Source organism: Mastigoproctus giganteus, chromosome 13, assembly GCF_048544385.1.
Source record: "Mastigoproctus giganteus isolate SK-2022 chromosome 13, ASM4854438v1, whole genome shotgun sequence".
Classification (NCBI taxonomy): domain Eukaryota; kingdom Metazoa; phylum Arthropoda; class Arachnida; order Uropygi; family Thelyphonidae; genus Mastigoproctus; species Mastigoproctus giganteus.
In genome coordinates this window covers 76,195,618-76,267,706 of record NC_143587.1, presented here as the reverse complement: position 1 = coordinate 76,267,706, position 72,089 = coordinate 76,195,618, and the positions used below count along the sequence as shown (strand labels likewise).

Here is a 72,089-nt window from a genome sequence, read left to right as displayed (position 1 = left end):
AACCTTGGGAGCGAGCGTGGGTACATTTAGCTGCTAAACTATGTCAGTGGCTCTGGTTCTCAACTGAAGGGGTCGGCGATGCTTATTTGTGGTTCATTTCAGTAACCAGCGTTCACACGGTAATACCTGTTTTCGAAGTTTTCTGCTCGGGTGGCCCGTTTCCGTCTTTTCCGAGATTCCTGTAAAAGGCTCTTTGGTCCGCTTCGAAGATTCGGTTGTTTACATTGCTCTGGGAGCTCTCTTTGTATCCCCATAGTCTCTTGCTGAGTGTGATGAGGTTCTGCTTCAGTCTGTCTAAGAATTATCCTATTCTCTGATTTTTGGTTTCGTGTTTGCTGTGGACGCTGTATCTCTCGAAGATGCTCTTCAATTGGTCTATCTTGACTATTATTTCTATCTTCCGCTGAAGTCTTCTTTTCCGTACTGGTAGTTCCTTCTTTTTCAGTTCTTCTGCTGCTGGTCTCTCTTTTCTTTTCCATAAATCCCAGAGGCTGCTATGGCAGCACATTGTGGATATTTTCTAGTGTTGCACCATTTTTATTGGAGTAATATCATATTATTTAACCCCGGGGGCTCACATCTGGTGAGTATGGGCTTGGTACACCCAGGGTCCTGAGCTGGATATCATCATTCTTCTCTTTCTTGGTGATTCCCTTCTACTTTTGACTCTCTCTCTCTCTCTCTCTCTCTCTCTCTCTCTCTCTCTCTCTCTCTCTCTCTCTCTCTCTCTCTCTCTCTCTCTCTCTCAGGGTTACTCGGGAACATTTTTTTTTTTTTTTTTTTTTTTTTCCTGGTGCAGCATAAGCCTCAGGCTTCCTTGCATCATATGGATATTAATAATAATAATAATAATATTTGTCGATTGAGGTGGTCTGTGACTCTCTACAGGATTCTACTGAGTATCACAAGGCGCTTTGTGGGTCCATCCGATATCACGTGGATCTCTGTGGGGGTCCATTCCTTCGAATTCTGTTAGGGCCTTCTTCCACTCATCTTGCTCTATAACTGTGACATCTATGGTTAATTACTCCTTGCATCCTTTGCTCATCCACTTGCATTCTTTCTGTTGCCCGGACATTATGTTCTAGCTCTCTAAGTGGTCTGATAGCGTCTTGATTATGCAGCTAGTCAGGACTTTGTGCATTGTTGGGAGACAGGTGATGGGCTTGTATTTCGCCCAGGTTTCTTGTATCTTGGTATTTAATGTGATATCATGACCTCATCTCTGTCCACTTCAGGTGCTCTGGATTGTGTTTCTTTTATTCTTCCTCCTCTCGTTGCGTGTTGTCCATATTCTTTGTTCTTTGTAGTTTATCGCTCCCATCCTGCTTGATTTTTTCCAAGATTGTAGGAGGTATTAAGTACTTCGTGACGATGGTACTTTTGTCGTCCGCAATTGGCTCTCTAGTGACCTGAATATCCGTGAATCGTTCCAACCACTTGGTATTTAATCTTGACCTGTACATTGTTATATCGGTCTCTAGCTTGGTTATTTCGTAATATACTGTCATGAATTACGCATTCATTTCAATGCTTCTCTTGTGAGATGGGCACTACTTCCAGTGGAAGTGTTACTTCTTAGGAGTGGCACCAGATGCACCGCTATCTGCCTTAGCGGTCACTTCTACTTTAGGGATAGAATGTCAGCTGTAGCAAATCTCGCGATGTTTATTTATTTATTATTATTATTTATTTTATTTATTATTATTATACCGGTCTTCCAGCATGATGATGCCGCTTTCGCCTCCGCCAAAGCGGGACTCGATCCCGGTCAATCAGGGTGGTAATCCAGTGTTATAAACACTGGGCCATCGCGTCCCTTTATTATTATTTTTAAAAACCCTTTTTTCTTTTCTTATGACATTTTTTCTCCCATTATGGGTACTGTTACCAATTGCATGGGGTGGTTCGTTTTTGCACCATTACTATTATTATCGTTACTGTTGGTTGAGAAACTCTCTTACTGCTCTACAGGTTAACTGCGGCTTTCTGGAGTTCCATGTAAGTGTTCTCTGGAAGGCCTAACGTTGCTAGATTTTTTTGGCACCATGCGGGTGGTTGACACAATGATCGGGTTGACCATTACTTGTTCTATGTGTCACATTTATTTTACTTGCTGCCTTTGGTCTGAGTATTTCCTGATCTTTTCCTCGTATGCTTTCTTGAGGTTGCCGACCTTGGGCAACGCTATGTCGATCAGGTAGGTAGCCATTTCCTTCCTTTTGTGAAGCGCGAATTAACTGTTTTATTTTTGATAACCATCTTTAAAGGGGTAAAGAGAAATGTTCCCTATGTAACTTTATGCCCATTGGGTATTGCACTGCATTACTTTAAGTAGGGTTAGAATAATGGATAAAGAGAATGGGGAAGCAGAAATAGACAGAACATCCCTGTGCCTTAGAGAACATATCAAGGGATGTTTTAAGCATCGTGGACATACGATCGGATCTGCTACTGTAACCCTGGTGGTAGTAACTTTCCTATATACCTTGAGCTGCCACGTCGGCTTGAACCACGGTTGCCTCACACTGGAATGCACTCCCTGTTGAAAACTCAACTACATCACACCTAATCCCCTTCAAAGTAAGCTCGTTCAGTAAGTAGACACTTATTTCATCCTTCCAACCCGTTCAGGAAACACCTCATAAATTCATTTCTGACATAATCAAAACCGAAGATCGAACTTGCTACAATCGTACCAAGTTCGGTCTCCTCGTAATAAAGAGGTAATGTACGCATTAGTACAGAGGTAATGTACTAATTAGTACAGAGGTAATGTACTAATTAGGTAGTGTACGCATTACATCACATTTCAGTAACGTTCAATTAGTACTTACAGGTCTTAGATTTTCGGCTCATATGGATAAATTCAATAGTTTATATTTCTCAATGTTCCAAACTGTGGGACTCACATTCTCCCGACCTTGCCCGCAATACAGATCGCATACCGGTACACCAGGGTCTTTAACCAGTCTCACAGTCAAAAATCATCGAGGGCAAAATTGAGTGGACGGAATGGCCACGATGTTGGAAGAAGTAAGAAGGGGAGACATGAGAAAGAAATTTCTTTTCTTTAGATGAATGTGAAACAGCTTTATGTCAACGCAGATGACGAGAAATAGTTTCATATCAACAAAGGTGAGTGTTGAGTGTGTTTAGTGTCAAACAGCACCAGGGGTTTCCTCCATCTCCACGCAGTATACATTGTGGGTGTGAAACAGAACACTGTTATTGCCAGAGGTTTAAAGGTGTACGTGTATAGTTGTTCCGCTGGTTATTTAGCCGCTGAACCCCTAATGAGACCCGACGTTTCCCACACTCCGCCCCGTGGGGGTACACCAGTATTATAGTTATTTGCTTTGGCAAGTCCTGCCACCTAATTTCCTGAGATTTCAGTGGCAAAGACCTGAAAAAAAAAAACACGCTATAGATAGGGGTCAGCCAAAAGGAGTAATAGTTAATGCGATTTGATATTATTAAGTTTTTGCGTGTAAGGCTTAAGCAATTTAGCGATGATTCGAACGCTAGTAACTGTAAGTTAGACAACACAGGTGAATGAGAAATAACTACTTTTTATCAACACAGATCAATGAGAATCAGCTTTACATCAAAGTCTTAATAACGCTGTAATAGTCTATAATAGCGCTGATCCGATCAGCATCGCCAAGCAAGTCTATAGAGGAGTGTGAGCGTCACGCACATAAAAATGTTTCTCAACAAATTCTTCGATATTCCTATCCCGAAAGATAGAGGAAATAATTCTGAAAAGCAGAGCACGCAAATCAGGCACCTGAAATAAGAGAAGACTGAAAGAATTTCCTTTTGAGCAACGCATAATCGGTTCGTTCTGATGTCAGTTCTCACGTAGCCGAGTGGTCAGGAACGAGAGTGCAGTTGCACGTGCTCTTTGAGTGGACCGGGGTTCAAGTCCGTGACCGCTAAATACGATTAACGTTTGTTTGTATTGACGATTTATTACAAACTCCACTAACTTGGTGGTCGTGTCGGAGTATAAACAAGAAATACTGTTTTTTTTTTTTTTTATAGTACAGTAAAACCTCGATATAACGTACTACATGAGAGTGAACGCCCACTCAATCCGATTGTCCATTAAACTGGAAAGAAATACATATATTCGCCGAAGTTTCTAGAATGTTATGTTTGCTATGAAATAAAAACATTAAATGCTATGATTTCTTGTTTTATATACGAGTTGTGGAATGTAACTTAAAATTTTATTACTTCATATAGTGGCAGAAAAAAATCTGATCGAAGCCTGTTCAGAGTCTGAAGAGCTGTCGTGTGTCTTCGCTGGAAGTTCAGATGACATCCTATTGATGTCTGACATTTTCGGAAGGCTGTTGGAGGAGGTAATGAAGAAATACTGGCTCCCTTACACTCGCTACGGTGTGAATCATGTAAAGGGCACAGGTCACATTAATTTGGGTTTGTTTAGAGTTTATACCACAACAGGCGGAACTCTGATGAGCACAGCTACGGCGTTTAAACGGCATACAATTGTAGTGGTCATAAAAGGGATAAAATCCTTCATAACGTTTACATTTTAAGTTGTATTTGCTTTATTGCTGATTAAAATAAAATGACATCATGGATATCTGCTCTATCACAATATAATAATTATTTTAGGCATTTATATCAATAAATAAATTAAATGATAAGTGGAAACATGATTTCGTCTGTTTTCTCTTCAGCTGCTGTGGGTTGTATTTTTTCTTCCTCTTCCTCCTCTGGTTTGGTAATAGTATGTTCTTCCTGCTCTGGTTCCGTATTGACCATATTCTTTGTTCTTTGTAGTTTATCGCTCAAGTCCTGCTTGATTTTTTTCCAAGATTACAGGGGCTATCAGGTTCTTCGTGACGATTGTCCTTCTTTAGTCTGCTATTCGCTGTTCGGTGACCTGAATAACCGAGAATCGTTCCTGAATATCCGAAAAGTCTCTGGCACCCTGTAGTGAAATGAAATAAAAATAAATGGATTTATGCTAAAATGCCTGCACACTTCTAATCCTATTTCTGCTTTGCTCATAACTTGTTCTCAGTGCTGAGTGAGGTTTGTGAATAGTTTCGGTAGGACAGTGTACGTTTGAATGGAAAAATACTGCAACGAAGTTGTAAGGGATCCTCATCAAAACATTGTCGCAGTCGAAGGTTTAATTATAACAGGAATTATAATCAAAGCTTCCACTGCATGTTCACAGATGTAGACAATAAATTTCTTACTTAATTTCCGCATAGATAATACCTTCAGTAGGTAATCTGGAAGCGGTTCCACCCTGAAATTGATATGAAACATTTAAGAGTTGTAGACGCGACATACTGGAAGTACATACGATGGTAGCTGTTATTAGTGATATTTGCTGGTGTCCCAATACTTTTTTTATAGCATTGCGTATTTTATTTATCTTGCAAGTATAAGCGGCTGATATTCAAAAATCAGTGATGACCTAATTTGAAGAGCGCAAGTTTTTATTTACATATAATCTTTTATTTACCTATAAGTGTACTGATTTACACGAAATAATTAAGAATTGTGTTCTTCTAACTCAGAAGACCACGTAATTTTTTGTAAGTTAAGTAACGCAATAATATAAAACTTTGAACTATAGGTGAACTCTAATTCGAAATACATACACACAGGAACAATTTTTGTAATGTTCAAAAGAAAATTAATTTTGAGTACCATTGGAGAAAAACGTTAATACAACCTTTTGTCTATTTACGTAGTAGACAACGCATTGTGTGAATATCTGCTTTTGATTCACAGAATAACGAGCTTTAACAATTGCTATATACATTGAATCTCAAAAGCTAAATAATTTTTTTCCAAAATAAAGGAAAATAATATTGATGACTCCTTTTTAGGTTATTGAAAACCATTCGTAAAACATTCATTTTACGAATGTTTTAAGAATAATGTACAAAATGCCTTAATAATGTGAAAATACAGGGCACATATCGATCTTAACTCGTAGTTTGAAAATCATCATGATTGGCCAAAACGGAGCAGTGATAATAGATAAATATTGACCTTCATATGGAATGAGGTATCCATTGATATCAATGTTGCTAATAATGAGCAAGTGATAAAACTTTGAGGCGTTCTTTGTCAAAATGAATTTTCAGTGTTCGCTTATCCAGGAATGTCGCGTTTACTTTTCTCCCGAACACACGGGCATCTTGTGCTTCAAACTACAAATCTGCAAGCTTCATGCCAGCTCTTCCAGCAGTTTTCGATGGTGATTTCAATTTGCCCATTACAAAGTAGCCAACTGCTCGGTAAATCATACATCAACTCTTAATTCAATTAGCCTCACCAAGCAAATAATTTCACCAACAAGACAAGAACAATCTTTATACTTGATCATATACCACATTCTGCAATCTGTCAGTACCACCTGAGTCATTTCCTTTTAACTCTAACGGTCCTCCACTCTTATGGGATTCCATTCCGTTAAAATTAAACAATAACTAGAACTCTGTTCCTGCTCTCTAAGATCAATTTAAAATTCAAATTCTCCATTAAATTTCTCTTACCAGACAGCGTTACCTATCATCTGACTATTTATGAGAGTCTTTGTCAGATGACAATTGAAGATGGAATCATTGCCTATCAGAGCAGCTGCGGATTATCTCTACCGGAGTAGCTACCGAGAGGGCCAGAATATCAATTTTATAAGTTGATATCACATACTGACCATGAAAATTATAAGAGTGACAGAGCGAAATTTCTAAATTCTAAAAAGGTAAGAACTTTCACATATTCTCGCAAAAATCAAACGATCCTGCAGAATAATTCCACGGTGTGACAACGAGTTTGACATAGAAAACAGACGCTTGAGGGATTGGATAAATTTTTCTTTCAATCTGAAAATGTGTGCGTGTGTTACTGTTCTGAAGAAGTGTGGCATTAGGGGCAAGTTACTTCTATAACTAAAGGGAAGATTAAATGGAAGAAAACAGAGTGGTTATCAATGTGTACTGCCTTTCTTGGTCAAATGTTGTCAGTGGCGTTCCTGGGTTCAGTGGTGGACCCTATTTTGTTATCTATATTTATTAATGATACTGATGAAGGCATGCCAGGCTTACTGTCTAAGTTTACAGATGAACGAAGGTTGGTGGGTGATTAATGGCAGTAATCAGGGTATGCTACTCTATAAAAATTAGGCAGAGATCAACTGAGAAGTGGCAATTGAAGTTTAACACTTATGAATGCGAAGTATTCCATACGTGTTGAAGCAGTCCGAGATTAACATACTGTGTGTTACCACATTCAGGGTAGCGGAGAGTTAAAAAAAAACGACCTGTTAGTAATTGTGAAGTTACTCACAGGTCTGTTAAGTAATTGTCTACTCTACTCAGAGAACTGCAGATATGAAGTCTTCAGGTATGACGTTCATGTGATTTTGTTAATGATATACTGGAATTTTGCAATCAGGAATAAGGAAGTAATTACCTCATTGTACAAGGCAATCGTTAAGCCACATCTTGAGTACTGAATAAAGGTCTGGAAGCCTTGTTTTAGAAAGGAGGTGGAACTGTAGAACTGCTGCAGAGAAGTATAACGATATTAGTATTGGCAACAAAAGGAACCACTTACCAGGAAAAGGTTAATTTCTGTAAATTTCAACGTCTAGAGAAAGGGTGATCTGACTAATGTGTTTAAGGCTTGGTGGACTGAGTAAAATGAATGGACTGAGTCTAGAGTGGACTGAGTAAAATGAATGCCGATGAAATACTTTCTCTTGATCAGACTACGCACATGAAAGCGCATAATTTGAAATTATGGAAGGATGGCAGCAGGATAGATGTGCGGAACGTTTCCTTCAGCCAATGAGTAATTGATTGTTTGTGCAAATCCCCATCTGGTGTTGACTAGATAAAGTGTAGACAGGATGAACAGGTGATATGTGAAGTGAGTTTTTTTTTTGACTGATGGTGTATAAGCTTGCTTCCCTGAACCGTCTGCCACTCCTAATACTACTTATGATTTTAATATGCCTTTATTATAAGTCTTTGTTTTATATCTTTATATATTTATTATTTTATTTATTTGTATTACCTCTTCCTTCATTACCTTTCCAATTTGTTATCCTTTTCTTTCATTTGGTCTACACTTTTACCTGAGTCGGTATCCCGCTGTATGTACCTTCCTTTGTTCACTGAAAATTTTTGCATGTCGTTCATCCAACAGCTCCCCTGAAAACACTAACGCCCACAGCGAAAACAATTATCGCCCACAGCGTTAATTATAATATGATCAGAATATCCAAGAGGTAAAGGAGGCTATTTTATTTAAAATATGTATTTAGACATCAGTACTGTGTATATTTTCCATGAAAAACTGTGCCTGACATGCAAAATAGAATAAATAACAAACATTCATTATAACAAGGCTAATTATATATATACAAAGATGAGCAGATTGGAGAATAATTGTCAATCGCTTCTCACTTTCAAATCTGCTTTATTCATTTTCTTTCATTCATTTAAAATTTTCTTAATAACGCTACAGTACAACATCAATTATATATATATATATATGGTTACGATTATTATTCTCAAATTTCGAGAACATTTTGCAATAATATAAATTGAAGAGTAAGAGCTGTAGCTTATAAAATCGAACACGCGTCATTCAGTGTTTGGTCCGAGCATACAGTTTATGTAAGAGGATCAACTGAAGGAAAAAGGTGCCACACTGTCTGGTGACTGCAGTCAAACAGCACCGTGCTGGTTCATGATATGGGGTTACCTCTGTGTATTTTTCTGGAGCGAGCATCATCGTCAGAATAATTGAAGGAATTTTAAGAAAAGAAGGCTGTAAAACATTCTTGGACATAATTCAATATCCTTGGGATCGACTTTATGGGAGAAATTTTACATTGCAACAAGACAATGACCTGAAGCACAACTCGAAGCTGGGCAGAGACTTTCTAGCGACTAAACAGGAGGAGGAGGAGGAGGAGGAGGAGATATTGAAAATTGTGGTGTTGCCACCCCAACCACCCAACTTAAGCTCAATACTGCTTTTATATGATCATCAAGACCGTCAAGTCCATTCACCTCGGTAATACAAGATATGCTGGTCATAAGTTCTTGGATTATAATTGATCATAGGATTATTTCTGATTATAAGTTCTAAGACGCAGAATTTTGAACTCGTGAGAACACGAGTTTTGGAAATTTTCACCGTCTTTTTGATAAATTAACATATTAAATTGTGTTTTACAATCTTTTAAATAGTCTTAGTCACATTCGTTAGCTAGTGATTTTGTACGTGACAACTTGCTATCCCTACCGCTATTGTATCGGTGTTTAGCTCTAATATCGTAGCACCCAACGAATAGTGCAGTGAAATAGTTGGGTTTTAATTGTGATTAATAAGTAGCTCGAAGAATCTAACAACCTGTTGGACACATATCTATTTGTAGTTATCTAACGAACTTTACTTTTAGTAAGGATATAACTCATTTAACACTGAGATCGTGACGATATAGCGTATAGTATATCTTGATCTTGAAAGCTATAAAGTAAAACTTCATAGCGTAATATGTATCACTGTGTTTTAGAATCTATTAGTTTAGTGCAATATTGCCAATTAATCAATTAAATTTATTAATTTTCGTTGTTAATCAATTAAATTTTATTTAAAAAGAAATCACGCCCCAGACTAGAGCAGCAAAGCAACACGCACAAAGTAACGGGAATGCTGTGGCTCGGGGGAGAACCGAGGGGAGCAATTCTCCAATGTATCACAGCCTAAAAAATGTGCAACTTTTGAAATATTTGCAGATCTTTCTGGAACAGGACTTTATCCAGCCGAGGAAGGAAGAAGTCTTTATATGTGCTTGGTACAGAGAGTGTGAAGAAATTAGGCGCAAACTCAGTCTTCTGATGGACGTTTATGAGAGTTTGAAGCGAAGAGTAGATACCATCCAAAGAATTAAAATAGGAAGCCCATCATGCTCCCAGCTGTCCAACTCAATACAAGAACTGATACTTGTGCATCGGGCGACACAGTGTAAATCTCCTAGTCAGAATCTTCTGGTCCCACAAGAGCTAGTTATTGTCAGTAACTCTATTGTCAGGTAAATGGAAAATATCTTGTGCAAGAAGGATGGCTGGAAGAGGACTAAGGTATGTCTACAAGGGGCAAAAGTTGATGACGTTGTAGAGGAGATGTCATCTTTTAAGGGTACAAAAGGTGATATTGTTGTTCACGTTGGCAGTAATGATATTAAGAGTAGGAGATCTGAGGACTTACTTAAAAATACAAGGCAATGTTGAGAAAAAGTGGCGAGTTAGGAATGAATTTGAAATTGTCTGCAATTTTGCCCAAACAAAATATGAGGGAGTGCATGTTGAGAGCCTTATCAATCAATTCGGCACTGGAGAAAATGTGCAAGGCTCATGGGGTACAAATTTGCTCAAATTGTTCTGTGCTTGTTAACAGGGGGATTGGGGGAGGGGAATTAAAATGTTATTAACTGCAATTCACAGAAAATTCTAGATTCCAGGGTGTGTAAAGCAGGTGTTAGCAGAACATTAAAGACACATTTATTTACAAAAAATGTGCAACCTTTAAATGAACATTATATACAATATTTACATAAGAAAAAACAAATAATTGCATACAAGCATACCAATTTCCATATATTCGAACCGTACTACAGTACACTACACTACCTCTCTCTCATCAACTATTCTCAATTTACAAATTATTAACATCAGTTTGTATCAGTTGTATCTCACTTATTATGAATCATCAATGATTACTCAATCATTCTCTTACATTATCAATTTTTATCACTATCATCAGTAAAGCCCATTTCAGCTCTTATTACTCTTTTTGTATATTTGTTTCTAGCCTTTAACTCATGAAGTGTATTACAACTTGTATCCTCTTACCTCAATAATGTTCACTATAAATCACTCATTCTACCTTTCATAATCATTAACATTCATAACACATTTTCTTACTCTTAATTACCCCTTTTACAACCCATATATTTATTTGTTCCATGATGGCCCACCTTTCTTTCCGGGCTGCTGCATATACCAGTAGCAGCAGTGCAAGAATCACTTTCACCTCTGCCTGCCGTTCTAGTTAAGCTATTAGTCTGTGTATCCCCCCAAGCTACCAGTTTTCCAACCCATCTATTACTACTTCAATGGCATCAGCAAATGAATGGAACAAATAAATATATGGGTTGTGATAGGGTAACTAAGAGCAAGAAAATGTGCATGTATACTTGATGTACACTATTGTTAGGAGGATTATAAATAAATTTCATGATTTTTAAATACCGATTAAGTCATCAAATGCAGACATTTCAAGAATAGCGGAAACGTGGTGTCACTCAGACACAAGTGATGCGGAATTCGAATATGGAGAGTACAATATATACATGGACAGACACGACTGGAGAGGTAGAGGGATTATGCCCTTAGTTAAGAAGCATATTAAATCACCACGGTGCATCCAGTTTACTTCCAGTTGACGAGTGCAATTTTGAGTCAGTTGTGGTGTGACATAAGAATTGGGAAAAGAAAATTGAGCCAGGAGTGTGTAATAGGCCTAATGACTGTGATGAGTATACCAAACAGGTATCATGATAAATAGAGTGGGTTAGTTAATCAGATTAATAGGGGATTTTTCTCTTTGCATATATTGACTGGAATTTGTAGATTGGTCACGCACAGACTAGCAAGACTTTTGTAGATTTCGTGGATGACTGTTTTCTACAGCAGCAAGTTAGAGAGGCAACAAGAGGAAGCAATACTCTTGATCTAGTTATCAGCAGTGATTCTTCATGTATTAAGAATCTGCAGGTAAAAGACCCACTGGGTGGCAGCGATCGTATTGTATTAATGTGGAATTAATTTAAGCCATAACCACTGTCAAGTCAAGGGTAAATGAAAAGGCTGTTGCGTTAGTAAGGTTGACTACAGGGTCGCACACTTTTCTTAAATATTGTACGGTGGGATCAACAGATGATGTTACCAACAGAAAATTCTAAATTCAAAATGTTCGGGGAAGTAATCAAAGAAGCTACAATGCTTCTTTATGTTTCTTTTACTTAGACGTAAATGGATGTCAGATGAACTATTGAGTCACGTGGTATAAAAGAAAAGTGCACGGGATGCTTATAAATTATCAAGTGATAGAGAAGCGTATGGTAGATATAAATTAGTCTGCAATTGTAAGAGTGAATCTTACATGGTGAGGTGTATTTGAGTCTCAGCGAGTGAAAGTGTAATTAAAGAAGGTTTAATTTAGCATCAACGAAAATGTTAATATAAATTTAAGTGTTCTAAGTGACATTGTCACTTAGGACAACTCGCATTTTTGACAAAAGGGGCCATTAAGAGCTAAGGCGTAGATAACGGTGACAAAAAGGTTCACTTAAAATTTACAAAGGGACACCACACCAAGCAACAGTGGTCACGCCGAATCAGTGAAGTCCCGTGACAAATTGTGGAAGAGGGCTGCTGTAAGCGATTCTCTGGGAAGGCTGTAGGGAAGGAATTTTAAAAACAATAAGAAATAGCAATAAAAAATACGCTATTCTTAGTAAGAAAATAGGCGGGAAATAAAAGTTAAAAAAAAGGAATTCGACGTGGTTGGTGGAAGAGATCAGGCGATGAAGGACGAGCGAATAGATGAGTGAGAAATTAACATGTGATTTTGGGGGAAAAAGAGAGAGGGTGAGACAGAGAAGTCGGAGCACAATCGAAGTCGTAGTCTTGAGTTGGGTCGGAACAAGGTCGTGATGTGAGAGAAGTAAAAGAAAATAATGATAGTGAGTGTAAAGTTAAGATAATTATGTGCCTTACAGTGAGAAAGAATCTCCAAGTAAAGTGATGTCCCTGCGGAGAGATGGAATCTGGACAAGTGAGGAGCCGGCCCTTATTTGTCTATCACAGTCCACCAGCAGTACAGCCTACTAAACTGAAATGAAGGCCATCTTTAAGATGTAATAATCGCCAGTCGCCCGAAGTCCTTCGGCAAGGTGGAAGCAGCAGAAGTGAATACCCAAAGGAAACTCTAACTTAGGACAAGGAAAGAGCAAGATATAAATAAGGTAAGTGGACTGTTACTTTCATACTACATAAGCCACAAAGTAAATTCCAGGATATATATATATGTATATATATAGATGCATATGCGTGGGCCTGAAATTGGGCAGTATAGAAAAAAGGAGTGTGGCAGAGAAAATGAAAATTGTAAGACAGCATGAGTGAATAAGGTACTTGTATGGTTATATATACATATATGCATATATTAAGGCTCTTATATTCCTGAGTAATAGATTAAGTGCTTTAGGTGAATGAGATGTTAAGAGAAACGATTAAAGCCAGGTTTACACAAAAGGAGATGCTTATGTCAGACATCTTATTATGGGTGATTTCAATTTGCCTCTAATTGATTGGAGTAAATGGGAAGGAAACTCGACATGGGGAACAAAATTTTTAAATCAACTAGATGACTGTTATTTGTATCAACATGTCAGGGAAAGTACTAGAGAAAAGAATATCCTAGACCTCATCATCACACATGAATCAGAGGACATAACAGGGCTGACAGTAGAGGAACCAGTAGCAGGAAGTGATCACGGAGTTGTACGGTGGATGATGACGAGAGAGGTAGCAGAAGTAAAAGGCAAAGGAATGGGTTTTAATTTCAGAAAAAGAAATTACGATGCCTTAAGGTACTACATGGCCTCTATTAACTGGGTAGATATCGCGCAGAGAATGAATACAATTGAACTGTGGTACGCTTTTAAAACATTAATCACAGATGCCTTGAATGCGTATATACCATTAAAAAAATACTCCACGAGAAGGGTTCCAAGTTGGATGAATAGTGAAGTTGCCACATTACTTGAGCAGAAAAAGGTGGCATGGAAAAGTTACAGAGCAAATAAAAAGTACTGAAGCCTATAACAGCTACAAGGTGATGTGTAATAGAGCCACAGAAAAGGTTCGACAGGCAAAGGCAGTTTATGAGAAATCACTAGCAAACAGAGCAAAAGGGGGGATAAAGAATTCTTCACATATATAAATGTCAAGAAGAGCAGGACAAACCAGATCGGACCTTTACGTAAGGGAAAGGGGATAGTAATAAATACACCAGCTGCCGTTGCAGATGAACTCAACAGTTATTTTGCATCGATATTTACAAATGAAAAGCCTTTTGTGGCAATGGGAAATTGTGGGAGCGAAGTTAAAAAATATGTAATTAATGATATTGAAATTTCGCAAGATTATTTAATGAAAAAACTTTCGAGCCTACAGACCAGTAAGGCTCCTGGAGTTGATGGAATATACCCTATAATCTTAAGAGAGGCGGCAAGCGAGTGCATTGAACCATTGAGGCTAATTATGCGAGCATCACTAGACTCTGGGGAGATTCCCTTGGATTGGAAAAGTGCAAATGTATCTCCCATACATAAGGGTGGCTCTAAAAGTGAAGTGGGAAATTATCGACCTGTCAGTCACTTCAGTAGTAGGGAAAATCATGGAGGCAATGATCAAGGGTGGAATACAGGATCATTTGGATCGACTTGAAATTCTCAAGGATACTCAGCATGGTTTTGTAAAGGGAAAATCATGTGTAACAAATCTGGTTCGCTATTTCGAAAGGGTCACTCTCGAGCTGGATTTAGGGAATAATTTCGACATTGTTTATTTAGATTTCAGCAAAGCTTTTGACTCAGTCCCACATGAGCGGTTGCTTTATAAGCTGGAACAGGTTGGAATCACTGAGAAAATCCTTAGATGGATAGAAGGATGGCTTCACGGCAGGAAGCAGAGGGTTGTGATAAATGGCTATTCCTCAGATTGGGTTGATGTAAGAAGTGGGGTTCCCCAAGGATCAGTATTAGGGCCACTGTTGTTTTTAATTTTCATAAACGACATTGATGAAGGGATAGAGGGCGTGATGTCTAAATTTGCAGATGACGTTAAAATTGGTAGAGTAGTTAATGATCACTGTCAAGCTGAGCTTCTTCAGAGAGACCTAGATAGACTTCAGGAATGGTCAGAAAAATGGCAGCTGTGCTTTAATCCAACAAAGTGTAAGGTATTACACCTGGGAAACAGTAATCCCAAAATAACGTATTCACTTGGTGGAGTTCAACTAAACCCAGTACTGGAGGAAAGGGACTTGGGTGTTACGATACGGTCAGACATGAAATTCTCTGAGCATTGTAAACAGGTTGCAAGGAAGGCCCATGGTGTCCTATCGATGATCTATCGAACTTTTGCAAGTAGAGATAGGGACGTGATAATCCCATTATATAAGGCTTATGTTAGACCACACTTGGAATACTGTGTTCAAGTATGGAGACCGCACCTAAAGAAAGACATCGAGCTTCTTGAAAGGGTGCAACGAAGGGTAACTCGCCTGGTAAGATCGGCAAAAGGGCGTCCTTATGAAGAAAGACTTCGAATATGTGGGTTGCAGAGTTTGGAAACTAGACACCTTAGAGGAGATTTGATTGAGGTGTTTAAGGCTGTGAGAGGCATCAGTAAAATGAATGAGGACAAAATTTTCAAGATTATAAATGATGCTAGAACTAGGGGACATAAATTCAAGTTACGGGGGGAAATGTTTAGATTGGACTGCAGGAAGTTTTATTTTAGCCAGCGAGTTATAAATTACTGGAATAAGTTGCCTTCATGGGTGGTAGAGGCCGACAGTTTGGGGAAATTCAAAGGTCATCTGGATAGTACTTTCGGGTAGGGAAGCGCATAGGATGATAGGATTCATTTCCTTTTTATTTATTTTTTATTTTATTATTATTTTTTTATTTATTAATTATTATTATTTAGTTATTTATTTATTTTTTGTTTTTATCATTGTTTTGTTCGGATTTGTTTTTTTTTTTTTTTGGCTGGTGCAGCATAAGCCATAGGCTTTCTTGCACCATACGGCCGTTACTAATACTAATACTAAATACTAATCTGACCATAACCCGATGAATTTGTGTTAATTAAAAGGATATGGTAAAGTTGCGACAAACGTTAGAGAAAGTTAATGCTTTATAGGAGGGAAATTTTACGTAAATTAAGAAATCTGACACTTATAGAATGTATTTCGTACCAAAGGTACAAATTAAAGTAGATCACAGCTTGTCCAACTTTTCGACTCGACCCGTCTGCCTAAAGCCTGAACGCGAATGACTTTATCCTGCGCCACACTCGATGCAGTATGAATAATATTTATTTGCGACATCATCCATCTATGGATGGTGGACTTGGCTTCGGCTTATGTCCAGTGGTTTGTTTATTTGGTTCTCGCGAGTGACACGAGATGGTGCCACTATCTGCCTGAGCCATCACTCCGACCTTGCTTTCCTAACTTGCGCGATCTTTTTTTTTTTTTTTTTTCATTTAATATTATTATCATATCGGTCTCCCAGCATAATAGTGCTGCGTTCGCTTCCACTAATGCGGGATTCGAACCCGGGTCCATCAGGCTAGTAGTCCAGTGTGTTAACCACCGAGCTGCTGCTGCTACTGCTACTACTACTACTACAATAATAATAATAATACAATACAATTTTATTTATCAAGAGAATTCGTTTACAATAAATGAACTTGTTAAGAAAGGTAAATTTCTTGACAACAAGTTGTAGTTCTTCCTTTACAAGTTTTGTACAAATTTGTTATCTTACAGAAAAGACTATGAAGTCACTACACATAGTATATTTCACACTGTAAACAGAGGTAGTTTATCTGCATATCAATTCTAATCTACTGTGTCATTGAGTATCAAGAATTTTCTTATTAGGAATTTTAATTTGGAGATGGGATAACTTCTCCTGAGCCTGAAATCAATGCTAGCCAACAAGTTGTTTATTAGATTCATTGTGTGCCTATCTCCAAATCTATTTAGTATCCTAGGGTGAGGCAAAGTGATTGCTTTTGGGTTCCTTAAATTATGTGAGACATTTCTTTGCAGATTCGACTCTTCAAAAATAGTGTTAAGATTTTTTAAGAATAGATTTAACTTTAGTTTTTGAACTGGATACAATATTTTATGTTTCAACAAAAATTGCCTTCTCTTATTCAGGTCATTCCAAGAGTTTCTCCCCATTACAAGTTTTAGAATCCTATTCATTAAGTTGTCTATTGCCCTTATTTCTGTTTTATTTGCTCGTGCCCATATATTTACTAAATAATTGAGTTGGGAGTCCACTAATGCATAATATAAGGTTACTTTTGTTCTAAGATTTAACTTATTCTTAATGTAGTAGAAAAAGTACACATAAAATCTCATTTTTTTGTACAAGTTTGTTATATCCAACTTGGACTGTAGTCGATCCATAACCCAAGGTAACAATGATTTGAGACTTCTTCCACAGTTAGACATTCGCAATTCTGGAAATTCTGTTCATGTAGGCAATCATGTTTGTGCAATTTTATAGAGGGTTGAATGTCCAAGGTTTGATGAGGAGGCCTTATTACCAAAAATTTAGTTTTTTCAAAGCTGAGTGCTAATTTATTATCGTGCAGCCAAGATTGTAAATGTATTGCATCCTGTTGTAAATCATTTGCCATTTTTGTTAGGTCCTTTCCTATTGTATATAAGATTATATCATCTGCATAAATTTTTATAAAGGAGTTCTTAATTACTTCGAATATGTCATTTATATAGATGTTGAACATGATTGGCCCAGCATGAGTGCCCTGAGGTACTCCTCTCTTTACATTATAAGATTTCCCCTTTGTATTTTCTACTTCTACTGTTATTTTTCTCTTGGTTAAATAATTTGCTAGTAGTTGATTGAGTCTTCCCCTTATTCCATATTTCAGTAATTTCTGTTGCAATATTGGGATATCAATTAGGTCATATGCTTTGGTCAAATCTATAAATAAAATCAATATGAAGTTATTGTTGTTTAAATGTAAGTTTAGAGAGTCTATTAAGTTCTCTAATAATGTCTGTGTGCTCTTGCCCTTCTGATATGAGAATAGAGAGCTGTTTAACAGTCCATATTGATGTAAATTTTTATATTTAATATATTTTATATTTAAATATTTGCTTATATGGGAAAATATATAATTTTCTATTATCTTATTTAAAACTGACTGTATTGTTATTGGTCTGTAGTTGCAAAAGTCATCTGGTGGTCCCTTTTTATATATAGGAATTATCTTAAATGACAGTAAGTTTGTAGGATAGCTTCCCGACTCTAACATCCGTGCTAATAGCTCTACCAAGAGAACAGAGAACTGTTCTTTGTTTTTCTTTACTTCGGTTACTGTAATACAGTCCAGTCCGTAAGATTTGTTGTTCTTTAATTGTTCTATAATTTTAAGAATCTCAGTATAATGTGGAGCTAAGACTACACAAGAGTTCATTATCTGAGGAAGCCTATCTTGTTGAGTAAAGGAATTTTGGCAATAATGTATTAAATATCTGTTGAGATCTAATACAGCTTTGGCAAACCTATTTGCAGCCTCATATTGTTTGTTTGCACCAGAAATCTGTTCTACTAGTGTTTTAATTTGGTTTCCCCTTGACTTTTTCTTCCTTGTACTTAACATGTTATTTATAATGCTCCATTTATCCTTTTGTGTTATCTGCTTATCCATGAAAAGATGATTGTAATAAGTGTTTTTTTGCTTTTTTATCATACCTGTCACTTTATTTCTGAGTGTTTTATAATTGTGATAATGTTCTTTCTTTGATGGACAATTTCTATACTGCCTGTAATATTTATCCCTTTGTACCATTAGTTCTTCTATTTCTTTAGTCATCCAAGGTTTCCTAAGCTTATTCCTGCTACTCCCAGTGTTTGTGTTGTTGGCTGTGTGATTAACTTTTCTCTCGGTATTAAACCTCCAATTGTTTATAATTTGTATTATCTTATTTGAAAAAACATTTACATTTGTTGTGTATGATGCTTGCTCTTGTATTAACAAGTTTCCTATGTTCTGTTTCAGTTTCCCTGTTGATAAATAATTTTTCTTCATAGCATTTGTTAATTTTTTTTCTTCACATGGGTGTTGTTTTGAATACATATCTACTATTAGTATACATGTTCTGTGATCTGAAAGTTGATTTAATAGTATGTAGGAATTAGCATACTTCAACTTGATATTTGTAATTAGGTGGTCCAAACAAGAGCTGACTGTTCTATTACCCTCGATCCTTTGTTGTCTAGTTATTCCAATTAAGGTATGTTCAAATCCATAATTGTTTAAGATTGCAGAGTATCTGGGTATCACATTATCAGTTACATCGGCTAGTAAATTAATATTAAAATCTCCTACTAGTATGGTCTTATCTGTTTGTATGTCATCCCATTGCAAAATAATGTTTTCTAATTCTATTAGGAAGCTGTTTATTGAATCTGATGGTGGCCTGTAAAAAGCACAAATCATGAATGTGTTTTCTGGGTCTTCTCCTAATAATTTGACACAGCAGTTTTCACAAGACTGAGTTAAGTGGTAAACCTGTATTGCCCTAAAGCATGTTCTATAGTATATTATTATTCCTCCACCCCTTCTCAACTCTCTCAATATATAGACCTTATCATAACCTTGTATGTTATAATTGGAAATTTCCTCACTTTTTATGTTAACCTCCGTTAAAACTATACAAGAGATAAATTCTTTCATTGGATTTATATATTGCAAGAAGTTAAACCAATTTTTTCTTAGTGACCTGATATTTAGAGCTACCATAAAGAATTGTTTTTTATCAATTATAAGAGCTTGAATATTTTGATTATTTATAAAATGTAAAGGTGAATTGTAAATCTGTGATTCCTCAAAAAGCATACCTGATGTCTTAATTTTACCTTAAATCTAGATTTCTGAAAATTTCAATTATTCACAATAAAAGAGTCTATATTATAAACTGCAAATCCTTTGAACTCTGAATTCTAATGGCTCTTGAAGATTCATTCTTCTTCACATAAATTTTGCCATGTTTTAGCCATAAAAATTTGTAACTGTGAGTTCTTGTTAGTTGTTTCGTTTCCCAAAACAATTGCTTGAGGTGGGCTGTTAAGTGGTCATTTATGTAGATTGGGCTATTGCTATTGTTCTGATATATGTGATTTGCTGTTAGTTGGATCTCCTTTGCTTTTCTCATCCATATTTCCTTTGCCACATGGTTTGAAAACTTCACAATTAGTGTTGGCTTGTCTTTTGTTTTCTTACTGTTTGGTATGTAATAGTGTTCTATTTCTTTGTTGTTCTGTAGTTTCAATGCAAGTCCTAGCTGCTGTATAACAAGCTCTAGATCTTGGCCTGTTAATCCAGTTAATCCTACAATTTCTACGTTATTCGCTAACAACTGCTGCTCTATCGAGTCTATCCTTATGTTAAGCAAGTTGGAATTTTCCTCATTTTGCTTGAATGAGGCTTCCAGCTCCGCAATTCTTTTACCGATTGCTGTGTTGGCGTCCTGTAGTTTGCTTATGCTTTTTTGTATTCTGTCAAAGGAATCTGAGACAAAAGAGATCGATTTCTTTATATCTTCTACTTCTGTCTTCTGGTCTTCCATTTGCTTCTTTATTGGTACTATGTCTTTTAGTAAATCCAGCAAATGGATTTTACTGGATAGCTTTCTCAGCACGTCTTCCATATTAAGGGTGTTCGCCTGCTTTTGTGTAGCTTCTAAGTCTTCGTTCACTTCTTTTGGTGAATGCAGCAAGTCGTGAAATTCTTCTGCCGAGTAGGAAATTTCACTTCTTTCTTCCCTCTCTTCTTTCCTGCACAATATACACCTCCACTGCTGTTTCTTTTGTTTCGCCATTCCTTTATAGGTTGCTTCTTTCAATGAGCATCTGTAATGGTACCCATTGTTGCAGCCATGACACACCACCTCCTGCACGTGCAGCGGTAGGTTGCACTTTTTGCATATATTTTGATTCATTTTTGCAGAACTTTGGAGTAGTCAATACAAGACGTTTCAGATAAAGCACTTTCACAAAATAAATAACAAAAGAATGAATTTAACAACTTACAACTAGCAAATATTTCCAATTTTCTCTTGGAGCGTTGATACAGTACACATGCTATCACTAGCCCTCTAGTTATTATTATTATAATAATAATAAAAAAATAATAATAATACAATTTTATTTATCAAGAGAATTCGTTTACAATAAATGAACTTGTTAAGAAAAGTAAATTTCTTGACAACAAGTTGTAGTTCTTCCTTTACAAGTTTTGTACAAATTTGTTATCTTACAGAAAAGACTATGAAGTCACTACACATAGTATATTCCACACTGTAAACAGAGGTAGTTTATCTGCATATCAATTCTAATCTACTGTGTCATTGAGTATCAAGAATTTTCTTATTAGGAATTTTAATTTGGAGATGGGATAACTTCTCCTGAGCCTGAAATCAATGCTAGCCAACAAGTTGTTTATTACATTCATTGTGTGCCTATCTCCAAATCACATTCGAGGTTGGCATTCGAGGTGAGCGGACGCGCTTAGACAGGGCTCCTCAGTTAAGTGGTTTACTTTTGGATAGTGCTTTTAAATATTTGATTTATTTAGATATTGTTGGATTATTTTGTTATAGGTTTTCCTGTAACTGTTTGATTTTAATAATATTATAGATATAATTTTTTAAAGTTACTTTCATTGATATTTATTTAATATTATAATGGTAGTTACGAGATCTGCCTTAAACACGTCACAGGGTATCGTGACTCACACGGAAATAGCAGATGGCGATTTACGGGTGAGTCATGATTTAATCCGTTGTGGAACCTGTGGAATGTTTTCCAAGGTCGACCTGGTGACTAATCCTACCTCACCTGGGGATTCTTTTCTTTGTGATCGATGTAAGGAGTGCACCGATCTTAAATTACAATTTGGTGCACTGAGGGAACAATTTGAGTCCCTGAAAAAACGAGTGCTTGCCCTCGAAAATAATGCATCTGGGAGCTCGTCAGGGACTCAAAACTCCAGCAATCTACCAAGTGATGCACACCCGATTCGAGCCTCAAAACAGAAAAACCAAGTGCAAACTACTCTGGTTAAAAAGGACATTGTATTATTAGGAGACTCCATTGTCAGGGAAACGGGGAATATTTTTTGTAATAAAGATAGGTGGAGGAGAACCAGGGTATGTCTGCCGGGAGCAACTATTGATGATGTCACCAACAGACTGTCAGATTTTAAAGGGGGTAAAGAAAATATTATTATTCATGTGGGGACAAACGATATTAAACGTACACGATCTGACGATTTGTTGGAAAAATACAGGACCATGCTGAGGAAATGTCGCGAGCTAGGCCATAATGTCTATGTGTCTGCAATTCTGCCCAGACACGATAGGAGGGATTATATGTTAAGAGCCTTGTGGATTAACTCAAGACTTGAAGGAATCTGCAAGGCTTTAGGGGGTAAATTTCTATCAGCATGGCCCACACTTGTAGGTAGAAGGAATTTGTTTTGTAGAGACGGGATACACTTAAACAAAGGTGGTGCAAAAGTTTTTGCCAGTATTATTGAGGATACCTTAAAGGTTCAGGGAAACTGCTAGTTAGGGGGGATGTGGGTAATACTGACACGCGTTTATCTGATAATATTGGTCAAAGTAACTCTTGCACATACCTCAAGAGTTCTTATCTGTTACCCCAACTGGACGTATTATCTAGATGTTCTGGGGGCACAAACGTTTCACGTGGGCGGGTAGCTAATGCCAGGGAAGAGAGCCTAAAAAACTTCAAGGGTTGTGTTAGGGTTGTTAAATATACAAGAACAGTAAATCTTAATTGTTTATACAGTAACGTTAGAAGTGTCGTCAATAAAATGAGCGAATTCGAACTGCTGGTTAAAACAAGTAACGCGGACATAATAGGGCTTACAGAGACGTGGTGCCACCCGGAAATTGGCGATGATGAGTTTCAGTACGGCTTGTATAATGTATTTAGGAAGGATAGGTTAGATAGAAGGGGTGGTGGGGTAATGCTTCTTATCAGAAGCAGCCTGAGTGCGACGATAGCTTTCCCGGATTCAGACGTTTCACATGCTAGTACAGAGTCTGTATGGTGTGAGATAGTTGGAAACAAAGGTATAATGCGAGTAGGAGTAATCTACAGACCAGGTGATTGTGAAGATTATGACAAAAGCCTCTACATGCAAATGGAATGGGCAAGTAAGCGTCAATGCCTTATTATGGGTGATTTCAATCTGCCTCTAATTGATTGGAGTAAATGGGAAGGAAACTCGACATGGGGAACAAAATTTTTAAATCAACTAGATGACTGTTATTTGTATCAACATGTCAGGGAAAGTACTAGAGAAAAGAATATCCTAGACCTCATCATCACCCATGAATCAGATGACATAACAGGGCTGACAGTAAAGGAACCAGTAGCAGGAAGTGATCACGGAGTTCTACGGTGGATGATGACGAGAGAGGAAGCAGAAGTAAAAGGCAAAGGAATGGGTTTTAATTTCAGAAAAGGAAATTACGATGCCTTAAGGTACTACATGGCCTCTATTAACTGGGTAGATATCGCGCAGAGAATGAATACAATTGAACTGTGGTACGCTTTTAAAACATTAATCACAGATGCCTTGAATGCGTATATACCATTAAAAAAATACTCCACGAGAAGGGTTCCAAGTTGGATGAATAGTGAAGTTGCCACATTACTTGAGCAGAAAAAGGTGGCATGGAAAAGTTACAGAGCAATAAAAAGTACTGAAGCCTATAACAGCTACAAGGTGATGTGTAATAGAGCCACAGAAAAGGTTCGACAGGCAAAGGCAGTTTATGAGAAATCACTAGCAAACAGAGCAAAGAGGGGGGATAAAGAATTCTTCACATATATAAATGCCAAGAAGAGCAGGACAAACCAGATCGGACCTTTATGTAAGGGAAAGGGGATAGTAATAAATACACCAGCTGCCGTTGCAGATGAACTCAACAGTTATTTTGCATCGATATTTACAAATGAAAAGCCTTTTGTGGCAAAGGGAAATTGTGGGTGCGAAGTTAAAAAATATGTAATTAATGATATTGAAATTTCGCAAGATTATTTAATGAAAAAACTTTCGAGCCTACAGACCAGTAAGGCTCCTGGAGTTGATGGAATATACCCTATAATCTTAAGAGAGGCGGCAAGCGAGTGCATTGAACCATTGAGGCTAATTATGCGAGCATCATTAGACTCTGGGGAGATTCCCTTGGATTGGAAAAGTGCAAATGTATCTCCCATACATAAGGGTGGCTCTAAAAGTGAAGTTGGAAATTATCGACCTGTCAGTCTGACTTCAGTAGTAGGGAAAATCATGGAGGCAATGATCAAGGGTGGAATTCAGGATCATTTGGATCGAATTGAAATTCTCAAGGATACTCAGCATGGTTTCGTAAAGGGAAAATCATGTTTAACAAATCTGGTTCGCTATTTCGAAAGGGTCACTCACGAGCTGGATTTAGGGAATAATTTCGACATTGTTTATTTAGATTTCAGCAAAGCTTTTGACTCAGTCCCACATGAGCGGTTGCTTTATAAGCTGGAACAGGTTGGAATCACTGGGAAAATCCTTAGATGGATAGAAGGATGGCTTCAGGGCAGGAGGCAGAGGGTTGTGATAAATGGCTATTCCTCAGATTGGGTTGATGTAAGAAGTGGGGTTCCCCAAGGATCAGTATTAGGACCACTGTTGTTTTTAATTTTCATAAACGACATTGATGAAGGGATAGAGGGCGTGATGTCTAAATTTGCAGATGATGTTAAAATTGGTAGAGTAGTTAATGATCACTGTCAAGCTGAGCTTCTTCAGAGAGACCTAGATAGACTTCAGGAATGGTCAGAAAAATGGCAGCTGTGCTTTAATCCAACAAAGTGTAAGGTATTACACCTGGGAAACAGTAATCCCAAAATAACTTATTCACTTGGTGGAGTTCAACTAAAGCCAGTACTGGAGGAAAGGGACTTGGGTGTTACGATACGGTCAGACATGAAATTCTCTGAGCATTGTAAACAGGTTGCAAGGAAGGCCCATGGTGTCCTATCAATGATCTATCGAACTTTTGCAAGTAGAGATAGGGACGTGATAATCCCATTATATAAGGCTTATGTTAGACCACACTTGGAATACTGTGTTCAAGTATGGAGACCGCACCTGAAGAAAGACATCGAGCTTCTTGAAAGGGTGCAAAGAAGGGTAACTCGCCTGGTGAGATCGGCAAAAGGGCGTCCTTATGAAGAAAGACTTCGAATATGTGGGTTGCAGAGTTTGGAAACTAGACACCTTAGAGGAGATTTGATTGAGGTGTTTAAGGCTCTGAGAGGCATCAGTAAAATGAATGAGGACAAAATTTTCAAGATTACAAATGATGCTAGAACTAGGGGACATAAATTCAAGTTACGGGGGGAAATGTTTAGATTGGATTGCAGGAAGTTCTATTTTAGCCAGCGAGTTATAAATTACTGGAATAAGTTGCCTTCATGGGTGGTAGAGGCCGACAGTTTGGGGAAATTCAAAGGTCATCTGGATAGTACTTTCGGGTAAGGGAAGCACATAGGTTTAATTTCCTTTTTATTTATTTTTTATTTTATTAATTATTATTATTTATTTATTTTTTTTTTTTTTTGTTTTTATCATTGTTTTGTTCGGATTTATATTTTTTTTTATTATTTTTTATTTTTATTTTTATTTTTTTTTTTTTTGGCTGGTGCAGCATAAGCCATAGGCTTTCTTGCACCATGCGGCCGTTACTAATACTAATACTAATACTATTTAGTATCCTAGGGTGAGGCAAAGTAATTGCTTTTGGGTTCCTTAAATTATGTGAGACATTTATTTGCAGATTCGACTCTTCAAAAATAGTGTTAAGATTTTTTAAGAATAGATTTAACTTTAGTTTTTGAACTGGATACAGTATTTTATGTTTCAACAAAAATTGCCTTCTCTTATTCAGGTCATTCCAAGAGTTTGTCCCCATTAAAAGTTTCAGAATCCTATTCATTAAGTTGTCTATTGCCCTTATTTCTGTTTTATTTGCTCGTGCCCATATATTTACTAAATAATTGAGTTGGGAGTCCACTAATGCATAATATAAGGTTACTTTTGTTCTAAGATTTAACTTATTCTTAATGTAGTAGAAAAAGTACACATAAAATCTCATTTTTCTGTACAAGTTTGTTATATCCAACTTAGACTGTAGTCGATCCATAACCCAAGGTAACAATGATTTGAGACTTCTTCCACAGTTAGACATTCGCAATTCTGGAAATTCTGTTCATGTAGGCAATCATGTTTGTGCAATTTTATAGAGGGTTGAATGTCCAAGGTTTGATGAGGAGGCCTTATTACCAAAAATTTAGTTTTTTCAAATCTGAGTGCTAATTTATTATCATGCAGCCAAGATTGTAAATGTATTACATCCTGTTGTAAATCATTCGCCATTTTTGTTAGGTCCTTTCCTATTGTATATAAGATTATATCATCTGCATAAATTTTTATAAAGGAGTTCTTAATTACTTCGAATATGTCATTTATATAGATGTTGAACATGATTGGCCCAGCATGAGTGCCCTGAGGTACTCCTCTCTTTACATTATAAGATTTCCCCTTTGTATTTTCTACTTCTACTGTTATTTTTCTCTTGGTTAAATAATTTGCTAGTAGTTGATTGAGTCTTCCCCTTATACCATATTTCAGTAATTTCTGTTGCAATATTGGGATATCAATTAGGTCATATGCTTTGGTCAAATCTATAAATAAAATCAATATGAAGTTATTGTTGTTTAAATGTAGGTTTAGAGAGTCTATTAAGTTCTCTAATAATGTCTGTGTGCTCTTGCCCTTCTGATATGAGAATAGAGAGCTGTTTAACAGTCCATATTGATGTAAATATTTGCTTATATGGGAAAATATATAATTTTCTATTATCTTATTTAAAACTGACTGTATTGTTATTGGTCTGTAGTTGCAAAAGTCATCTGGTGGTCCCTTTTTATATATAGGAATTATCTTAAATGACAGTAAGTTTGTAGGATAGCTTCCCGACTCTAACATCCGTGCTAATAGCTCTACCAAGAGAACAGAGAACTGTTCTTTGTTTTTCTTTACTTCGGTTACTGTAATACAGTCCAGTCCGTAAGATTTGTTGTTCTTTAATTGTTCTATAATTTTATGAATCTCAGTATAATGTGGAGCTAAGACTACACAAGAGTTCATTATCTGAGGAAGCCTATCTTGTTGAGTAAAGGAATTTTGGCAATAATGTATTAAATATCTGTTGAGATCTAATACAGCTTTGGCAAACCTATTTGCAGCCTCATATTGTTTGTTTGCACCAGAAATCTGTTCTACTAGTGTTTTAATTTGGTTTCCCCTTGACTTTTTCTTCCTTGTACTTAACATGTTATTTATAATGCTCCATTTATCCTTTTGTGTTATCTGCTTATCCATGAAAAGATGATTGTAATAAGTGTTTTTTTGCTTTTTTATCATACCTGTCACTTTATTTCTGAGTGTTTTATAATTGTGATAATGTTCTTTCTTTGATGGACAATTTCTATACTGCCTGTAATATTTATCCCTTTGTACCATTAGTTCTTCTATTTCTTTAGTCATCCAAGGTTTCCTAAGCTTATTCCTGCTACTCCCAGTGTTTGTGTTGTTGGCTGTGTGATTAACTTTTCTCTCGGTATTAAACCTCCAATTGTTTATAATTTGTATTATCTTATTTGAAAAAACATTTACATTTGTTGTGTATGATGCTTACTCTTGTATTAACAAGTTTCCTATGTTCTGTTTCAGTTTCCCTGTTGATAAATAATTTTTCTTCATAGCATTTGTTAATTTTTTTTCTTCACATGGGTGTTGTTTTGAATACATATCTACTATTAGTATACATGTTCTGTGATCTGAAAGTTGATTTAATAGTATGTAGGAATTAGCATACTTCAACTTGATATTTGTAATTAGGTGGTCCAAACAAGAGCTGACTGTTCTATTACCCTCCATCCTTTGTTGTCTAGTTATTCCAATTAAGGTATGTTCAAATCCATAATTGTTTAAGATTGCAGAGTATCTGGGTATCACATTATCAGTTACATCGGCTAGTAAATTAATATTAAAATCTCCTACTAGTATGGTCTTATCTGTTTGTATGTCGTCCCATTGCAAAATAATGTTTTCTAATTCTATTAGGAAGCTGTTTATTGAATCTGATGGTGGCCTGTAAAAAGCACAAATCATGATAATAATAATAATATTAATTATTATTAATATTACTTTATATTGTGATATTATTAAATTAATAATATCACAATAATAATAATAATAATAATAATAAATTCTCTTGATAAAAATAAAATTGATAAAAAAATTGTATTATTATTTATTTTTTTTTTCCATTTCAGCTGCTGCGTATTTCAGTATTTCCTCTTGCTCTTTCTCCTCTGGTTTGGCGGTGGTATGTTCTTCCTCCTCTGGTTCCATATTCTTTATCCTTTGTAGTTTATCGCTCACGCCCTGCTTGATTTTTTCCAAGATTGCAGGAGCTATTAGGTTCTTCGTGACGACAGTCCTTCTCTGGTCCGCTATTCTCTGCTTGGTGACCTGAATATCCGGGAATCGTTCCAGCCACTTGGTATGTAGTCTCGCCCTGTAAGTTGTCATATCGGTCTCCAGCTCTGTTATTTCGTAGTATGCTTGCATGATGTACGTGTTCATTTCGATGCTCCACTTCATGCGTTGGCATTTTCTCCCTTCCTGAGTGGTCACTAGCACAGTTGCTCAGGAAGCACTTCCAGTTGGTGGGGCTGGATGGTCTTGCCCTTCTCTTGTGGTAGTCATACGGGGGACAGCGCCACTCGCTCCACTGTCTTCCTCGGGAGACCGTCTCTGATTTTTCGAACCGACCCCTCTGCGTAAGGCCAGAACGCGAGTGACTTTATCTTGCGCCACACTCGATGCAGTATGATTAATATATCTCTGCGACATCATCCATTATTGGAGGTGGACCTGTTTAGCTTCGGCTTATGTCCAGTTGTAGTTCTCGCGAGTGGTGAGTTTTGGAACAGGCTTCCATCTTTTGTGGAAGTGGATGGGTTGAATAAATTCAAACAAATATTGGATGGTACGGATGAGTGAGCTGTGTAAGTTTTTTTTTTTTTTTTTTTTGGCTGATGCTATATAAGCTTGCTTTCTTGCATCATTTGCCATTTCTGCTATTTCTACTACTTCTACTATCTTCAAACAATTTATAGGAACCCTAGCAGATCGGTTGGAATAATGTTAACCACTATTATAAAATTATTCTCCAGAATGCTGCGCTGTGCAGACGTGATAAAATCTCGTGGAGGTTATTTTGATTTAAAAGCCAGTACAGTTTCAATATTATTCATTTCAATATTTTTGCCTTAAATTTTTCAATGCTTAATAAAAATCCTTAAAATATTTTGTAGTGTTTTGCTGTTTTATGTTAAACATGACAGTGTCATGGCTAATTCTAAAAAAAACCCATTAAACTGTTGTCATACGCTGTGATTCCAAACTTTTAGGCAGGAGTGTATGTGTGAATATGCTATTAAGAAAACAGACATCGTTTACCATGCAGTTTTTATTTTTGCAAACACGTACTACGTATTACTGAGTAGAAATAATTATGTTTTATTCTTAACATTTTGAAATTCTCTTCCGGTTGTGGTCTCTCCTCTTGCAGCTTATCCGAAGCATTTCTGCAATAACAGTAAAAAGAATATTATTTCTGAAGTTATCATTATTTGCTAATTTATGATACTTTTCACAAGGTTGAAAAATATTATAAATTCGCAAATAATTATTATTGGTTTTTATATTTTGGTGTATATCTAAAAATTATTGCAGATATGAAAACAAAGCGCTTAGGAACAAATTTATACAAAAAAATAAGCATAGAAAAGAAAGTTAAAAAATAATAAAAAGGTCATAAAATGAAACGAAATTAATATAAACTGAGCAGGTGCCCAGGAGTTGGCCAACTATGTTCTTATATTTTCTTGTAATTTAGGTTTAATTGGCATAGGTACTGTAGCCAAACTATGCCTGTTATCTCTTATTTATATAAGAAATGGAAAACATATTATTGAGATTAAGGCATTTAAGTAATCGAAGAATCAATCAGATATATTTTCCTCTGTCTATCCTCTATTGTGATTAAATTCTAAATCTCCCTCGAATTCTAAGGTGTGTTTAAATATTACTGTAATAGAGAGAGAGATGGAAGGCACAGTCAATCATCTCGAAGTAGAATGGTTAGCAAAGTATAAACTGGCGATGTTGGTGACCCTGAAAGGATAATATTATACACGACGCTGATGATCTTTTATTTAATAATCCTCTATGACAGTGGCTTACACATTCTGGTCTCCAAGATGGAATTCCTCTTTGTGGTAATTATGTGAGCCACGAATAAGTGACATAACAAACACGATACCGTCTCAGATGGCACACTAATTCTGAGTAAAAAGTTTGTATAAATGTTTTTTATCTGTAGTATTTCTCTTCTGGAAGCCGAAATATAATCAGTTGTTCTTCGAGGATTGTGCGCAGACAGACCGACAGGTTATTAATTTAATTAACTAATTAGAGATTTTTAGTTTTATGTTTAATCTGCATATTTTGATATTTAGAAGAGCAAAATTTGCTGAAACCTCAAAATTTGTTGAATGCTCATATTTTAACTTTCTTTCTTAGATCAGCCGGTATCGTTTCGCAAGCTTCTAACGTATTATCCTAGCCACTTGTTCATGTCTGTGAGTGTACAACATCTGGGTGATCACACTGCAACCTGCTGTAATGTGCTGGATGGTTTCTAGGTACAGGTGGCATAGTCGACATGTGTCATCTGTAACCCCGGGGTCCTGGGCAATCTATTTTCTGTAGTTAGTAGCAGTAATAGTAATAAAGACACGTCATGCAAGAAAGTGTATCAGCTTATGTAGCATCAGCCCAAAAAAAATTTCACGCATCTATTCCCTCTAAAAGTTTGTCGAGTTCTCCTTGAATTTATTTAAGCTATCAACTTCGACAACGGCAGATGGAAGTTTGTTCCAGCAATTAACCACCCACTGGCTACAGGCACATTTCCGCACACCTATTCTACAACTGTCTTTCCACAATTTGAATATATACCCCCCTCAGGTTCGTAATCTGAGCGAGCGGAAAACTCCGATCAGAATTCAGCGTGCTCAACCCATTCAAGGCCTTATACACTTCAATCAGATCAACTCGCAGGTGCCTAATCTCCAGACACTGCAATTTCTAGAACTTAAGCCTTTCTTGGTAAGAGGACCCCTTCGTTCACCTCACCAATCTTTTTGCCCTTTTCTGTACACGCTCAAGCAACTGTACATCCTTCATAAAAATGAGGCCTCCAGACCTGTACACAAGGCGTGGCCTGACCATTGCCCTATACAAAGAGATAATTACTTCCTTTTCCCTCCTATCAAAATTCCTGTATATCATGGACAATACCACATGAGCTGCTCCGCCAGCCTGTCTGCATTGCTCAGAAAACATCATATCTGACTGCACAATTATTCCCGTATATTTTTCATTTTCTACCACACAGTTCGTACATTTCTCTAGAGTTACATTTACCCATATGTAGTACTTTGCATTTATCAATGTTAAACTTCAGTTGCCATTTCTCAGCCCATCTGTCCAAATTTTCTAGATCCTGTTGCAGTAGCACACTTCTATTACTGTCATTAACAACCCTGCTAACCTTGGTATCATCTCTAAACTTCGACATTATGCCTGATATATCTTCATCAATATCATTGAGAAATATACAAAACAACAGTGGGCCCAACACCGAATGCTGTGATACTCCACTAATAACATTACTCCACGAAGAGCAGTGTCATTGATTACCACTCTCTCTTCTTCCACTCAACCACCCTTTTATCCATTGTAGCAATTTACCCTTAATACCATTCTGCTCCAATTTGTACAGTAGTCTTCCATGTGCAACAGTGCCAAAAGCTTTCTTGAAATCCAAATATATGATATCAAAATTATTTTTTGCATCTAGTTCCTTATATGTAACCACATCATAGTATCCAATCAAATTTGTTAGACACGACTTTCCCTTAACAAACCCATGCTGTGTCTGAATTATTGCTGCAGTCTTGTCTAGATGATGCTGCAATGCATCTTTAACCAGTGACTCCATTATTTTCCCTGGAACGGAAGTTAAACTGACTGGTCTCTAATTACTCGTGTCACCCTTAATCCCCCTTTGTGAATTGGAATACATTTGCATATCTCCAGTCCGTGGGGACTTCCCCTGTGCCCAAGGATGCTCTCATAATCATGGCTAAGAGTTTGCTTACTTCTTTTGCCGCCTATATATATATATATATATATATATATATATAAAATTTTTAAACTCTGGATTGGGATTCCAGAGGGTTTTTTTTTTTTTTTGTCTCATAACCTGAGACCTTATGCGTCCATCTACTGGAACTGGCCCGCCTTCCCGTGGTGGGGACGAGTAGCTTGATGCAGCCTTCCTGGTGACAGCTGCTTCTAGGTAGCCAAGAGGTCTGCATAACACAACAATGCAACGTGCATTAACTACACGAACATTACACTATTACACGCTGGCCTGTTTTGCAGTGTTTGTTCAACTTACAAAGAAACGAGGTGGATTTGAACGGACGTTCTAGGAGCCACCCTACCTATATACACACATGTCCTGATCGCCTTCTCTTGTTCGATGAGGTTAGTCAGTCCCCTCCCTCCTTCCTTTAGGAATAAGGTCAATCTCTCGATAACCGACTTAGGGTGGTGTTAGTAGCTCTTGGTCATCATTACGTGATCGATCTCATAATCTCCTCCAGGTCAGTGTGGTTCCAATCTATGATCCTAAAGGAGTACTTTAGTACTGCGACTGCATAAGTGTTTATGGCTGTAACCACGCTCCCGCCATTCAACTTTGATTTTAACATGCTTTCGAGTCACTGATGGTACTTCTCAGTGGGGCGGGCCTTTGTCTCCCTGTGTCCTAACTGGTGGGCCTGCATTATCCCAATAGATATTTGTATGTCTCTCCCTCTATCGTGGCTTCAATATCTTCACCGGCCGTCAGCTGATAATTTAGTCCGACTGGATGTCTTTAATGCAATTCTTGAGTCTTGCGTATTTCTAAGCCAAATTGCATCCTGATGTCAGTTCTCAACTCTTCGGTGATCCGGAGTAGTTGTTGGAGTTGATTCTCAGTTGCGGCATAGGGTTTGATATCATTCATGCGAATCAGGTGAAAACACCTGATTCGCCTGATGCAATAGGTACATGGATAAAAAAAAAATAAAAGATTTACAGGTTTTTCCTCCCTTCTTTTAAAGCAGCGTTTCCTAAACTGGGGTCCTCAGACCAGTTCTAAAGGGTCCGCGAAAGGTTTAGAAAGGGTATCAGGTAATATATACATATCAAGGGCTATCTTTTCTTCATGTCCAATTTTCCTGTAGAAAACTCTTTGGTTTTCATCAATTATTATTATTCTGTTGTCTGTTTTCCCCTGTAACAGCGAAATCTCTTGCTGAATTTCTTGTAGAAGTCTCTTGCAGTAGTTTCTGCAGTAGTTGCTTGTAAAGGTAGTCTTCGATCCTCTAATTATAGTTCTAGTGTTTGCTGTGGATGTTTTTTTCCCTTGTGGATGAGCTTCACTTTTCCAACCAGCTTCTTACTTCTATTAACCCGATGTATTGGGTCAGTTGGCCTATCTTCACTTTTATCTCCTCCCAGGCTGGTGATTTCTTTTCTTTGTATTTTATGTTATGTTGAGCCCTGGTTTCCCTTCCGTCTTTTAAAATCCTTGATTTCGAAGGTAGAAATTAGTCACGGTTTTATTTAATTTAATTTTATATTTATCCTGCTGTGGGTAGTTTGCCATCTCGTCTTCTATCAGCTGTTTATGTTCTCATTATTTTCTGCCGTCATATGCATTCTGTTGGCAGAATTTATCGAGACAAATGTCTATATTGTTAATCGAACATAGTGTAAACAGGTTAACTGCCACAGTTTATTGTGGAGCAACTTCGAGATTAATGTAAAGTTGGGAATGGAAATAATTGCCAGTCATCTAGCTGAGCCATTTGAGGAGCCAGTATTCCAGACTAAAGGACTTGTTGAAATGCGTTGTAGGGGCAGAAGACCATACAGTTGTAGCATATGGAGGTATGGGACAGAGACGAGGGAGGATGTATTTCTTGACCAATTCAGTGTATTGTATACCCGTTAGTTCTTGACAGATTGCCCACATAACAGGTACATTTCTGTTTTTGGTTTAGGAGGTGGACCTGGAAAATCATCCCTTCATCCCATACTAACCCCAGATCTTTGTGCATTTTCACTTTTTGAATTGGTGATCATTTTGATAGTAACATTGATAACATTGCATACCTTATTCCAGGTGAAAGACATTTGAGCCGTCTTTGCTAGGTTTACCTGTAGTTCCTCTGAGGGCAGATATTGTTCAAGCTGTTCGATTTTTTAATTTGCCCAGAGTAGTGCTGAGGACCTGATTTTGGTCAGATGATGTAATGAAGTTTCAGGTCATCATCGTATGACTGGAAATCAGTTTGGGATGCCAGGAAGTGCTCAAGACTTGCATCGAATAAGTTTGAGGAAAGGACTCGATCTTGTAGGATACTCCTATCAGAAAAACAAGTTCTCCGACAGCTGTGATATGTGATGATGGGATATCTAGGCGCTAGTTCTTGTTTAATTATAGGCTATTGCCTATAATGTTGAAGTGATTCATGAGGATGGAGATTAGAACTATTATGTAAATTTTGTCATAGACTGCTCTTATATCAAATAAAATTACATCAAGTGTTGTCTTTCGTTGAGGGATTTCTCCTGAAGGATTTTCTCTCTCTATGGATTATCGTTCGCTGGGAGAAGTCAGTCATGCTACAGCTGAGCAATCAGTAATGGAGAGAGAGCATCGTATAATTCGACCCAAAAGGAGAACGCAAGTGGTCTGTAGACGTGTTGAAGCAGTTTTGAGAAACATGCTATGAATGGAAAGTTGCTTAAGTGTGAATAAAACGAACCCCATCGTCAATATACCCTTCATTACAAAAGTTAATGCACAGCGATTGATGAAGTGATGTCATGCACAGAAACCTGGCATCTTGCGGAATTACAAAGGACTTCCTATAGCAACAAATATCGATATGCATTGTTTTCAGTAGATATAATAATGACATTAGTATAATTCGGAACTGTACCTCCCCAGTTGTGGTAACTAAGGTTCAATGATTTAATCCTGCTTTTTTTGACATTGCGATTAACAAATGATTTCATTGGATTGCAGTTTGAAGAAGTAGAGAGGCACACTTACAAGCCTCTGTGACACCAATGTGACAATGTTTGTCTCTCAATGTACCTTAAAAGGCCGAATTTTTTTATGGAAGTCATATTGTGACAATGATGGACTAGTTGATGTGAACCAAATAATGTGACTGTAGTCAAATTAGAGAGCATGAAATGGCCTGTCTATGGAAACTAATGTCGATTAATCAAGTAATCTTCCAAAGGTGGATAAATATTTTAACTGACACTTCATATTAACTTAAAAAAAAGACTTATTAAAAACATTTCTTTTCAAAATATTGTCGCAATCATCACATTAAATTTAAAATGTAAAAGTCATCTGAAACTTGATTACTTACTTCAAATACTTTTTTAATTTTGTCAGCCTCGTCTGCCAATGGACAGTTTTTCTAAAGTGTAATGAAATTTAATTTAAAAGTAAATTAAAACAAACAAGTATGCAAACCATTTAATTCGAAATAATCAATTCATAAGGAACAAATATTTATATTAAAATTTTTCATAACTTTATATTATGAAATAATATTTGAAAAGTATTTATTATATATTAAAATACGGTTAACTGAGGCATTTTATATCAGTTTGCTCATAGCTGTAACAATTTGAAACCGACAGAAGTTTCAAGAGAATATCATTACATCGCTAGTTTATAAAGTTTGCAAAGCTTTGATTTAAGAAATAAAGATGATTTATCTTTCTTGAAAGGAAATCTGTCTCACAGAAAATTAAAAAATAGTTCAGTGATGATGCCCGTTTGCTCCAAGTTTTCTAATAAATTTAGATTAAGTTGTGGTTATAGTTTTATTCACCATAGTATTATTATTTATTTTGCAAAATTCAAAGTTTTGAAATTTTCAGTTTTAAAATTGAAAATAAAAGTTATTTATACTAGTCGGGACGAACAAACGTTGTCTCGTTTGCTTTTAAGACATCTTAAATTTCATCAGTCTTGTTTATTATTTAAATTATGCTTGGATATTTTGTGAATTCAATAAATAATTTCGGTTTCTAAACAATATTTTATGCTCTTCAGACGAATAAAACGGCATGATAAATAAAAAATTACCTCTAAGTCTATTATATGTATTAGACACGATATAATCATTCGCAGTCGAAATTACAAGAAGTTGAAATAAAAGAGTGTGAAAGTGGACTCTGGTATTCTTTATGTGGAATAAAATTTGTTGAATATTCCTAGCAAGCAGGGATACTCAATAAATGTGCATTAAATTATCAAATATAAATTACAAAAAAAATGTTATTAGTGTAAAATCTTAAAGATTCAACTCACCTCCCATTCTTCTTTTATTTTCTAAATAACGGTATACCAGAAATAAATTAAAACGTGTTCACTTTATAACAATTAAATAACAAATTATATAATGCACTGATATAATAGATAAACTAAAATAGATGCGCGACCATTCAATCATACAATCATTCAAAAGGACAATCAAACTAGAAAGTCAGTTTCTATAACTTATGCCCTCAACCCCAAAGAAGTTTATTTTGCTCAGGAATGTTATTATTTCCGTTTTTTGATAAAAATATTTCTCTTAAATAAACAATATTTTATGCTTTAATATGAATAAAATAGTATAATAAATAAAAATATCATTCTGCAAGACTGTTATATGTAAGAGACATGAGAGTGTCATTCACAACAGAAATTATGAAGAGTCAAAATTAAAGGGTGTGAAATTGGATTCTGGTATCCTGTGTATGGAATAAAAAATCTACAGAGTGGGAGTACTCAATAAATGTACGTTAAATTTTAAAATATAAATCAATAAAAAATTATTTCAACGAGAGAGTTCATAACTGAAAAATCTTAAAAACTTAACTCACCTTCCAATCCACTTTCTTCTCCTGAATAAGAGCATAGAAGAAATAAATTAAAAGGTGTTAATTGTACTACAATCAAATAACAAATTATATAATACACTGACATAATATATAAACTAGAATAGATGGACGCTCATTTGTACAAGCGTATAAACGAACAATAAAACTAGAAAGCCATTTCAATTACTTATAATTCAAACATTTCCAGAGCAGTTCAGTTTCTCGGGAATGTTAATTATTCCCTTTTTTGATTGTGAAACACTGAACTGTTTTTCAAAAAATGATTCTGATCATTTTCCTGGGTTGTACCAACCGCGTTTTAAGGGAAAAGAACAAGAAATCTGGTTAATCATTTGATAACTATTGCAAAATAATGACTGTCAAATCATGCGAACTTTGAAGAGTAGACTACCTTCAACGCAATATTTTTTATAACATCATAAATCAGAGTTTTTGGACCAAATTTTATCAGAAATTAAGCTCAGCTGCCTTCAGTTTGCTAAGAAATCATTTAAAGTTAGCAATTAAAGAATCCTACAAATGAAAAAGTTCTACAAAACATCCTTATAGAAAAAAAAAAACAAAATAGGAAATACTGATTCGGCTCATGAGAAAGTTTCCTGCGGCTGTACTATGGAGGAACAGTCTTAACCAAGCTTCAGCTTATGTGCAATTTTATATACATTTCCTCTGAGTGTTATTGCTTAAATCCTTCCATTCGGGAAAATTATTTAAAGGTAATAAGTTTATTTTTTCTCCTCTTGTACATTTGCACATTTGCTAGATCACATCAGCAACCACTTCGTTTCTAAGCCTTCTGTTTCTTTAAAATTTCTTTCGTGATTTTAAAATAAAGATTTTTTGAAATGATTTTTCGGATTAAACAAGAAATAGAAAGAAAGTTAAAAAAAAATCTTCCTTTCTATTTCTTGTTAATTCTTAATCCCACCATGGACAGTGCTCAGGATGTTGCATGATATTGGTTACCATGGTCGTGACGCCCTCAAGCTGCTAATCATCCCGACCAATGTAAGACGCCGTCAAACTTGTTTTAAGCTTGACGGCGTCTGACATTGGTTTTAAGACCAACCGTTTATGGACCGTAGATCAATGGAAAGCTGTACTTTGGAGTGAGGAATCACGATACTTGGTCTGGTCTCCCATTCTACGATGCCTTGATCGTACCTGTGTTTTGCAGATTCCTCCTGAAACCTACTAGCCAGAACATAATTGTCTCGACAATGAAATTTGACAGAGGAAACGTGATAGTATGGAACTTTTTTTCATGGGTTTGGTTGCGTTGGACAAAACTGTATTAACGGCTAAGGTCTTTTTTATTATGACTGAGGTCTATCTAGACGTCTTGGACATTAACACGTTACCTGCATTGTGGCACCATGTCGGGCAAGCCCAATAACTGTATCAGCAGAACAACGTGCCATATCATACTGCTTGCTAAATTTGCGACGGACTGATATTAATAATAGTAGTAGAAAATAATGCAAGAATCCAAGCTTAGTTTGAGGCATGAGTGTCGAATTTTGTTATTGTTATTTGGTTTTTAGGAGCATTAGCAACTAAGGCCATATTGCTCCGGAGATATGTGGTGGTCATTCCCTGACCTTTTCGCATCCTCCGTATTTGGTGGTCACGGGCTCGAACCCCGGTCTAATCAAGAAGCGTGTGTTACGCACTGCTGCTCCTGCCCACCTGGCTACGGAGGCGCCATGAGTGTCGAAGAGTTGAATTGTCCAGTACAGATCCTTAACCTCAGCACTACGGAGAACCTCTGAGATGAAGTGGATCGTTGGTTGCGTGTGAGGCAGAGACAGCTCAAAAAATATAGCTCACCATTGAAGTCGCTTTAAATGCCAAATTGCAAAAAATATAGGAGGACATTTTCAAAAATTGGTGGAGAATGTTACCTGGAAACTAGAGGCTGCATAAAAGCTAAGGTTTTGTTGTCCTGTAAATTAAAATTATTCTTAATTAAGGTTATTTGTACAGGTGCCCAGATATTAATGATGGGGTAGTAATATGTACAATATGGTCCAAGTCGCTGATGCTCCTAAAACATTACACCAACAAGATTAAAAAGTAAATGGACATGAATACTAAATGAATTCATAGTACTCACCTTCCATTCTTCCAACTTCTTCTTCGTCTAAAAATCAGGGATAAGGAGAGAGAGAGAGAGAGAGAGAATTAAAAGTGATTCGCTCATTCATTCTATTTTATGATAATTTAAAGAGTTTATATAAACTTGTTTGTCCAGCAGCTATTAATATACATTTGCGTATTCAGTGATCGGTTTTATGTTCCTCTGGTTATAAAATATGAGTTTCCAAGTCCAAGCTACTCCATGAAAAAAGCGCTAAAATACCTCCCTCATTGAGGAGATTTAAACTACGAGGAACATTCTATACGTTACAGAACGACTTCAATCATACAATGCATCGTGTATCGTAGCATGCTCTGATAAAGTTGAGACGAATTTACACCCTTCTGTTGGACCTGTAGAGTACTAATAATCAATATAGTAATTCCAAAAAAATACGAACCTTTGTTTAGTATCGAATCGAGTCGCCTTTGTTTCGAATAACAGCAAGCGTGCGACGTAACATGGATTCTATAAGGCGTATTAGCGCGTTTGTTCTAATTGTAACCATTCTTCGAGCAAAGTATCGCTTCGCTTCCAGAAAGCCGAAGAAAGAGGACTTTGTTATTGAATAGCTCTCTCTCTCCAGCATATCCCACACATTATCAAATTAACTGAGATCAGGTGGATTTGGAAGCCCAGGGAAGATAGTGGAAATCTATGTCATGTTCTCCGAAGCATTCTTGCATGATTCTGGAATGACGCGCTGTTGCATTGTCATCATAAACTGAAAGGACAGAATTCATAGGATACCTGGTTCCTGGGCAACGCGAAGCTGTCACCCCTCTCGCTAGTGGACGAACCCACCGCATGGCAGGTATATAGGTACACTGCATTCATAGACGGCAATTCGATGTCAGTATGGATAAACGTCGTGAGTTATCCGACTTTGAAAGAGAGATGATAGTGGGTGCCCGACTATGATTCAATGATCGGTTTTATGTTCCTCTGGTTATAAAATCTGAGTTTCCACGTCCAAGCCACTCCATGAAAAAAGCGCTAAAATACCTCCCGCATTGAGGAGATTCAATCTAAGAGGAACATTCTATACGTTACAGATCGAACTCTGGCCTTTTTCACGCGGTGTGCGGAGGATGGTGACGACACCACTGTGCTACACGTGCAGACAGCCATTCGGAGGGCGACATTAACACAAATCGCCGCCGACTTCAACGAGGGAGGAGCCAGAAACGTCTCCACCACGACCATCCGCGATAATTAGCCGCAATAAGCTATTGGAGCCACCGACCCACCAGAGTCCCATTGCTAACACCACAACACAGGTCTCTAAGCCTCAACTGAGCGAAAGAACATCGGCACCGGACCTTCGATGATTGGAGACGGGTCTCCTGGTCCGATGAGTCCCGTTTCTAGTTATTTCGACCGTACGGGAGGGTGCGCATCTGGAGGAAACCGCACGAAGCTATGCACCGGTCATGTCAACAAGGAACTGTTCAGGTAGATGAACAGTCAGTAATGGTCGGGGCGTGTTCAAGTGGCACACTTTGGGACCTCCAGTACGTCTAGACACATCGCTGAACGGTCCGGGTTACCTGTCCATCCTTGCAGACCATCTGCATCCCTTCATGGTCATTGTGCACCCACAGGGCAATGGACTCGTCCAGCAGGACAATGCGCCTTCCCACCTAGCCACGGTGATTAGAACATGGTTCGAAGAGCATTCTACAGATTTTACCACCATGGAATGGACTCCCCGTTGACCGGACATGAACCCTGTGGAGCACATTTGGGATGCTATGGAAAGGTCCGTTCGAGCTTTGGATCCTCCACCCAGGAATGCGACGGAATTATGGACAGCGGTGCAGCAATCATGGATGGAAATATTTGTGGAACGCTTTCGTAAACTAGTGGACTCAATGCCTCGCCTTGTGACTGCCCTTATCTGGGTGAAAGGTGGGCCGTTACTATTTTGGTATCCCATGATATAAGCGATAAGGCCTATGTGCTCTGGATTCATATTCAATAAAGTATTGTGCCACAGAGAAAAACTGAAAGAAAAAAAAAATAACAGGTTGCAGTTAAAAATACGTTTAATACTTACTATGAACATAAAAACACTGGTAAAAATTTCCTGTATTTTTACCTGTTTTTTTTTTTTTTTTTGTTCAAAGTAAGTATTAAACGTATTTTTACCTGCAACCTGTTATTTCTTTTTCTATCCGTTTTGCTCTGTGGCACAATACTCTATTGAATGGGCATCCCATGATCAGTGTAAAGTTGCCGTCATCTTCGGGATAAAAGTGCAACATTTCAGGGTGCAGAGGACCTGATACAAAATTCAGATACTTCCTTATGACATTCATCGTTCCACCAGGATCAACGAACCCAGTACGTACCAATGACAGCATTCCCTATGCATGGTACCATCTCCAGATTCTTAATCTATCTTTACAAGGCAAGCTGGGTCCATCGTTTCGTGAGGTTCTCGGCACATTCTCTATCTACCATCAGTGAAAACCAAAGTGTATTTTGATTTTTCTGATCACATGGCTTTCTTCCTTTATTCCATTGCCCAATCACAATGTTCTCAGCCCTACATAACCGGATATTTCTGTTTTACTCTGAATCAGGTGGCTTCTGAATAGGAAGGCAATTGCCATACCCAATTATTTCAATTCCTTGCACTTAGTTCAATTCAGGGCCTGTTTTTTACGTACAGTCGTGCTCAGAGTACGACAGCTTCGCGCTTGAAGTAATTTTTCTGCCACATTAAGGCCTTTGAGATGTAAAAGAACCACTCGCATTCTACTCATTAAAAAGCTTTGAGATGGATGCTTTCAAGAAACCTTTTGTCTTTCGTTTCTTGAATTGTGGCTGCTATTAAATGTGCACCCACCATAAGACCACTTTCAGTCTGATAGACCACGCATTTTCCCCATTCTGACTTCAGATTACTTTGCCGTATTTATACTCAAGAGGAAACACGTCACAGATTCAGTTTTCTTTGCTCTGCTTGCAGTTATTCTCATTTATTCTGCCTGTGACTATTAATACAAAGGTTTGTATTTTTTGGCCAGTATGTACTTTGTATATGTGTATATATCATACAGGTAAAGAGAGAGAGAATGATGAATATAAGTTAAGCTTTTAAAGGAAAAGAATGAAGAGATATAGGAAAAGAGTAAAGAAATATATGGAAAAAGTAAAGGAACAAAAGAACTCACAGTGTATATAAAATTCATCCATCAGGCGCATCTCCTCCAGGAGGTTGACTGCCAAGTCTCCATACTGCCCTCTGCTCAGCATTCTTGCAATATTTTTAGTATTTGAACTCTTTCCAATCCCCTACGTTCTCTATGCATGATTTTTTGAGGCTGACCTCTTCCTCTTTTGGCTTCTGTATTTCCTTCATTAGCATTTTTTTTCTGATCGGTGGCCCATATATGCCATTTTCTATTGCTTCCATGTGTTTAAAAGTGTACATTTAGTTTTTCCATTTTCCGAATATCTTCGTTCCACACTTTTCTTTTCCATGATTTCTTCATCATTCTTCTATATTTCCAGTTTTCAAAAGCATTGATTCCTTTCTTCATGCAATTTCTGCTGATGTATGGTCTTCAGTTCTTATGGCTGCTGTTTTGTTCCAGTAAAGATTAGCAATTAGTTACAGATCTTTCTCGTCTATTCCTATATCTTGGAGAGCCCTTATCAGTTTCCCATGGTATCTATGCGTCTCATTAGGTTATTTGACATCCATTATGGTCTGAGTCTGAAATATTATTTCTTAGTTAGTATAAAATGGCTAGTATCTCCCACGATTACTTCCCATTTAGAATTTAGTTAGGTGAATGTATCGAAGATAAGCATTTATACTCCGTGAGATGCAGAGAATTATCTCTTCACAAGCTGACTAATTGGATGTTTTCAGTGCTTTCACTGAAAGACGACTTCTAACCTTCTAAGTCGAGTGACACAATTTGAAATTCAATAAAATGGAAAGGGTGTTAATTAAGCCTAAAGGAATACAACGAGTGTTTTAGTAATCAAGTTAAGGTTCGTTATTCAGCGATCGTAATGATCCGGGCCGAGTTATATTTCGACCTAAAAACAACTCCATGTGGTGATGGTGTTAAATCTACCCGAGTTATTAATGAAGTAATGCAAAGTTCTCGATTGGATCACAGACCTTTGGTCCTTGAGGTTGTCACAGATATTCTCGCAGATATGCCAGACAAGCTGTACTTGCTACCTGGGAGTCTAAAATGCATGGAACTGATATTCGGGTGACTCAAGTCAAGTGGACCCAATTTCGGCGAACTCCGGACGGTCTGTGACAGCCAAATCCTCTGCTTGCACCTTCACGATGGTGAGACTGTTAGTAATCCTGGGTATAACCTCCATGCACAAGTACATGGTGGGTGACCACCAAGGTATGAACCAATGTAAGCAGGGGTCGAGGTGTGGCGCGCATACCACTTGGAGGAATGCCGCCCCTCTATGTTACCAGGCAGTACTAGGTGGTAGATGACTCTCATCAACCGGTGAAATACCACCACTTTGCTTATTGGAGGCTTGAAGTGGTGGAACCCATGTTTAGTCTGTAGAGCTAAGTTCCGGTCAACCCTTCACTATCTCTTCCATCATGCAGTATGATTGATGACTTTTGAGGTTATGATGAACGTCGTGGCGAGATCCAATATTCCTTACATTTCGAGGGTACAGCTCTAAAACGGTGTTCGCAGGCCGGCCGCTAGTTAGTACACCGGACCGAACCTGTTGGTAACTCTAGGAGGCTTCCGGATCACCTAGTGTATAATCTTGCTACCTCTACTCTGCCAGATGGTGACTGGAGGGAGTCCGAGTAGTGTGTATGCGGGGAGCGTTGTCGAGGCCATGTTATGTCAAGGATCTGGGTATATTCTTACAGTGTGTATGCCATATCCAAAAATTTCATTACTTCATACAGCATGTTCCATCCACTTTTTCTTACTATTGAATACACCATGAATTGCCAAACTAATAGAGCAAGCTTATCTGCGAAAAGATCTAAACCTCCCAAGCACTTCCTAATTCATTTTCACAAATATACGTGGTCTCAATTCTAATCTCAACGTCCATTTCCACTTGCAGTCTGCCAAACCTCATGTACTTTTTCTAGCAGAATCTCAGTTATCGGTTGATTCAAATACTGCTCATCTCAGATGCCCAAATTATTCGCTGTATGATTCCTTTCGCCTCAAAGGTGGTACTTGTGCATATGTCTGTTCTGATATTCCCTGTCAGAGACTTGGCAATTTGGAATCTCCTCTCTTTGATCTTCTCTGGCTTAAAATCTCTCTACCTCATTGTGTCAAATTCATCTGTAGTCTCTACCGTTCTCCCAACTCCACTAATCACTTGGAGCTCTTCGACTTCCTCTCTTTTCAACTTGACTTTCTCCAGTGCCAACTTTCCTAACAGTGAGGTAATTTTCCTTGGTGATTTTAATGTTCACAACTCCAGCTGACTTCCGTTTTCTAGTCACACCGACCCAGCTGGTCGAGATGCTGAGGCTTTTTCAATTACTAATGACCTTGCACAGATTGTTCATTTACCTACAAGAATACCGAACAATCCTAATCATACAGCCAACACGCTTGATATTTTTCTCACAAACAACCTTTCTAAGTACACGGTCGAAGTGAGAGGTCCTTTAGGCACTTCAGATCACAACTTTGTGATTGTCTCTTCTCCAATGGAGCCTTTATCTCATGGATATTCCCAACCTCGTGTGTTTTGGCATTACAAGAATGCAAAATGGGATGACCTGCGAGATTTCTTTTCTTCTTTTTCTTGGTCGCATTACTGTTTCAAAACTTCTGATATCAACGTTTGCTCAGATCGTGTCAGTGAAATTATTCTTGTAGGAATGGAATCCTTTATCCCACACACCACTTTAAAATCTCGTCCTTTATCTAAACCTTGGGTTTCCAATAAATGTGCTAAGGCTGTTCAAGAGAAGAATGTTGCATATCGTAATTGACTTGTTTCTAATTCTTCAGTTTCATTTTTTGCCTACACCAAAGCTCGCAACATTTTTAAAGCAGTTATTAATCAGTCCAAACTAGAGTTTGAACAGGTTAAGAGTAGAAAACTTGCTTCATGCCCTAATGGTAGCCGAGCATTCTGGTCTCTTGCCAACGCTATTGGCCGCAACTTTTGCCCATCTCTGCTCACACCTCTCTCCAAACCAGATGGTACTGTTGTCACTTCAGCCAAGGATAAAGCTGACCTGCTAGCATCCCTTTTTTCTTCCAACTCACGTATTAATGATCTTGGTAAAACACCTCCCACCATTCCCAACACGCTCCATTCAATGCCTCCTGTGGTCTTCCGTCAAAAGGATGTTAGAAGGATTTTGACGAGTCTTGATGCTAAGAAAGCTCCAGGTCCCGATGGTATTTCTCCACTTGTTCTCAAAACCTGTGCTCCTGAATTTACTCCTATTCTTTGCCGCCTTTTTTCACTTTCTTATTCCAAAGGTGTTTTTCCTTCTGCTTGGAAATTTGCTCATATCCAGCCAGTTCCTAAAAAGGGTGACAAATCCCTCCCATCCAATTATCGTCCCATTGCAATTATTTCTACTCTTTCTAAAGTAATGAAGAAATCAATTAACTGCCAACTCTTAAACTACCTAGAAACCTTCCGTTTGATCAACGATCGGCAGTATGGATTCCGTCAATGTCGATCCACTGGTGATATTCTGGCTTATGTTACACATTTATGGACTAATTCAGTGGAAAGGTTCGGTGAAACACAAGTAGTTGCTCTTGACATCTCAAAGACTTTCGATAGTGTTAGACATAAAGGTCTTCTAAAAAAATTTCCATCTTATGGTTTTCGAACTGTTTTTAGTAATTGGTTATCCAGTTTTCTCTCTGATCGCTCACTGAGGGTGATGGTAGATGGCTCTATCTTCTAATTTCTCCACTAATGCTGGTGTCCCCCAAGGTTCAGTTCTTTCCCCCACTCTTTTCCTCTTGTATATTAATGACTTTCTTCCATTGACTGGAAATCGTATCCTTAGTTTTGCCGATGATAGCACATTGCGTTCTACTTTCCATTTTGAGAAACCTTGTCCTGCTCAATCAGCTTCACTTCTCGAAAATCTGCTACCAAGTCCTTAAATGCCGATCTTCAGGTAATTCTCCAATGGGGCAAAGACAACTTAGTTGATTTCAACCCTTCTAAAACTCAGTCTTGTCTTATATCTCGCAAAACGGATTCTTCTGCTCCTATGCTTATCTTTAGTGACACTCCGATTTCTGGGCAAAATGATATATTTCTTTTGGGGATTACCCTGACTTCTAATCTGTCTTGGTACAAGCATATTACAAATATTGCTTCCTCTGCATCTAAAAAACTTGGTTTTCTCTTTCGCTCTCGGCGTTACTTTTCTTCCAAACAGCTGCTCACTCTGTATAAATCGCAAATCCGCCCTGCCATGGAATATTGTTCCCACATCTGGGGTGGTGCCCCCAAAACCTCTCTCAGGCTTCTAGATTCCATTCAGAAGAAGGCAGTTAGGTTAATTAATGATTCATCTCTAACAGAGTCTCTCCACTCGCTGTCTCATAGATGTACTGTTTCTGCTGCATGCCTCTTTTACAGATACTTCCATAGGCACTGTTCTTCTGAATTGGCTTCTATAATTCCTACTCTCTCTTTCAAAACAGTCCGAACACGTGCCGCCACCAGCCAACATCCATTTACTGTCCAACTTCAAACCCACAGAACCAACTTTTCATCTTCCTCATTTATTCATTCAACTGCCGTTTTCTGGAACAACCTTCCTTCATACGTATTTCATGAAAATTACAATCTACAGAAGTTCAAGTCCAATGTCAACAAATATCTTCTTTCGTCTTCTCAATCTCCCACCCAAGCACGGTGTTTGGGATTTATATAAAAAAAAAAAAAAAAAAAAAAAAAGAGAGAGAGAGAGAGAGAGAGAGAGAGAGAGAGACTAAATAGCTATATGCTTAGAATATTTATTAAAGCAGGGACTATGTCTAGTTGAGACAACTGATGGAGTCATTAAACACGCAATCCTTTTCGAGATGAGATGAAATTTGTTTGATATTAAAGTCAATCAGAGAAACTAGGGACAACGCAGTTTTCGTACAAGTTTGAATCATTAAGATTTATTTAAGAAATATGGGCTAAAAGGTATTCTAGAAGGTGTACTAGTTGGTTAAAAGGTGTTCTAGTTTAAATCCATATATCATTTTTATTAATGGTTCTGATCGGTCCTGGGAAGAAAAGGATACGTTGAAAAATTTTTATCTGCGAAATTTGGTTGATTTGGACATTGAAAAGGATAAATAAATTTTTTAAGGATTTTAAGGGGCTCTTTTCTAAGTGGAATAAATTTGTTTCATGAAAATATCAGAAAAAGGCAACTACACCATCTAATTCTACAATCGGATATTGTATTTCCTTTTATTATCCGCACTTTATTGGAAAATTTAGACCATATCTTCTTGTGACACGAGAAACCATAGATTTAAGTACTTTTATTTAATGGCATTATGTTACTATGCTTTTGACATGAATACACTACAGAACCTTTTTCACAAGAAGGAAATGATCTGTTCGTATTGTACAAGTAGTATTCACACTTATCACAAATGAAGAGAAGAAATAACAGATAATAATGTAAATCCATATCTGTATTATACTCTAAAATGTGTGGGGATTGCTAAGCGTTGACCGGGACCACCCATAGTACAGTGAATAAAAAAGAATAAGTGGTTTATGCGGTACTGAATTGGGGGAACAGACTCTCCATTTTGTGGATTCTCGTGTGACTTGTTCTGAAAATTCCTTCGAATACGAAAAGGAATTTTTATAGGCCTTTTTCACAACGTGGCTGAGTTAGTCAGTCTCAGGCGAGAGTAGCATCATTTTTTCTCCGCGCGACGATTCTCATAGCAAATATCAGATCCAGACACGAAATGCTCTTTTTAATTTATTGGCTTTGCATTTCATATGAGCCAATATATCAATCATCTCATCCTCCTTTGCTTCTCGATTCACTTCAGACCACGGATGGACTGCTCAACTGGAGGCAAAAAAAACGTTTCTCGGGAGAACTCTGAAGACCTGTTAACTTTCTTAGAGCGTAAGAAAAATAAAGAGAAGAAGAAGAAGAATGAATATTACTTTCAAATTGACAGGATTCCAAGCTTTTTGTACACGGTGTGTGAAGGCTAGCGAGTTATCCGTGTGTAACAAATCGATAGTAATATAATTTGTGCTGAAATTTATATACTTCGATAGTAATATAATTTGTGTGGACAGACTTCACTTCTACATTATGTTAAATCAAGTTTCATAATATTCCAACTCATACGTGTGAAAGGCGCAACTAGATATCCTAAAATCATCTTATAACTTCAAAACTGTCCGTTTTTGTTTTGTTTGTTCAAAGCGTCAAATGGTTAATGGTGCTACATTACCTTCTCATCATCGCACATGTCTTCGACCACCTGTTTTGAGCTTGTGGCACCGCCAAAACAATTCTTGAGCGTTTCCTAAATAAAAAGATCAAAGAAAATTGGATGACGTATAATTTAGAATTAGTTAATTAATTAGCAGACGTTTATTCATTAACTAATTAACCAATTCTTAGTTAATTATTTAATTATTAAATAGAAAATGATTTTATTCTACATTGTCATTCTCAAAAAAAAAAAAAAAAAAAAAAACATTATTTCGTCGTGTTGTTAACTCTAATTTTGATAAAACTAAAAAAATAATAATTGTGCTTTAGATTCAGAGTTTTAACAAGCATTTTACACCAGACGTATTTTGTGTCCGAAATAAATACTCTGTGAAACAGCTTGAAGACCGCTGATCTACATGAATTATAGTATGTGCCGGATGATTGCAAATACACTGCTCGACAAAATTAACAGAATACGTAGAAAACGTGCTGTAACTCCGGTAGCTTGGACTCGATAATTTTGGACTCGATACAAGATGCTCTAAAATATGGTTACATGACATCAGTATGGCGTACGATCCCATCCAATGGCTGAACAGTCCTGACAGCGGTGAACCATGTTCGATGTAACTGTGTCTATAGCATTCTTTGGCAACAAATTCCATTCTTCCACCAGCACAGATTTTAGTTCAGCGTGGTCGAGGAGGTGGCTGTCGGCGTGCAATGCGATGTCCCAGAGCGTCCCACACATATTAGATCCGATTTAAGTGTTATCATCGCGCTGGCCACAGCAGTCATTGGATATCTTCAGTTTAAAATATTCCTCCACCACTGTACGTGCAAATATTCATCCATCACTGTATGCGCAGTAGTGTTGTCGCGCACTACTGGCACTACGATTGTTAACAGGATTACTGCAACACATACATCTCATTTCAGCAGCAATAATCCTGGAATAATATACCAATAAAGTGGTAACACACTGAAGGTGGTGAAGAACGAAACAGATGTAGAGATAATTGTACTGTACAGTTCAACGTGATATACTCTCATTTTAAGTTGTGTTTCCCAAAAAGAATTGCGATGGTTAGAGTTTGTTAACGAAGTCTATTGTAGTTTGTTGAAGTCTGTTTTTAATGGCTGTTGAACTGTCTTCAACAGTTCAACAGTCATTTTACAAAGAACATAGAGAACACATAACGATTATAATTAAAGTTTTAAAAGGCTGTGATCAACTGAATCAAAAGCCCTAGAGGACCACTGCAATCAACGTCAATCCAGTTCCTCCAGCTTCCAAAATGCAAGGCGTCATATAGTCTAAATCGATGATGTGCATGCGACCCAATCACAATACTAACTAATACCAAGAGACCTTTTAAATCAAGAATCACCTGTGCTTTCGAGTTGCTTAAGTAATGTGTATTTATTTGAAAAAAAAATATAACTACATAAGGAATTATAACATGGCAATAAATTCAAAATTACAGTCAGTATTACGATGGTATTAATAATGCATGCATTTAAGAATAAAATATCAAGTTACCTCTTTCTTATCTAATGGTATGACTTCGTCCAGATAATTTGCACACTTCCCTTTTGCATCAGGATCCGCTAAACATTAAAATATGAGCAATATAGAAATGTATCCGTCATTATCTATGAATAAAATTATTCTACATCTCAACTATTTCCATTCTACACAATGCATTATAGTTCAATCCGCTTATTGCTAAGCAAAATGTCGGCTACCACCTTCAGATGTTAATAACATAATTATATTATTCAATGCCAAACAAGTTGTAATTGCTGTTTTATATATTGATAACATCAGTGTAACGTTTGGATAAACAAATATATCGACTACACGTGCCTATTATTTAACGGAAGAACGGTTCAAATACCATCGATGATCTATGATATGTAAAAAGTAATCGATGATCTACGATCTGTAAGAATTAATCGATGATCTATGGTCTGTAAGCTGGGAACCCCACTCCTCTGAACTGTGGGAAAAAATATTGCAATAATAATAAATAGATATACGTGCATCTTATCATATAAAGGTCCTAGCGTTTCGTTGTGTAGGAGGTATTGTTCTTTTGTACTATAAAATTACTTCAGCTAATTTTCAATCTGTTTAAATTTAGTTTAGCTTAATTGCAATCAAATTTTCTATCGCTTTCAATTAATTACACGGGAAATATTAACGAAATTAAATTGTTGAAAGTGTACTTCGTCTGTGTGGGCATAATTAATTTTGAATTTAAAAAGCTTAGGTACATCACTGCTCTTTGTAAATTTTAATCATTTTGGGGTAAAAAATAGATTCAACCAGCAGCCTTAAATAGAAAATAAATACATTTGTGCTTACGTCTTCTATTTTAATCAAGATCTGTTTAGATCGAAATTTAAAAGATTTTGATATTATCCGTTTCATGACATATTGACCATGACATTGGTTATTTCTGGATGACGCACTGCAATCACTTCTGTCATATTCAAACAGGGTAATACAATGAAGGAAACAAGCGCCTGTTGTAGGAAATCATCATCAAAAAGAGTAACATTACTTACCGCACATCTTATCTCGTTTTTCTTTCATTCCTTTAAAGTGTCCCTTTCCTATAACGATGAGAGTGGCGACGGCTGCCAGAACCAGAAAGACCTTCATCTTGTAAGTTATTCTTCTAAACAGCAAACAATCAGAAAAGACGAAGGTACTTGGGGTTTATATATCTACAGAATGTGTTTATTCAGGTTAAAGATGGTGGTTTCCTGTATGGGAAAGGGAAATCCTTTTGGGTATGCTCAGGAGCACTGCATGCATGCGGGCAATGCTAGTCACGAGAAAGGAAATTCATTGTTTAATGTGGGTGCTTTTCAACTCCACGCAATCCCTAAAGAAAAGGTCCGTTAATTCAGAGGATCCTATGAAACAGCAAAACGATGGAAAACTTCTGAGGCTACAAAATACGTGTCAGTTTACTTACTCGCTATTGGTGCGCACTATGTAGCCCCATTATTATTACTGTTATTATTAATGCAGCTAAGCTTAATAAAGAACTTCAAGTTTTTTGAGGTCATGACGCCATTGCACAGTATAGAGATGTAGCTTTTCACCTGAATAAATTTGACCTGCTCATCAATAATTCTAGGACTTTCCGATTTCTTTTTCTATTAATTCTCAGTCTAGTACCAAAGGAATAATCAAAACCCTGGATTATTGATGAGATCATTAACGTGATAAAAGACTGGCAAATTGTGTAAATAACGCAAGTATTGTCCCTCAAAAATATTACAATTATAATTTGTTATGAAATTCAGATTAAAAATCAAAAAAAGGCTTTCTTACTGGAACATTCACAGATAAAAAATATAACTTGAAGGAGAGGTGGAAAGGATCATTGAGGTTATTAATAAGATGAACAGAAATTGTTCATCTTATTAATACTAGCAAATGTTCGATAGGACACCATGGACCTTCCTTGCAACCTGTCTACAATGCTAGGAGAGCTTCGTGCCTGACCGTATCGTAACTCCCAAGTCCCTTTCTTTCACTACTGACTTTAGTTCAACTCCACCAAGTGATATGTTATTTTGCGGTTGCTGTTCCCCAGGTGTAAAACCTTGCACTTTGCTGGTTTAGAGCATAGCTACTACTTTTCTGACCATCCCTGAAGTTTATCTAGGTCATTCTGAAGAAGCTCTGCTTAGCGGCGATCTTTATGTCATCTGCAAATTTAGACATCACGCCCTCTATCCCTTCATCGATGTCGTTTATGAAAATTAAAAACAACAGTGGTACCAAATCCCAAAACTAATCCTTGGAGAACCCCCACTTCTTGCATTAACTGTGTCTTTATCATTAGCATTAGTAGTGGAAAATGACGCAAAAAAGGAAGCTTATACAAGCCAGCCAAAAAAAATCCACTTTCCCATCTCACACATCCGTTCCCTCTAACAGTTTGCTTAGGTCTTTCTTGAATTATTTAAGCTATCAACTTCTTCAACAACAGATAGAAGTTTATTCCAGCAATCAATTGCCACAGGCTAGAGGTAAATTTGCACGGTGTATTCAGCAATCCCCCTTTCTCAGTTTGAATTTATGCCCCATCATATGCATAGTGTGAGCAAGAAGAAAAACCCCATCAATCAGCATTGAGCTTGCTCAATATCCATTTAAATCTTTAAACTCCACAATCAGATTACCTTGCAGGTGCTTATTCTTCAGATGCTGCAATTTACAGAACTAAAGCCTTTCTTGCACCCCTTTGTTCCTCTCACTAGCCTTGTTGTCCTTCTCTCTACTCGTCCTAGAAACTCTACATCCTTCCAAAAATGAGGCCTGCAGATATGTATGCATTACTCAATGCTTGGCCTAACCATTGCCTTATACAAACGGATAATCACTTCATTTTCCCTACTAGAAAATTCCTCTTTTTTCATTGGCAAGACCCCATGATCTGCTCTGTCAGCCTGTCTGCACTGCTCAGAAAACTTCATATCTGACTGCCCAATTACCCCAGGTCTATTTCATCCATTCTCTACCAACCTGAGTACAGTAACCCAATATGGGAATGACTAAAGTAATCGTTCATGTGTGAGCGTGTCAAATGTTTTGCTGAAAATTAAATAAACAATGCCGAAATTATTCTCTGAATCCAGTTTACGAGTGACCCTGTCAAAATGGATAACCAGATTTGTTAAACACGATTTTCCCTTTACAGAGCCATGCCGCATTTCTTTCAGAATTGATCCTGAACTCTACCCTTGACCATTGCCTTCATGATTTTGCATAGTACTGAAATTAAACTGACCGGGCGATAATTTCCCACTACACTCTTAGAACCAGCCCTGTATTGTAGATACATTTTCACTTTTCCAATCAAAGGTATATAATAAAAAAAAAAGGCACCATAAGTGTTTCTTGACCATCTGTATCAACTGCTTGGAAAGTTTCATATGTGACGGAATCGTAACAGCAAAGTTTTTTTTTTTTCTTCCTTGGTCACTTTCAATTTCACTCTTCAGAGCATGTAAGTAAATTCAATATTTCTGTTCCTTGGGAACGAATCCTAATACCGAGGGAACTGAAATTAGAAGAACAGAAGAACGTAAATTTCCATTTTTTAAAACATTAATTTAAGCCAAATTGAAGAAAATTTGACGATTTAATCCAAGTTGAAGAAAAATCTCCTGTTTTTCTGTCGGTAACCACCCTTCATACCTGTAATCATCAGCAAACATTGACAGTTTCCTCTGCGCTTCCTAATCATTGCTAATAAAGAAAATAAGAAGAGAAGTGACCTCGAGGAGAGTGATCCCTAAGGGACTTCACTTGTTGCACTCGTCGACCCTGAGATATGCCCGTTTATTTACTCTCTGTCTGCTAAATTTTATCCAAACTTTGATCCAATGAAGGATCTTGCCATTAATCCCAATTTTCTCCAATTTAAAAATGACCTTTCATGGGAAGCCATATCAAAGAGTTAACTGATGTCAGCTTAAATAATGTCCAAGTTGTTTCCTGCATCCAGCTGTTTTTTTTAGTAATAATAAATTAAATTGATCAATTGATCAGGCATGGCTTCTTCTTCACGAACCAATTTTCTGACACATTACGGATAGCATTCCCATCAAGATAGTCAGTGTATCCTGTATTGTAAGCCCATTCCGTATTTTGCATCTCATTAAAATTCTCGACAGAAAATGGCGCAATTGTTTGCACCTTTTTTTAATTTTAACAGGATGTAAATATACCACAAACTATTGCAGCCTAAACTTCGCTTAGCTCAGAGTTGCCCTTCCTCTACTCCGAGACTGATATATCATTAAATTTACAGCAGTCAAATTCTGTATCTTTTATCCTTCGTGGTTTAAATAGTTTTCAATTATAAAGATCATTGAAAAGTACTATTCACCTCATCTGCAATTAACCTACAATTAACTGTCTAGTTATTCCCGGAATTTATTCCAACTAACCACCTCCACAACAACAAAAGGGATTTTGATCCAACGATCAACCACTCGCTCGCTCGCTGAAGGAAAATCTATTCCGCACATCTATTCTGCATCCAACATTCCTCAATTTAAAACACACACCCCCTCGTGTGTGCCTGTGTGTGTGTGTGTGTGTGTGTAGGCTTAGCAAGAGGAATAATGCTATCAGAACTGAGTTTGTTCAGCCCATTCAAATCACCTCGCAGGTGTCTAGTCTCTAGACACAACAATTTTCAGAACTAGAGCATTTCTTATTAAGAGCAGCTCCTTTGTTCTTCTCACTAGTCTCGTTGTCCATTTCTGCACACGTTCCAGCAGGTCTACATCATTTCTGAAATGAAGCCTACACGCCTGTATACAGTACTCAAGATGCAACTTAACCATTTCCTTGTACAACGCAATAATCACTTCTTGAACCTGCTAGCAAAGTTCTCTCAGATAAAGCGTTATGATTCATGGCTATTCTGCAGATTGCTGTTACGTCAGGAGTGAGGTCCCTCAAGGATCGGTTCTTGGACCACTGTTGTTTCTCATTTTCTTATATGGCTTCGACGAAATGATCGAATGCATAATATCAAAATTTGAAGATTACTTAAAGATTGGTAGAGTCGTTAATGATCAGTGCCAAACAGCTCTCCTTCAGGATGACTTGAACAGACTTCATGGTCAGAGACGTGGTAGATATGTTTTAATGCTGTTAAATGAAAGGTCTTACACTTGGAGAAAAGCAACCCACACATAAATTATACACGTGGTGGTGCTGAACTGAAAACAGTGGAGGAGGGAAGGGATCTGGAAGTTACGAAATGGTCAGATGTGAAGTTTTCGGAACAATTGCTACACAGGAAAGCCCATGGTATATAAAAACAGCTACCCAGGAAAGCCCATGGTATCCTATCGATGATTAATGAATGTTATGCTGTAGAGATAGGGATATCATAATCCCACTATATAAGGCAATCGAACACTGATGTGCAAAACGTAAGGACCAACACTGTTCCTAAGGATTACATCCACAAAATCTTTACTTAAGGTAATCTATAGTGATGAGAGTAGATGCAGTCTCAGCAGCGATTCTGGACGTCAGGTAATCTGGCAAGAGGTTGGCACACGGTATCACCCCGCAAACATCACTGAAAGGGATCGATATGGGGAGACGTTAATCCTGGATGGACGTACACAACTGCAGATACCGGAAGGCGGTACTGTAACCGGTGCACGCCACTGTACTGAGGTAATCCTTCCCCATGTGCGTCTGTTCCGAGTTGCCATAGGTGCCATAATCACCTCTTTTCCCTAATTGTTTATGGATGATACCGCCAAATCCCATCGCACCGCACTGTTGATATGCTTTTGGAAAGTGAGGACATTGTTCGTATGGATTGGCCTGCCCGTTCCATCGATATAAATCCCATCGAACACATATGGGACGCTCTCTAGAGAGGCCTAGCGGCACGTCCACACCCACCAGAAAATTTTCACCAGCTGAAGATGGCGCTGACAGAGGAATGGACGATGTTACCGCAATAACTTATCAACAACATTGTTCTAAGTATGGACAGGCGGTGCAAGGCCTGCATCAACATTAGGGTGGCCGTATCTCCTACTGAGGACCACCTCTACTCTTTGTTCCATCTTTGGATGCCATGATTCATCTGTATCATGGCAGTCAGTGCAATGTTGCCATTTTTGAATAAAGTCCCTCTGTACCGTTTTGTGTCCATTGTTGTGTCGGTGTTGTTTCCTTCATCATTTCTGTACCTCATGAGGCTCTTTTGGTATGCTTTTCCCATATCCAGGTCACTCCTATGAGAAGTTACAGGTGAAAATCTGACTGGTCCTTAAGTTTTGCACACTAGTATAAGACCACATTTGGAACACTGTGTTCAAGTATAGATACCTCATCTGAAACAACGACAGTAAGCCTTCTAGAAAGGGTCCAATGATAGGCAACAGTAATTGTGAGATTGGAAAAAGAATGACTATATGAGGAGAGACTCCGATTTTGTGGTGTACAGAGCTTGGTAACTAGGTATCTGAGAGGTGACTTGATTGAAATTTATAAGGATCTGAAGGAGATTAGCAAAGTGAATGAATGTGGAATTAGTAATAGCAATAGTAATAGAGGCCATGTGATGGAAGAAAGCAAGTGTCTGAGCTTATGTAGCATCAGCCAAAAAAAAAAAAAATAAAAAAATAATAATAATAATAAATAAATGCACACAACCATTCCCTATAGAAATTTGTTCAGTTCCTCCTTGAATTTATTTCAGCTATCAGCTTCCACAACGACAGATGGAAGTTTGTTCCAGCAATTAACCACCTGTTGGCTAAAGGCGAATTTCCGCACTTCTGTTCTACAACTGTCTTTCCTAAATTTGAATTTATGCCCCCTTAGATTCGTAATCTGAGCAAGTGGAAGAATTCCATCAGACTTCAGTGTGCTCAACCCATTCAAGGACTTATACACCTCAATCAGATCACCTCACAGGTGCCTAGTCTCCAGCCGCTGAATTTAAGCATTTCATGGTAAGAGGACCCTTCATTTCCCTCACAAATATTGTTGCCCTTCTCTGTACACCTCAAGAAAATCGACATCCTTCCTAAAATGAGGCCTCCAGACCTGTACGCAGTACTGAAGGCCTGACTATTGCCTTATACAAAGGGATAATCACCACCTTTTCCCTGCTAGCAAAATTCCTGTATATCATTGACTGATGATCTGCTCTGCCAGCCTGTCTGCATTGCACAGAAACCTTCATATCTGACTGCACAATTACTCCCAGGTCTTTTCATTTCTACCATCCTAAGTGTAGCACCACACAGTTCATACGTTTCTCTGGAGTTACTTCTACCTATATGTAGTGCTTTGCATTTGTCAATGTTAAACTTCAGTTGGCAATTCTCAGCCTATCTCTCCAAATTTTTTACATCCTGTTACACTGCCATTATTGTCATTAACAACCCTGCCAACCTTTGTATCATCTGCAAACTTCAACACTAAGCCTGATATACATTCATGAATATCATTGATGAATATATATACAAAACAACAGTGGGCCCAACATCGAACCCTGAGAGACTCTACTAATAACTTTACTCCACGAAGAGAAGCGTCCATTATTACCACCCTCTGTCTTCTCCCACTCAAACATCCTTTTATCCATCGTAGCATCCTTTTATCCATCAAACTAACCCTTAATACCATTCTGCTCCAATTTGTACAATAGTCTTCCATGCGCAACAGTGTCAAAAGCTTTCCTGAAATCCAAATATATGATATCAAAATTATTTTTTGCATCCAGTTCCTTTGTGACCACATCATAGCAATCAAACTTGTCAGACAAGTCTTTCCTTTAACAAACCCATGCTGTGTCTGAATTATTGCTGCAGTCTTGTCTAGATGATCCTGCAATGCATCTTTAACCAGTGACTCCATTATTTTACCCGGAACAGAAGTTAAACTAACTGGTCTGTAATTACTCGTGTCACCTTTCGATCCCCCTTTGTGAATTGGGGATATATTTGCACATCTCCAGTCTGTGGGAACCCCCTGAGTCTAAGAATGCTCTCATAATTATGGCTAAGGGTTTGCTTAGTTGCTTTACCGCCTCCTTTAATGTAACTGGATAGATCCCAGGTACTTTTCTTATGTTTAACTTCAATAATTTCTCATCCACTTTACTCTCAGTTATTACAAAATCATTAAGCACCCTGTTACAATTTGATAACCTTGTGGCATTTTCAAACCTTAATAACTCCTCACGTGTGAATGTAGATGCAAATTACTCATTCAGTTTGCTTGTTATCTGAGCAGGATCATCAACAGTCGAACTATCGAAATCAAGTGGACCAATCAGATTCATCCCCTTCCTTTTAGAGCAGCGGTTCCCATTATTTTTTGACTCGCGAATCCCCTTTCAACGTAATATTTTTATCCCGATCGACCTAAGCCTATATTCTCTGAAATCATATAATAGTTCTGAATTTTTTATTATACAATTTTTCCAGTACTACGTTTTTATATAAGTGACATTGCGCAATAATCAAAATTATTATTGAGTATAATTTATACTTTGTAAAGCAGTTATTAATCAGTCCAAACTAGATTTCAAACAGGCTAAGACTAGAAAACTTGCTTCTTATCCAAATGGTAGCTGAGCATTCTGGTCTCTTACGTAACTATTGGCCGCAATTTTTGTCTATCTCTGTTACCACCTCTGTCAAAACCAGATGGTTCTGTTGTCATATCAGCCAAAGATAAACTAACCTGCTAGCATGCTATTTTTCTTCCAACTCATGTATTGATGATCTTGGTAAATCACCTCAAACCATTTCCGATACGCTCCATTCAAGGAATCTTGTGGTTTCCCGTCAAAAGGATGTTGATTGTTTTGATGAATCTGGTGCTACGAAAGCTCCAGGTCCTGATTGTATTTCACCACTTGTTCTCAAAACCTGTGCCCCTAAACTTACTCCTGATTTGTGTCGTTTTGTTTTGCTTTCTTATTCCAAAGGTGTTTTTCCTTCTGCTTGGAAATTTGCTCATATCCAGCCAGTTCCTAAAAAGGGTAACAATTCCCTTCCATCCAATTATCGTCCCATTGCGATTACTTCTACTCTTTCCAGAGTAATAAAGAAATCAATTAACTGCCAACTCTTAAACTATCTGGAAATCTTTCATCTGATCAACGATCGCCAATATGGATTCCGTCAGTGTCGACCAACTGGTGATATTCTGGCTCATGTTACTCATCTATTGACAAATTAAATGGAAAAATTTGGTGAAACCCAAGCCATTTCTCTTGACATTTCAAAGGCTTTTGTTCGTGTTTGGTATAAAGGTCTTCTAAATAAGCTTCCATCCTATGGTTTGCCAGCTGTTCTTTACTAAATAAATAAATATTCATTTATTGCAAATTCAGCAAGCCCATCACAGCACATGGCTAAGGGCAGATAATTGGATACAAAGGAAATAAAATAAAATAATCGAATACATAGCAGATTTCATATAAACATTAACAATGAATAGGAATTATATTTATGAATTAAAAAAAAAATTGGCTTTCAGTTGCAGTTACTGTGTTGAAGGCAGGCTTTTGTTTTTATTTCTCTTCATTTATCGGATATCTGACTCCTGTAGACTTTACAGTTGAGTTACCTTTTGCAATCAATGTTATGATGATTTAGGAGGTAAAGGAATGCATTGGAGACCCTTCTATCCATTTGAATTGGATTTGAATTGTTGGTTTTTGGAATTTTCTCTGTTGAGAGCAGCTATTATATTGGCTAAGTTTAGTGAATCCCATGCAAAAGTAGTTAACTTTGCAAGAAGCATGACTCCAGAGTCGTTAATCATCTGCTGCAGAAGCTTTGTTTTTAAGTTTTCATAAAGCTGTTGCCTGGCTATTGTATGGGGAAAACGAAGCTTACTATTGAACCATCGAAGAACCCAATATTCTAGGACAAGGAATTTCTTGACGGTTACTTGAAGAGCACCAGACTAGATTTCGGAAGCATAGGACAGAATGGGAAAGAGAATCTCTGAACATGCTTAACGACTTTTTTTTTGCTTGAATCGCTGATTTTTCTTGTTTGATTAACCTTTTTGCTTTTAGAATTTTTTGAGCAACATGTAAATAGTGAACATTAAAGGAGAGATTTTTATCAAAAACAATCCAAGGTTTTTCTTCATAGACATTTGGGACTGGGACATATCCAATTTTTATTTCTAGGTGGTTGGGTTGGTTCTGAAGGGAATAAATAATTTTAGCAGATTTGCTTGCATTTATAGTCAGATTCAGATCTTTTAGATACTTGAAGATGTTACAAATCTGTAAATTTGCATCATGGATAACTTTGCGAATGTAATTGGTTATCCAGTTTTCTCTCTGACCGCTCACTGCGGGTGATGGTAGATAACTCTCTATCTTCTAACTTCTCCACTAATTGTGATGTTCCCCAAAGTTCAGTTCTTTCTCCCACTCTTTTCATCTCGTATATTAATGACCTTCTTTCATTGACTGGAAATCCCTCCCACAGTTTTGCTCAGGACAGCACATTGCATTCCACCTTCCAGCTTGAGAAACCTTGTCCTGCCCAAACAGCTTCAACTTGTCGAGTATCCACTGCCAATTCCTTAAATGCTGATCTCCAGTGGGGCAAAGACAACTTAGTTGATTTCAACCCTTCTAAAACTCAGTCTTGTCTTAATTCTCGCAAAAAGGATTCTTCTGCTCCTATGCTTATCTTCCATGACGCTCCAATTTCTAGGCAAGATCTTGGGGATTACCCTGACTTCTAACCTCTCTCTTTTGGCATAAAGGATATTACAAATATTGCTTCCTCTGCACCGAGAAAACTGGGTTTTCTCTTTCGCTCTCGGCATTACTTTTCTTCCAAACAGTTGTTGACTCTTTAGAACTCGCAAATCCACCCTATCATAGAATATTGTTCCCACACCTGGGGCGGTGCCCCCCAAAACCTCTCTCAGGTTTCTTGATTCCATTCAAAAGAGGGCAGTTAAGTTAATCAACGTCTCATCTCTAACAGAGTCTCTCCACTCTGTCTCACAGATTTTGTGTTTCTGTTACATGCCTTTTCTGTAGGTAATTGCAACGGCACTGTTCTTCTGAATTGGCTTCTAGAATTCCCCCTCTCTCTTTCAAAACAGTCCGAATAAATGCTGCAATCAGTCATCCTTTTACTGTCCAACCTCAAACTCACAGAATCAACTTTTCTTCTTACCCATTTATTCATTCAACATCTGTTTTCTGAACAACCTTCCTTCATACGTATTTCTTGAAAATTACAGTCTACAGAAGTTCAAGTCTAATGTCAACAAGTATCTTCTTTCATCTTTTCAACTTTCAACCCATGCACGGTACCAAGTACTCTTGGTTCTAAAAAAAAAGGACCTAAATATAAGAATTGTCCGTTGAGAATGAAAAAAAATTTAGTATGAAAAGCATATTTATTTAACATGATATATTGTAAGATAGTAAACTAATTATATTGAATTGTGGGAGATTTCGTTTCTTTCTTTGGCATTCCTTACTTTTTATTTAATTTTATTTTACTTTATTGTTTATCATTGGTTATATTTAATAGTTTACAATAATATACCTATGTAAATCTAAGCAGACGCCATTACAGAATTTTTAGCGAACCCCCTGAAACACTTTCGCGAACTCCGAGGGGTTCGCAAACCACCTGTTGGGAACCGCTGTTTTAGAGTTTATATAAATAAAGAAGTCCTTGCTGTTTTCCTTAGCATCCTTTGCCAAATATTTATCATAATCTGCCTTCGCTTGCCTAATCTCCTTTGTGACCTGATTGCAGACTAGCATATAGACTACGCTGCCACTTTATTAGATACACCTACCCAGTAGCGTGTTGAGCCTCGTTTTAGCCTTTAAAACAGCCTGAATTCGTCTAGGCATGGATTGCACAAGTTGCTGAAAACGTTGCACAGGAATTGTGTACCATGCAGACACGAGTGTGTCACATAGTTCCTTGAGATTCGACTGAGGTGTAGGAGTGCAGCGAACAGCCCTTTCAAGCTCATCCCAAAGATGTTCAATAGGATTGAGATCCAGGAATTGAGCGCGCCATTCCAGCAAAGAAAGGTCATTGTCATATTCCTGGAACCATTCCATAGTGATTCGGGCTTCGTGCGCCGCCCCATTATCCTGCTGGAAGTAACCATCTGACTGAGGATAAACTGTCAACATGAACGGATGCACTTGGTCAGCAACGATGTTTAGGTACAATGTGGCATTCAGACGTGAATCTATGGGTATCAATGGACCAAACGTGTGCCAAGAAAACATTCCCCACACCATAACACTTCCCCCACTACCTTGCACAGTAGTAGTCAGACATGACGGGTCCATAGATTCATGTTGTTTTCGCCAAATTCTGAGCCTTCCATAAACATGATGCACTAGAACTTCGACTCATCAGACCAAGCAACTGTTTTTCAATCCTCGATAGTCCAGTGCTGGTGTTGCTGTGCCCATAGGAGGCGTGCGCTCTTGTCCTTCATTGATAACAAAGGTACGCGATGTGGCCGTCGGTTTTTGTAGCTCATTCGCGACAAAGTGCAACTAGTGGTCCGTTGCAATATTTTGTTCTGCTCACCAAGGTTGTATTCTGACTTGGTGTGCGACATTGTGGTCCGTCGGTTTGCTTGCACAATTCTAGCCATCGTCCTCTGACCTCTCTCATCAACAAGCGATTTTCTTCCACATGAGTGGCGTTGAGAGGATGTTTTCTGTTCGTTGCACCATTCTCGACGCACTCTTGAAACTGTGGTGCGTGAAAATTTCAGGAGGATTGCCATTTCAGAGATGCTTTGTCCAGCATGTCTTGCACCTACTACCATGCCATGTTCGAAGTCCGTTAGATCATTCCTTTTCCCCATTCTTGCTACGGTTTGTACGCTTAACTGATAGGTTGTTCTGCTGCATTTATATCCACAACTGTGGTCATGTGACTTGCAATGTTGTGGGACAAACCATTTGTGTGCACAGCAGGGTGTACCTAAAGTGGCAGCATAGTGTACGTCCTTGTTTAAGAATTCATCTAAGACAATATTCCAGACAAAGGGACTTATCACCAAGCCTTGTGGACGTCCACATAATACAGTTCTTGTAATTTCAGTACATACTGTCTTAACTACAATTCTTCGATCACTAAAATAGTCTCTAAACACTGAATATAAGGTACTAAAACATTCAGTTATTCTTATTCTTGCTATAATCCTCTCCCACCAGAGTCGGTCGAAAGAATCCTTGAAATCAACGTAGACTGCCAGTACACATCTCGAATCACTCTCCTCTACAGTCTGGACTAATCTATGCATTGCATCTCAGCACTCAATCCCTTTTTAAAGCCACATTGACTTTTTGATGACACAGATTTTTAAATATATTTAATAATCAATCGGCCCACGCAGAACTTTGCCGAAAGGAGAGCAATCGGTCGATATGCACCAGTATCATTCATTAGTCTATCTTCATTTCATTTCAATTCATTTTAATATAAGTTTCAATTGCGCTTCCTTCCAAATCTGTGGGAAAATACCATATTTTAAGCACTTATTACACATACTTAAATACAGCTCTGGAATTAGTGAATATGCCCTTTTCATAACAGTTACTTCTATTTTATCCAGGCCCAGTGACTTGCCATCCTTTGCCCGATTCATTGCAAAAGTTAACTCATCAAGAGTAAATTCTCTCTTCTAAATTTTCGGAAACAATTTGTCTTTGATGTATCGTCTCCATGTTCATTTCTTTCTTCCTGTGGAAAGAGACAATCCAGGATCTTGTTCACAGAGTCTGCCTAAGTAAAGCTTTGCTCAATATCATTCCCTTTAGTACTGGTTATATCAGGAAAATTTCTGTTATTAGTTATTATCTTAAAAATCGAACCTGAAAGGGCAAGGATCTTGGGATCCTTGCTCTTCCACGAATTTTCTCCAACTATTAATCTCATCAGTGTTAACAGCTTTTACATACTCCCTTCGACATACTTTATACTTTTCTATATAATAATGTAATATATCTAAATTACCTAGACGTCTATGGTTCTGAAAATTTCTCCTCAATTTCATTGATTGCTTTCTTAATTGTCAAATGGTCAGACTACCAAAAAACAGGCCTATTTACAAATTCCCTTTTCATCATGCTAACATTGCATGATTGATCCAATATTCTTGTCAACTCGTCAACATGTTGAATAGGTGAGAGTCCTTTCCGGTCTGTACTATTTACTAAGCTTAAATACATAGCAATAAATTTGGAGCACATAGCACTTTTAGGTAAGTATCTATTAATATCATTTGTGTTCCAATTTCATCTTCTGCCCTTGCTGTAAAAAGGATAGAATTGTGATCATTAGTGGTATGGGACTCTATTACCTTCCAGTCTTTAATTTTGTTTCTTATAGCGTTTAACCATAGTAAAATCTACATAGGATCGCCCATGGACAGTGGAATAAGTAGGAGGATGTCCTTCCAGGTTAACCACCTCCATGCCAGAGTAAGCAATAAATTCCTCCAGAACATGTCCGCTTTCATCAGTACAACTACTGCCCCATAATTGTGAATTGAAGTTCGAGTCTAAAGCAACGACTACCTCGCAGGAGCTTAACATGCCATGTACCTTTTCAAGGTACTCCACATATGGTTCAATGGGTTCTGCATTCTAACAATATAGCGTTATTAGGTAAACTCTTCCAAAGAGCCCAATTATTTTGCAACAGGTTGCATCAGTTTAGTCACAACCACATCTTTTGCTCTTACTATAACCGTGGTCTTACGAGCATTATCTTTAGCAATAACCTTACAATTTTGTGGACAGCTCTGATATGAGCCCGAGAAATGTATGGCTCCTGCAAGAGAGCCCTAGCGATATCATCTTTCTCCAGGAGGTAGTTAACTTCAGAGGCAACTTTTAGCTCTCTAAGCATTTAGCTGTAGTTACATTGTGTTATTGTATATGCATATTTCCTCCTATATCGGCAGGACGACCAACCTATCAGCAAATGCTTCTTATTCTTATAATTTGCCACCATCATACAGAAAACAATAATTCAAGAGATTTGTAAGGATTGGAGTTGTGTACTGACTCTTAAAAAGGGGGGGTCTTCAAATTAATTTCATTTCTCAAATTGTAGTTCACCTCTTCGTCTTCTTTTGTGAGAGACGTCTGAAAATTTTGGGCATTTTAGTAGAGCGAAGCTCATCTAAGACAAAAATGGCCTTTGATTTAAGGATGACGTATTGTGAGTTGAGAACTCCTTGCTCATGAAATCCTGGGGAAACACAAAGCATTAAATGAGAGCACAAAAATTTACCTAAAACTTAAAATTAAGACAGCATAGATTCAGCTCATATTATTCTTCCTAAATTTTCCAAGAAACCTTTCTGGCTGCATCAATGTCAACATTATTAGTTCATATTATACAAAAATTAAACCACAGACCTATGCGTTTAAAACTAGATAATCACGAATCTTTTTACGTTTAATATACATTTTTGCATGGTAAAGCTGAAATGTATTGGACACTCCATAATTTTGCATACTACAGTTTATGTTTTCTTTCAAACCTGATATGGATAACTGATCTTAGTGACAGGGACAATGGAAGGCTGTAGCAGTCACGCACAAAGAAATGTTTTGCAATAAATTCTTCGATAACGTAGCATCAACAAGAAAAATTAAGTTATATAAAAATGAAGCTGTCCACAACAGTCAACTGAAATAGCAGAATAAAGAAAGAATTTCCTTTCCCTTTGCTTACATCACGTCGTGTGTTCAAACATTTCTATATCACGAAACTACAAACATCACGTGGTATTTTTCGAAGACGCATCGCTTTCTTTATGTTAATGGCTGATCACAGATCATCACTTCATCCAGTTACCACTCAATGGCGCTGCTAAATATGATAAATATTTGCATTGACGATTTATTGTAAACTCTACTGACTTGGTTGTCGTGCCTGAGTATAAACAGAAAAAAAATAATAATAAAGTTAAGGTGGAATTATTGAAGTGAAATTCGTGGACACAGTTTCGTTAATATTTCGGGACACTTCTGACTCTAAGTGGCTGTCCCTCATTATAAAAGAACATTTATTTTATTATTATTTTTAAATTTATTTTTTTAGGAACGAAGGACACGAGTGTGCAAACGTGCAAATTGTTAATAAAAAATGCCTTATCAACTTGGTGCGGCATAAGCACTGCGAAAGCAAAAATAACAGTAGGAGTGTGTTATAGGCCTGATGACTCGAATGAGTACAATGAACAATTGTACAGAGAAATAGAGTGGGCCAGTAAATCGGAATGTCTTATAATGGGGGATTTCAACTTCCCAGATATTGACTGGAACTTGTGGGTTGGGCACTCACACACTAGTCAGACTTTTGTGGATTTATTGGATGATTGTTTTCTACAGCAACATTTTCGAGAGGCAACTAGAGGGAGAAATGCTCGTGATCTGATTATCATCAGTGGTTCTTCATGCATTAAGAATCTGCAGATAAAGGAACCACTAGGTGGCAGTGATCACAGTGTGCTGAAGTGGGATTTACTTAAAGATTTAATTACCATCAGGGGTAAAGGAAAGGGTTTTTGCTTCCGTAAAAGTGACTACTGCGATCTCAGAGAGATTTAAATTTTATACAGTGGGATCAACTGATAATGTTACCAACGATGAATTCTAAGTGGGAAGCGTTCAAGGAATTAATCGTGGATGCTACTAAAAGTTCCATAACTATTAAGAAATATTGTTCAAGGTTTAGGCCTAAATGGTTATGAAATGAACTAATGAGGCTCGTGGTAGAGAAGATAAATTCATGGGATGCATATAAATTATCAAGCGACTCAGAAGCCTATGGCAGATATAAGCTTGTCTGCAATCAGGTCACAAAGGAGGTTAGGCAGGCTTTCGCCTGCCTAACCTCCCTCATGCGAAATCTTTGAAATCTCAAAGATTATGAGAAATCTTTGGCAAAAGATGCTAAGAAAAACAGCAAGGATTTCTTTACTTATATAAACTCTAAAAGGAAGGGGATGAATCTGATTGGTCTACTTGACATCGATGGTTCGACTATTGATGATCCTGCTCAGATAGCAAACAAACTGAATGAGTATTTTGCATCTACATTCACACGTGAGGAGTTATTAAGGTTTGAAAATGGCAGAAGGTTATCAAATTGTAACAGGGTGCTTAATGATTTTGTAATAACTGAGAGCAAAGTGGAGGGGAAATTGTTGAAGTTAAACATAAGAAAAGCACATGGGATGGATGGGATCTATCCAGTTATATTAAAGGAGGCAGCAAAGCAACTAAGCAAACCTTAGCCATAATTATGAGAGCATCCTTGGACTCAGGGGAGGTTCCCACGGACTGGAGATGTGCAAATGTATCCCCAATTCACAAAGGGGGATCGAAGGGTGACACGGGTAATTAGAGACCTGTAAGTTTAACTTCTGTTCCGGGTAAAATAATGGAGTCACTGGTTAAAGATGCATTGCAGGATCATCTAGAGAAGACTGCAGCAATAATTCAGACATGGCATGGGTCTGTTAAGGGAAAGTCTTGTCTGACAAATTTGATAGGATATTATGATGGTACAAAGGAACTGGATCCAAAAAAAAACAATTTTGATATCATGTATTTGGATTTCAGGAAAGCTTTTGACACTGTTGCGCATGGAAGACTATTGTACAAATTGGAGCAGAATGGTATTAAGGGTAAGTTGCTACAATGGACAAAAGGATGGTTAAGTGGGAGAAGACAGAGGGTGGTAATCAATGGGCGCTGTTCTTCGTGGACTAATGTTATTTGTGGAGTCCCCCAGGGTTCGGTGTTGGGTTCATTGTTGTTTTGTATATATATAAATGATATTGATAAAGGTATATCAGGCTTAGTGTCGAAGTTTGCAGATGATACAAAGGTTAGTAGGGTTGTTAATGACAGTAATGGCAGTGTGCTACTGCAACAGGATCTAGATAATTTCGGCAGATGGGCTAAGAAGTGGCAACTGAAGTTTAAACTTGACAAATGCAAAGTACTGCATATGGGTAGAAGTAACCCCAGAGAAACGTATCAACTCTGTGGTACTACACTTAAAGTGGTAGAAAATGAAAAAGACCTGGGAGTAATTGTGCAGGCAGATATGAAGTTTTCTGAGCAATGCAGACAGGCTGCCAGGGACGGTCCTGGGGTTTTGTCAATGATGTATAAGAATTTTGCTAGCAGGGAAAAGGAGGTGATTGCCCTTCTGTATAAGGCAATGGTCAGCCACGCCTTGAGTGCTGCGTACAGGTCTGGAGGCCTCATTTTAGGAAGGATGTTGATTTGCTTGAGCGTGTACAGGGAAGGGCAACAAGATTGGTGAGGGGAATGAAGGGATACTCTTATGAAGAGAGGCTTAAGTTCTGCAAATTGCAGTGGCTGGAGACTAGGCACCTGCGCGGTGATCTGATTGAGGTCTATAAGGCCTTGAATGGGTTGAGCACGCTGAATTCTGATGGGATCCTCCCACTTGTTCAGATGACGAACCTAAGGGGGCATAAATTCAAATTAAGAAAGGATAGATGTATAATAGATGTGCGGAAATTTGCCTTTAGCCAGCGGGTGGTTAATTGCTGGAACAAACTTCCATCTGTCGTTGTGGAAGTTGATAGTTTGAATAAATTTAAGGAAGAACTGGACAGGCATTTCGAGGGAATAGTGTGATTTTTTTTTTTTTTGGCTGATGCTGAATGAGCTCATACACACGCTTTCTTGCATCACATGCCACTACTACTGCTACTACTTACGCAACTGTTTGTTTAACAGTGATCTTCAAGTGGCTCCATCTATGAAGTGAATGTTGAACTATTCTCGTTTGTACTACGAAACTGTTCCGTTACGTAAAATAAAACTACAGTATTTAGAATTTTTAAATTTTAACAACTTACACTTTACACGATGTACACTTTTCGCAGATAAGCTTGTTCTATTAGTTTGACAATTCATGATTTATTCAGTAAGAACATGTAGGGAAGACATTTTGTATGAAGAATGAAATATTTGGATATGGCATGCGTACAGCAAGAATATATACAGCTTCTTGGAATAACGTGGCTTTGAAATTCCGGCACCGCATACACAATACTCGGACACCTTACAGTCACTATCTGGCAAAGTAGAGGTAGCGATATTATAGACTCGCTGATTTGGTAACCTTCTGGTCAGTTATCAGTAAGTTCGGTCCGGTGGACTATGTAGCGGCCGGCCTGTGACAGCGTGTTTCAGAACTCTGTAAAGGCCAGAGATTTTCAAAAGTGTAGGTGTGTGGTAAAGTTGTGTAATGTCGAGGTGCCTTATTTTTCTGTCGTTTTAGCCATTGAGCCCCTAGTGGAACTCCCCCGTTGTCCACACCTTTCCTCGAGGAAGTGTGGACAACGAGGGTCCACAGTTGTACAGTAGAAGTACTCTGGCAGACCCTGATACCTAATTTCCGCAGATCTCAGTGGCAAGGACCTGAAAAAAAAAACTTCGTTAATTAGAGTGGGGGGTGAAGACTGAAGGAAGGGGGAACTGGTAGAAATATTGGGTTGAAAGAAAAGGCAACCCCCAAGAGATCAGTGAGGACAGGCCCCACCAGGTGAAGAAAAGGGGGACAGAAGGCACCGAACTGTCTCCCCCTGCCACGGGGAAGGGAGATGAAAAGGAACCAGGTGAGAGCACCTGGTTCAGATAGCCAGATGGCATGTAGTTAGCAAGGTAGCAAAGCTGCAGACTGTGCTTGCCTTTGGTCAAGCTCGGGAATGTAAAGTCCGGAAGAAGGTCCTGTTTAGGTTATCATAGGTCAGCGTGGTTATGAGTCTTGAGACAAAGTCCTGTCCTAGGTTTCCTAGGTTGATAGTCCCATTCAAGTTATAGGGGACATAGTGTTATTTTTATGCGATTCCCGTGGTTTCCCACAAATCCGCGTTAAGTACTCTGGTAACATAGCAAAGCCAGTCAGTGTGGGTTATGTGTGAGTAGTGTGTTGTTTGACTGGCCTCTTCATTACTGGGAGGCGCGATCACCAGGAAGGAGCCTCCCAGCATCCGTCCACTGGCACGAGGAGCTGGACCAGGGAGTAAAAGACATCTGACGGGCCGTCCACACTCCTGCAGGAGCGAGAGTGGGGAGGGCCAAGGAAAGAGCAGAGAAGAGACAGGAAAGTGGAAGACAGGGAAGATAGCAGGGGATTACAGAGCGTAGGCATCCCCCCCCCCAGACGAAAAGGAGCAGGAAGAGTGCTAAGTGCAGTTGTGGGAGCCCTGGAGAAGGACTGTGGGTAGGAAGAAGAGAACAAGTAAAGTTCAAATTAAAGAGTCCAGGACCGTCACAATGGAGAATCACGGAGCGGCGTTGGCAGGACTGGCCTCAATTTTCAATTTCATGACTGAAAGTTTCCGGTGCTGGGTATCAGTTGCTGTGCGGAGGAGGTTATCCAGGAGTAGTGTTCGGGAGTTGCAGGTGATGCCAGCGACCACGAAAGACCTCGTTGGCATAAGTGGTTAGTGCACGGAAAGCATCGTTAGATTCCAGTAACTTTTTTTCTGGCCGAAGTGATGTAGTGTGGAGGCCTAGGGGTAGTTGGATTCTTAGATCTAAGTATACGTTGCATGAGTGCATCACGTGGTCCCAGTCTTCAGGTTCTCCGCAGGTACAGAGAGCATCCTCGACTAGGCTGAACTCTAGAAGGCGTCTCTTGAAGGACCCGTGGCTAGTTAACAGGAAGGAAGCATAGACGTTTGGGAAGAACCATGTGGAACGTTGTTTATTGATGTAGGTTACCTCAGGAAGGAAAAGTTTAGTAGTTGCACCAGTTGTGGAGTTATTCCAGTGGGTTTCCCATACGTTTATCAATTCTAGCCACACACGTTTATATTCCTGTTTGATGTCCGTATCGGTACGGGTTTGAATAGTGAGGAATTCAGCTTCCTTATTCTTCTTGATGTCATGAGAAAGTCCGAGAAAAGCGACGTGGAGGTCCAAGGGAAGGCAGCCTGTTAGTAGCTGTAGGGCGGCAGTTAATGTAGTTCTACATGCACGGGTCATTTGTAGTAGTACAAGTCGTTGAATTTGCTGAATTTTACGTTGAGCATGCACTAAAGTCATTCGGGGGTACCATACTGCAGCTCCATATGTGGAAATCAATATGAATACTGCTGAATATAGAAGGCGTTCAGTCGGTCCTTTAAGACCCCAGTCGTTGCGGGTAAAGCGTGCTAACATAGTGATGTAATTTTTTATCTTTTCTTTAATAGCTTGGATATGGGGGATGAAAGTTCTCCTGTCGTCCAAAATTACTCCTAGGTACTTCACCGATCGATAGTTTTTCAGTGGGTGGCTATTAAAACGTATGGTAGGAGGTCTGGAGAAGTCCAGTTTGCCTTTCAATAGGAGGGTTTTACTCTTCTCAGTGGAGACTGAGAGTTTATTTTCCGTGGCCCATAAGGAAAGAGCAGAGAGATCGTGTTCTAAAAGTGGAATCTTGTTCCTACCCTTGGGTGGCTATTCTAGTCTTCTTATTCAGCTGCGTTGTTTTGGAGCGCCATCAGTGTCCTTTTACTAGAGAATAGGTCCTGTGCAAACTTGCTGAACCCTTGGTACTCTTCTTCCGTATCCATATGGTAGCGTTACCGGTTGCAGGGAAGGTAATTAATCTTGGTCATAATAATTCATCGGAGATCTTCGTAGTTCCTGCATTCGTA

At 37.9% G+C, this 72,089-nt stretch overlaps 1 protein-coding gene across 2 annotated transcripts; it reads right to left on the bottom strand.

Annotated features, from left to right (window-relative positions):
• Window positions 1–29,622: 29,622 nt before the first annotated feature.
• Window positions 29,623–51,514, bottom strand: LOC150076192 (uncharacterized). Of its 2 annotated transcripts, XM_090387518.1 has the most exons (8): window positions 51,389–51,514; window positions 50,358–50,425; window positions 48,828–48,902; window positions 39,346–39,372; window positions 37,212–37,232; window positions 36,655–36,675; window positions 35,702–35,752; window positions 29,623–29,713 (listed from the first exon to the last, which is right to left on the bottom strand). In XM_090387518.1, the coding sequence occupies exons 1-8, from the start codon at window positions 51,483–51,485 to the stop codon at window positions 29,699–29,701; spliced, it is 375 nt and encodes a 124-aa protein (XP_090243644.1). In that variant the 5' UTR covers window positions 51,486–51,514; the 3' UTR covers window positions 29,623–29,698. The 2 variants fall into 2 exon arrangements, with proteins under 2 accessions (XP_090243644.1, XP_090243645.1); XM_090387519.1 differs by lacking the exon at window positions 36,655–36,675.
• Window positions 51,515–72,089: the final 20,575 nt, after the last annotated feature.

Coding starts and splice junctions, on each gene's coding strand:
- LOC150076192 (XM_090387518.1), bottom strand. CDS start 51,485: ATGAAGGTCTTTCTGGTTCTGGCAGCCGTCGCCACTCTCATCGTTATA. Junction 48,903..50,357: donor TACCATTAGATAAGAAAGAG/GTAACTTGATAT, acceptor CTTTTTATTTAG/GAAACGCTCAAGAATTGTTT. Junction 36,676..37,211: donor AGAAGAAAGTGGATTGGAAG/GTGAGTTAAGTT, acceptor ACCGTTATTTAG/AAAATAAAAGAAGAATGGGA.